The sequence below is a fragment of the Strix uralensis genome, chromosome 11, assembly GCF_047716275.1.
Source record: "Strix uralensis isolate ZFMK-TIS-50842 chromosome 11, bStrUra1, whole genome shotgun sequence".
Classification (NCBI taxonomy): Eukaryota; Metazoa; Chordata; class Aves; order Strigiformes; family Strigidae; genus Strix; species Strix uralensis.
Genome location: NC_133982.1, coordinates 1,171,598 through 1,242,785, shown reverse-complemented (window position 1 = coordinate 1,242,785; position 71,188 = coordinate 1,171,598). Strand labels below are relative to the sequence as shown.

Below are 71,188 nucleotides of genomic sequence, written 5' to 3'. Positions count from 1 at the left end.
CCCAAATTGTATGCATCCCCCGGGCTGATTCTGCGTGTTATTTCCACTTACTGGGGGAAGAGAGGCTCTCAGCTCTAACTCTTGTAATGGAAGAGGGGCTGTCTGATTGAGATAATTCACAATATGTCCCTGTAACATAGGAAAGCCTGCTTGTGGGCAACTCTGTTGTTATACAATGCCCAACACGTCCCGTTAACGTCCTCTGTTCCCTTATTTATTCTTCCCATATTTTTAACAAGCCTCTTAAAGTCCTGAGCGCTAAAACATGGCATACCAATCAAACAGGTCCAAAATGGGTCTGTAGCAGTTGCTAAACCTAGGCAAAATGCCTCCTGTCCTGATTGATTTGCTCAGGTTACCCAGAAATTCTTCCACAGGTCAGTTGAACTAATTCCCCGTATTCCCTGGCCCATTTCACCATACCGCGGCGGTAACTTCTCACAGTTCAGCACTTTCCCACAGTTCAGTGTTGCAGCTGTCCGTTGTTTTTCCCTGCCACCTTGGCATAACTCAGCAGTTTCTTATCTTCCGAGGCCTGTTCTTCATCAAAGCCTAGCTGTTTCTCAGAGGCTGTGTAAGGCTGACAGGCCGATGCCTCCCAATCCCCTTTCTTTGTTTTGCAGCTGCACCTGCAAGACTTGTTTCAAGGCTTTATCAATTAAGGGTTAGGCAATCTTCAAAAAACACAGCATACTTCAAATACTTCCACAGAATGCTAGAAACAATACAGCAGTTACAGTTACTAGTTAAAAAGAGTAGGCTAATTTCAGTACACATAACTAAGGGATATGACTAAATACCACAAAAATAAACAGTAAGGAAAATACAGAATAGCACACTTACTTAATGGGGTACTAACATTCAGATCCGCAATTGCTGGGGAATCCTGGATGCAGTGAGAATTCAGAGTGCCCTTCCTCGCAAACCGGAAATCCTACACGATGTGTCCATCCGTAGGTGAGGCATCCAACATCGCTGCAAGCAGGTCCAGCCTCTAAATCAACAGGCCAAAATAACTGGCAATTTTCTTTGATCGGAAACATCTGATTTCATCCTCCTGTTGGGTTCCACCCAGAGCCAGGCTGCCACTCAAGGGGGAAAACCAAGGGAGTTTCTAATAAGGTTAAACACTTGAGTTCTTAATTATTAATACTGCTAAAAAAAGAAAGTTGAATACACACATTCTTATAGAATTTCATCCTTATTAATAACTACATTTTGTCTAAGCTACATCTTTCACTAGTGGCTAGTAAGCTTATATATTTCATTAGGGAGTTGCAATTACTGTCAGCATTTTCTCTAAAAAGAGTTGGCAACTGCAGTGTGATTAAGGACAGACATAGTGTATTTTGTCCTATTGCAGTAGCAAGCATTACCCATACATTCTGCTTAAATGATCAGTTGAAGAGACCGCGAACTGTCGGCACAGGGGCATCCACAGCACCCACAGCTGGCTCCTGAGTGTCCACCTGTGATAGACAGTAAACTGTTTGTTCATCAAATTCCATTGAAGATACTGGGAGCTCGTGACATGTTATTCCATAAACTATGTAGGCCTAAGCTTAATCTTAACTATTACACTGTGTAACGACTAACTGACTGTAAGTGCTTATCTAAGTTGAAATGCTGAAGCAAGGACTCCTACTAGGCAAAAGACTGAAAAGAGGGAGAAAGGGAAGAAGGACAAAGGGGAGAAAGACAAAGGGGAGAAGAAGAAAAAAAAAAAAAAAAAGGGGGTAGTGTCTATATTCTGTAAGATATAAACAAAGGCTTTGTGAGCCACTCTCAAGAAAGTAGGAAATACGAGAAGCTGGTGACGTGAGGAAGACCCGGATGGAGCGACCCCCTAGCTGCAAAGTGCCCAGACGCAGGGTACACCTCTCAGAGAGACCCGATACCGGAAGGCGGAGGATATAAAAAAGACGGACCCTCGGGAAGTGAGCGCGCGCCGTTGGTGGAGCAGGGACTCCCCGGCCGCCCAGCGCTGTTTTGCTTATTGCCGCTTGCTAAAATAAATAAATGAAATTTAATTTGTCCTAACTTGCATCATTTTGGCAAGATAGTCTATAACACACCAACAGCTGCCTCTCACGCCTCAGGTATGGTCATACCTTGCCGGTAACCACCGGGGACCGTGACCTTTGGAGACACAACATAACCTCTTCCCCGGGTTATTAAAGGATCTGGTCCTGCCCAGTTACCACTCTCCAGGTTTTTTGCTAACACTTGAGCCTTGCCCTGGACTTCTTGTTGATCTGGTATCTGCAACGAGCAGTGATGCAATATATTGATGGCACCTGTGAGACAGGGGAATGTTTAAAAAGTTCATGACATATAATGCCTTACGTAGCCTTTCGTGAGGTGTAGATTGATCCCCTCCATCTCCCCCTTTTTGTTGTTGCAATAGACGCTTTGGCGTGCCATGCGTACGCTCCACAACGGCCTGTCCGGTCGGTGAGTGGGGAATGCTGGGCAGATACTTGACTCCCCACTGTATGGCAGGACGCAGACACTGCTCCAGAAAAGGTATCAACAGACACAGGTACATATTTTAACGTTCCAACTGCAGTGAAGTGAGTGACATCAGATTGCCATAATTCTGAGTAGGAGAGTCCCCGAGGGTTGACACCACCAGCTGTTGAAGAGAGGGAGTCCTCTGGTATTCAGGGCAAGTGGCAATGATGTCTTTATCCTGATGCCTTGATAAAGAAAATTGGTTTTGTATTGCCCTGGTGTTTTGGTGGAAAAAATGCATGCGAAAGCCGAGCTTGCTCAAAGACATTTGTATTCGCCACTGTAACATGTGCATAGTAACTGGAACAAGGATACACACAAGTTCCTTACCAGCAAGTAATAGTAGGCGCTGCCTACCTGTCATGATCAGTTTGGCAAACATTTCTGGATGAGTAGTGACTGTCTTGTGCATTTGGTGTGACAAAAGAAAAAACAAAACAAAACAAATCCATTCAATAATAACAAGAGGGTCACTAAGTGTTTCATCCCACTGAAACAGCAGAGCATAGGGCTGCCCTGGAGGGTTAAATAACATCAGTTGATATGGATGGCCGGGCACACATCGCGATGCTTGTCTTTCTGAGATAGCATTAGCTACACGGTGGAGATCTTGTTTCGCCCTCTCTGTAAGTACTCTGGGTGATGTCAGTGAAGGATCTCCTCATAAAATATCAAACAAGCTATGCAGATCATCATTAGTTAGGCCCAACAACGGCTGTATCCAATTTATGGCTCCCAGCAGTTTCTGTAAATCATTTAAAGTCTTAACATCAGTTTTAAGTTTAACCTGTTGCAGAACAATGGTCTGTTCACAAATTCTCCACTCCAGGTACTGCCACGGTGATGATCTCTGTACGTTTTCAGGTGCTATTTGTCACCCCATTTGAGATACTGAGTCTTTGGTTAAAGCAAGAGCCTTTTCCATGATCTCCCGTGTTTCTGCTGCTATAAGGATGTCAGCCATATAATGATATATAACAGCCTGGGGGACCTGCGTTCTAACAGGGCTCAAAGCCTTTGCAACAAACCACTGACACATCGTGGGGCTGTTTTTCATGCCTTGTGGCAAAACAACCCAGTGGTACCGTCTTGCAGGTTCACTAACATTAATACTGGGAACAGAAAAGGCAAATTTAGGTGCATCATCTGGATGCAAGGGAATGGAAAAAAAAAATTAATCCTTCTGATCAATTATTACAAGATGCCAGTTTCGAGGAATCGTTGTTGGGGAGGGCATTCCTGACTGTAACGTACCCATACCCTCCATGGCATCATTAATGTGTCAGAGATCATGTAAAAGTCACCATTTACCACTTTTCTTTAAAATAACAAACACCGGGGAGTTCCAAGGACTGGTGGTAGGTACGACATGTCCTACACTTAACTGTTCCTGAACTAAATCATTAAGGTGGCACAACTGTTCCATTGGCGAGGGCCACTGACCCACCCACACAGGTGATTCTGTTTTCCAGGTTAGTCTCAGGGTGGGTTTCAGGGTGGGTTGTGCTGCAGTGGCGATTAAGACAAATTTGATCCAATTTGTGTTCCCCATCGAGCCATACAGTCACGACCCCATGATGTAATAGGGGTTTCTAATATAAATGGACAAATATTTGCTACCCAGTTTTCTGGGCCCCTTACATGAATGAGATCTTTGCTGTGAAACGTTACAGCATGACCACCAACCCCGAAAAGCACTCGAGTTACCCGAGCTAACGGCCAATCTGCTCACAGATATTACAGTCACATCCGCGCCAGTATCTAAAATGCCTGTCAGTTCAACAGATTCTTCTGCTTTGGTGAGGGCACATTTTATCAGAGGTTGACCTTGTGTCACTGTCTGAGCCCAAAATATTTGAGGAGTACGTGCTGATCCAAATCCTGAGTCACCCTGGCTTCTCGGCATACTATAAGGGGGAGCCGCAGTAAAATAAACAAGCTGAGCAATTTTTGACCCTTTTGTTACTGAACACGGGGGTCCAGGGGTCCAGGCCATAATTCTGATTTTCCCTTCATAATCGGCATCTATGACCCCTGGTAAAATGAACAACTCCTGTAAGGTTGTAGATGATCTTCCCAGTAATAATGCACTTTTTCCATTTCCCAACGGTCCGTATACTCCTGTTGGTATCAAGGATACTGTGGTATCTAATGATGTTACTGACTCGGAGGCTGCCAGGTCCACGCCTGATCGGTATCGACTAAATTATTATAAACCACCACTGGTTGCAATATGTTATTAGTGTCTTTTTGTTCACACTTGCGCCTGGAGCTCCCCCTATCTTCTTCCAGTGTTTTAACATACAGCCGAGGGGACTCTCTTTGACTATTCCCCCACTCCGGCCGCTCCCATCTCGTCTACTTTACCTTAACACGCTACCTGATTAAGCTGACAATACCCCCGCAGGCAGATGGTACAAGGGTGCACTCTCCCCACAGAGTATGCACCTAAATTCAAGACAACAATGAACACAGAATTACTGCCTCCCGCTGGAGGAGATATTTCACCTGTGACACTTCAAACACTGAGCCCGAACAAACAGGCAGCACCAGTGACCCAGTGGGCAGGCACTAGGGCGCTCTGTCCTAAGGAATGTTCCCTCGTCCTGCACTACTCCCCACTGGTACAGAGTCTGCCCTGCGCTTCGTTCCTCTGCGGCCGCTTCCCTCGCGGGATAACGGAACTGCGGCTCAGAGAACTCCGCACTGCGCAGCTGCAGCCGGGCTGCGCCTCACACCCACAGAACAGTCACACACCCACACAAAGGGGCCCTGACACTTATTACTCACACAACATCAAATGACAAATACTACAAACATTAAAACACCATTAAGAATATATAAAGCCATTGCTAGTGGATTATGTGGTGTTGACAGAAAGGGACTCTGCATCCCAGTGTCAGCACCTTCTGTAAAAACTGCTGCTTTTGGTGTTCGGGGGAGGCGGGACGGACGGACGGACGCCAGGGGCGTGGTGCCGGGCTTGACTGCAGGCGGTCGCCCTGTGGTGGGGGGGCTCGGGGAGGCCCGGGGCCGCCACCGCCAACCCCGCGCTTGCAGGTGGGGGGGCACAAATGCTGAGTACAGAGACCCACGCACTCGGTTTCCAGATAGAACACTGTGCCGGCGTTAGTACCGTTTTTAAAAGTGCCGGCCAATCCCAGGGGACCAATTGACACCCGTGAGCGATCGCCTCCAGTACACCTGTTGTGAGTTTTGAGGCCCGTCCTCATTAACACTTTTCTGTCGTTCTTTAATAACAGAAACTTGCAGTCCTGCCCAACATGGCTGACGTCCCGGCTCATAGATTACAGGAGCAACAGTCTTTCTCGCCATGTCCATATCCCCTTGCGCCAAGGCTTCTTGCCTCACTTTTCCCCACGGATCACCCCCAGCTAAGGGAGGACACAGGCCAGGGTCTCTTTTAGGATTTACAGTGTCAGGGTTTAAAAGATTATCAGTCTAGAGACCCAGCATATAAATCTGGCTGCCGGGGCTCAAAATATGCGTCCTCACCCTCTGTGTCCTCATCCTCTGTGTTAACAGCCTGGCCGTGTTCATTATTTTGTCTTTTTATTATCTCAAAAAGAGTTCTCCATGTCGGTAAGAGTTCTGCCACAACCTGATTCCCTCGCGCTGCGCACTCCCACAGTCTTACTGCTGCTCCATCCCCTATCGGAACAGTGAATATAGTGACCGCCTTAACCCCCGGTACTTCTGCTGCTACCCACTGTAAAAGTCTCTTCAAGACATGCGGGTTAATATGGACCTTATTTTTAACTAACAGTCTTTCCATCAGTGAAAACACTGAATTTTCTTCCGAGCATATTAAACTCCCCATCGTTCCCCACAGCTCACCTTGCTCACCCTGCAGCGGTGATTGATGCCGGCTCCTGCTTCCTCACAGCAGCTCTTAAGTTCTGAGGGGTTTCCCACCGCAGTGATCCAAGCTGGTCACACTGATCGCCCGCTACACGGGGCACCATGTGTGGCAACTGAGGCACGGACTCTCTGTGAAGTGCAGAGGGAAAGAGAGAGTTTGTTGTTACAATGGTACATACTTATGCTCTCGGATGCTGTCGGTAAAGCTCTTACTTCATATAATTAGCAAATCAGCAATTAGACAGCTATCAACCTTTTCTCCTATCAGCATCAGACCCCTCTAACACGCGCTGTGCAGACCAATCACCCTCTCGTTCACGCGCTGTTCACGCGGCGGTAACTTCTCACAGCTCAGCACTTTCCCACAGCTCAGTGTTGCAGCTGGCCGTTGTTTTTCCTCTGCCACCTCGGCACAACTCGGCAGTTTCTGATCTTTCTCCCCAGGCCTGTTTCTCATCAAAGCCTTGCTGCTTCTCAGGGGCTGTGCAGGGCTGACAGGCCGATGTCTCCCACAAGCGACGACCCTCACCTGCCGTCTCAGCGGGGGCAGGGATGGAGACAGGCAGCACGGCAGAGATGCAGGGTAGGGACGGCTCAGGAGTGGAGATGAACTGTAGCAGGCGATTTACAGATGTTACTGCAGCAACTCTGTCATGAGATAAACACTCAGTTAGTAGTGTTAGTGTAAGTACTAAGAAGGAATTTCACAGCGTGGCTGAGCACAACGCGCTGTGTTCTGTGTTAGAGTGTTTGCTCTTGAGGTCCCACAAATGAAGTTTTAACGGCTGAAGCGAGTGAAGCATCTTTTGTTTACTCTCCAAATCAAACCGGGCTGCGAAATTGTCTGTTGGGGGAAATCCTGGGTAAATATCACCTGTAGGATGTGTGTACTTACAGCTAAGTTCTAATTAAAATCAATCAATTAGGGCAGAGCGGGCAGGGACGGGCAGAGCGGGCAGCGCCGCTTCAGCACCCTGGAGAGCGCCCGGCGGCAGCGGCGCGGGGACCGTGCGCGGACGCGCCCCCGCCCGCGGAGTCCCGGCCCCGCCCGGAGCCGAGACACGGCCACGGCCACGCGCGACCGGCCCCGGGAGACGCAGCCGCCACCCCCCGCCGCAGGCGCAGCGGCACAGGCGCGCAGGGGCGGGGGCACACGGGCACCGGGGCCGGGCGGGCGCAGAGCCCCGCGCAGAGACAGCGCGTGCGCACGCACCCGCGCAGGCGCACACCGAGACACGCGCGCACACGCAGGCACAGGGGCGCGACCCCCGTGCGCGCTCCCGTGGGCGCGGCAACACCCGAACCCCGACGCCGACCCCACACGGCCCCGCACCCCACTCGCGCCGTCGCACACGCACTTTCTCACCCGCCGCAGCCCCCGTCCGCGCTCCCACAGCCCCCCCACGCGCAGGCACAGTCCCACGCAGACACCCAGCGACCCCCTGACACAGTCACACCCGCGCACGCACACCCGGACCGCGCGTGCTCCCGCCCCCTGACACGCGGACACACACGCCCGCGGGAGGGGCGGCCGGCGCGGGGGGGGGCGCGGGGCGGGGCGGGGCAGCTGCCGGCCGCGGGGCGCAGAAGGACGCGCGGAAGGAGCCGGCGCCGGCCGAGCTGGCGGCAGACAGGGACAGCCCGGACCGCTCCGGGGCTCCCCCGGCGCCTCCCGCCCCACGGTCAGGCTGCGCTCGCGCCCGCTGGGGGGGAGCGGCTGGTGCGGGCGCGGGGGGGCGCGGATCGACGCGCGGGGCCGGCGCTGGGCGGCGGCAGCTCGCGGGGCTCGCGCGGCCCCGCCGCTTCCCCCGGAGCCGGCGCCGGGCTCCGCGCCGAGGGGACCCGTCTGAGCGGGACCCGCGCCAGCCCTCGGGGCCGCTCCGGGCAGCGCCCGCCCGCGGCTGCGCGCTGGGGACGCGCCGCCGCCGCCGCCGCGTTGGGTCGGGGCCGCGGGCAGCGCTGCCCGGGCCGCGGGTCCGTTCCCGCAGAGGCCGCTGCCGGCTGCGCGCCCCGCTCGCCGCGGCTCGGTGTCCGCGCTGAAGCGCTCGGCGCTGCGCGGGGCCGCCGCGGGGCCTCGGTGCGGCGCTGCTGGAGGGACCGTGCGGGGCCGGCGGGGCTGTGATACAAAGAAATGATTACTTGTTTTGAGACTTATTTACTTATAGCAAACTGCTTAGCAACTTATATACTTATAGCAACTTATAGTACTACTTATAGTATTTTTTAATATTGCTAAGAATCCTGCTTGCCCAGACTGTTCTGTGGGATTTTACCAAGGACTGCTGTGTCCATCAAAACAAAGCAGTTTACTGTGAAAATCTACCAAGAACTGCAGTGTTCAGCAAAATATCATGTTTTTGTCCTTGGGAAACAGATGTGCTCTGACTAGTTGGGTCTTGGTAATGAGTAAAGATAGCCATGTACGGACGGTAGAAGTTCCATTGGTTCTCTTAGGTAAGATAGAATGAGTAAACCAGCTGAAAACACTCTTGTTATTCAAGAAATTGGTGGAGAGAACCTGCACATGCTCTGGGGAAAAGTACAAGGTGAGGAGGACTGTGAGCCTTCCTCTAACAGACCCCAGAGACGCCCCCCAGGAGGCAATGGGCAGGTGCAAAGAGAACACAAACTGCTGACACCAGCCTCTAGAGCTAACCCAGCCTCACTCATGCATATGTATGTGTGTGTTATGTAATCAATGAATATGTATATCCACACTCGATAAGTTTTTGGTAAAATGTGCTGGGGGTGTGCAAGCTTTGTGGAGAAATCCCCTTGCACCCCGGTGCCGGAGTAAACATACCTGCTGTGTAACTCTCTCTGAGTTGTAGAGTCTGTTTTCCGCAAGTCAACCCCTACTAGGTCCTGCCCCTCCTTGTCACCATCTCCACCTGATTTGTCCTCGAGGTGTGGGGGGACAGACGGGTTTGGGGAGGACCTACAGGAATGTGGGGGGGTGGGGGACACGGGGGTGTTTGGGTTGGACCTAGAGGAATGTTTAGAGATGGGGAGTATAGGGGAGTTTTGGTAGGACCTACAGGAATGTGAGGGGGTGGGGAATATGGGGGGTTTGTGTAGGACCTACAGAAATGTGTAGGAGTGGGGTATATGGGGGTTTTTTTTAGGACCTACAGAAATGTGTGGGGTTGGGGCACACAGAGGGGTTTGGGTAGGACCTACAGAAATGCAGGTGGCACCAGTGCAGTGAAGGTAGAACCCAGCTCTTGGGGTCACCACCCCTGAGAGCCCTGTGCAGCCCAGGGACACGGAGGCTGCTGCAGGCACAGAGCAGGAGATGGGCTGGGGCAGCTCTTGGGCTGCGTGGGAGGGGCGGTCGCTGCAGGGAGTTGCAGAGGTTTGGGGTTTTTTCTTGCGGTGTGGGAACAGTTTCCATGTGTTCCAGACACCCAGTGCCCCCTGCTTAGAGTGACAAGCGTTCTCCTTCCCATCAGCTCTTCAGTGACGCATCAAACCAGCAGCTGCTCACCAACAGAATTCAGATTTCCTGGGCCAGGTCGCGGGAGAACTGGAGGTAAGAAAGGCTCCACTTCCTGCGCTGCTCCGGGGTCATTCACAGCTCTGCTCTTTTTTCCCTCGGGGAAAGCAGAGCCTGGGGCAGAGGGTAAAACTCTGCAGGCGTGGGAAGCTCGGCCTTGTGCTGGTGACCCACGGGGTTTGTGTGCTGCTGGTGTCTGGGGTGGAAGGGCTGAGGTGGGGACCCTCTGAAGAGCCCACGCTGCCCCAGACCCAATCTGACAGACCCACAGCAGAGTGCAGCTCTTGCTTTCGTATTTCTCAGCAGCTCTTTGTCCTGCTCCTTCCCAGAGCTTTGACCTGCAGGAGGAGGGTGACAGTCTGTCGGGGGAAGAGGAGCTGCCCTGAAGAGAAGCCCCCATCTGCCTCAGCCCTGCACCCTGGGACTGTTCTTCCCTCTGCTCTGGATCTCTGGGGCTACTCAGAGCTGCCCTTGGCAGAGTGAATCTTCTCAGGCCCCGAGAGCTCTGGTGATGTCGTTACTGCAGGTTTCTTCAAGGCAAAGCTGGCCAGGAGAGAGAAGCCCTGTTTGGGCCTGCAGGGCAGGGTCCTGCCAAGATGCTTTAATGGTACCTACTGGAGAGAACAGTCACTAAATAACTTTTTGTGTAAAGCTTTGAGCTCGCATCCTGCTGCCCTTCTGTCAGCAGGCAGCCCAGTTACTGTCCAGTGCCAGCCCAGCTGCCAGCCCTCGCCGTCGCCTTCACAGCCAGCGCTGCCTCTGTCCGTCGTCTGCCTCTGCTTAACTTTATAACCTCTGCCCAGCTTATAAAGTTAAGATACACATAGAGAAATAGGACACAAGACTTCACCTGATTCTTTTTTACTCAAAATGGAACCATGCTAACAGAGTGTACTGGTTTGGCTGGGATAGTTAATTTCCTTCACAGTAGCTTGTATGGCGCTGTCTTTTGGGTTTGTGACCACACTAGCGTGGATAACACTCCGATGCTGTAGCTGTTGCCGAGCGGCGCTTGCACAGCGGCCAGGCCTTCCCTGTGTCTCATGCTGCCCAGCCAGGGAGCAGGCTGGGGTGGTCAAGAATTTGGGACAGGACCCAGCCAGGACACCTGACCCCAACTGACCAGAGGGATATTCCATACTGTATGACGTCGTGATCAGCAATGAAAGCTGGGAAAGGAGGAGGAAGGAGGGGACGTTCAGAGTTACAGCGTTTGTCTTCCCAAGTCACCGTTATGTGTGATGGAGCCCTGCTCTCCTGGAGATGGCTGCCTGCCGACAGGGAGTGGTGAAGGAACTCATTTCATTTTGCTTGTGCGAGCAGCTTTTGATGTACCTATTAAACTGTCTCTGTCTCATCCCACGAGTTTTCACACTTTTACCCTTACAATTCTCCTTCCCCCCGCCCCCCCCACCCCGACCAGGGGGGAGTGAGCGAGTGGCTGGGTGCAGCTGAACACAGCACATTTCAGTTATGTTGATCAAACTTTTAAGGCCAGTGTATTTCCTGCTTAATTTCAGTAGAATGTCAACATCTGATTAACATTGATACTGCATGTTCATCTCAAAATGAAAAATTCTAATTGAATTTGTTTGAATAGTACCGAAACACTTAACTTTGGGGTGACATGAGTGACTACATCTGTCAGACCCCTCACAAGGCCTGTGGAAGTGTTAGTTCTCCCTCACGAATGTCCCACGCTACCTAACACTACAGCAGCACTGGAAAACCCAGACTGAGTTCTTTTCCACCCAAAATGAAACATTTATTTGGATTTTCATAAGTATTTTAATGATGCAACAAAATCCCTTTTTCCTCTAAGTGAAGCGTATTTCTGAGGAAACTACGTTCTTTATCACAAAACGCTGGTGAAAAACACTTGGTCTATTCCAGCATGGCTCTGAACTTCTGAAGTAGAATACTGGTGCTGGAGGTTGGGCTAAGCATAGGAGCTTTCTCCCTCAAAGATGTGGTTTCTTAGGAGGGCCGGCAGAGAAACAAGGGAGGTCGGTATCTCTGCAGAGCTTGGCTGTGGAGTGTGTTGCTCTTTCCCCGCTTTTCCTGCCCTTTGCTCTTTCCTGGGGGGATAGCAAGGGGACCTCCCTAGCTGTTCCCTTGCTCCCATTCTGCATCTCTCCCACCCCCAGGATACGCACCACCCACACCCATCAGTGTCATGAAGGCACCAGAGACACCCACAACCACCAGCTCAGAGGCCAGCACCAAGGGAGCCGACTCCATCTCCCGGGATGGGATCTCAAGGAGCGAAGCATCCCCGGGTCACGTCACCTGACCGTACGCTTGCTAAGGGCTTTGTAAAGGAGCCCCCGGCAGCGCTGTCTGCAGGGTGGGTCTGTACTTTGTGGGTGTGGGGTCTTTGGCTGCCTGGGGAAGCGGGCTGGGGCTGAAGGCCGGGGCTGTGCAGAGGGCGTGGGTGTGATGTGCTCTGGCCACTCTGACATCACAACGGCTGAGCCACGGTGGGGACAGTTAGAAGAGGCAGCGCCGCCCCAGTGCGCCCTGGGCCAACGGTGAGTGCACACGTGGGAGGGAGGCTGGGCAAGGGACAGGGTAGAAACGCAGCCCCCTCCGCAGGGCCCAGCTGCTTGCGGAAGCGCCTTTGACAGGGCCCAGTGACGCCCCCGCCAAGGCTGGGCACAGGCCTTGCTGCCTCACAGCTGCCTCGCCCCCTCTCCTACCTGCCCCCAGTGCCCTACGGCTGCCCTCCCCTCTCCCCCCGCCACCGGCTCCCTGCCTGCCAGCCCCCTCTGAAACCCTTCTCCCCTTCCTCCTGCAGGCCATGGCTGTCATAACATTACTCGTCCTGTTGCTGAAAAGCATCATCCAGCACACGCAGCTGGTTGGTGACGAGGTGGATGAGACCGTGGGTGAGGACATGCAGCAGCGTGCAGCACAGCCGAGCCAGGAGATGACGCAGCTGCTGCAGGAGGTGAAGGAGCCGGAGCAGAGGAGCCCCGAGCAGAGTGGCTTTGGCTGGCCAGCCCTGCTCTTTGCTGCCTGGCAGCAGTGGCAGTTCTGGGCCACTGCTGGACTCCTGGCCCTGCTCCTCGGTCTCTGCTGGTGGCTCAGGAAAAGGAGCCCTGACGTGGACAGCAGTGGCAAAGAGGAGAGCTCCAGCAGGGACACGGAGCGGGAGGAGGAGCAGCCACCGATCGGGGTGGGCAGCACCTTTGAAGGTTGGAGTCCCTGTGAGGACGACGCTGTCTACTGCCTGCTCGTGCCCCCCCGTGGGCACGCCTTCCACCTGGAGCTGGACACCCCAGGAGAGATGCCGGCAAAGATGCAGCAGATGGAGCTGCCACGCAAACATGCAGCAGTCCAGTTCCTGGGCTGCAGGGAGTGCCTGAGCAGCAGTGACAACACCTGTGTGCGCTGGGATCAAGTGGATGACCTGCTCAGCCTGGTGGCGGAGCTCAGAGCAGAGGTCAAGAGATTAAGAAGTATTAGGGAGTGTGAAATGGAAATTGATCGGTGGAGTAACACCCTGGCACCCCAATGCAACGGGAGCAAATGGAGGCTCCAAACAAGGCAGGTAATCCCTCATCCTCTTGCCACCAGGCAGAGAAGGAGGGGACCTAAGAGATGGGGGAGGCTGGAAACAGGTCCCCGCTCAGGGAGGCAGGAAAATCCTCTCCTGACCTCCCTCACCCTCCATGGTGTCTCTTCACAATAGATTCGGTGCCCTGGAACGTTTGAATGAAGAAGATGTGGAGCCAGCAGCCAGACGCCACGTGGCCAGCAATTCACCTCCCCCTCCCCCCTCTGATAAGATAGGGGAGGGACAAAAGAAGAGAATTCATGGGTTGAATAAAAAGAGAGAATTTACTAAATATAACAAGAGAACAACAGTAACAATAATGAGTCCAAAAAGAACCGGGTAAAATGCAACAGTAGCTTACCGAGCGTGGCGACCGCCCCCCGCCCACCCCCCCACCACCACCCCGCCCCCCACAACAACACGGCCCGACGAGCAGACGGTGTGCATGAGAGGGAGAGAGAGAGAGAGAGAGCCCGCCCACCTGGGCATGACATCACATGGTATGAAATACTGCAATGAAAATTAACTCCATCCTGGTCGAAACCAGTACAGTCTCCACTCCTTATTCCATACCATTGACGTTATGCTCAGGTTTCCAAATACATCTTAAGGAATCACCACCCCCTTCTTTCCCAGGTCTCACAGATATCATTCCCTTCCACAATTTTTGCTGAGTTCATTTAGTCCATAACTTCAGGTTCCATCTCTCATGACAGTCTATAAGGCTGAGGGATGAGGCGGAGTTGGCTCAGTTGGTAGAGCAGGAGGCTTTGGATGTGGCACGGGGATGTTGCAAGGCACCAGTTGCAATAACAGGGTTATTTGACAGTCCAGTTCACTGTCTATTCTCACCTAAAATCAAATCTCCCTGAGGCACACATCGGACCTCTCCATCCTTCTGCATTACCCACCAAGTGCAGCCAGGTCCTTGGGCAAAAGTAATCCCACGCATGGGTTTACCTTTACCCAATGCAGGAGTAACCCAGATGGCCTTCCCCAACATATTCCTAATGCGCACTGCGGGGGCTTTATCCCCATCCACGGTATGTAGGAGGTTTGATTGAGCAGGGCCAGCCTGGTTGGCAGATCGTCTGGGATTGACTAACCAGGTGGCTTTTGCTAAATGCACGTCCCAGTGTTTGAAAGTTCCACCCCCCATTGCTCTCAGTGTAGTTTTCAGCAACCCATTGTATCGCTCAATCTTCCCAGAGGCTGGTGCATGGCAGGGAATGTGATATATCCACTCAGTGCCATGTTCTTTGGCCCAGGCCTCTATGAAGTTGTTTCGGAAATGTGTCCCATTATCTGACTCAATTCTTTCTGGCGTGCCATGCCACCATAAGACTTTCTCCTCAAGGCCTAAAATGGTGTTCCGGGCAGTGGCATGGGGCACGGCATAAGTTTCCAACCAACCAGTGGCTGCTTCCACCATTGTAAGCACATAGTGTTTGCCGTGCCGAGTTTGTGGGAGCGTGATATAATCAATCTGCCAGGTCTCCCCATATTTATATTTTGACCATCGTCCTCCATACCAAAGGGGCTTTAACCGTTTGGTTGCTTGATCGCAGCACATGTCTCACATTCATGGATCACCTGTGCAATGGTGTCCATGGTTAAGTCCACCCCTCGGTCATGAGCCCATCTATATGTTGCATCTCTTCCCTGATGGCCTGAGGAGTCATGGGCCCAGCGAGCCAGAAATTGTTCACCCTTATGCTGCCAGTCCAGATCTACTTGAGACACCTTGATCTTGGCAGCCTGATCCGCCTGTTGGTTGTTCTGATGTTCTTCAGTGGCCCGACTCTTGGCTACATGAGCATCTACACGACATACTTTCACAGCCAGGTTCTCTACCCCAGCAGCAATATCTCGCCATCATTCAGCAGCCCAGACGGGTTTGCCTCTGCGCTGCCAGTGGCTCCGTTACCACTGCTGTAACCACCCCCACAGCGCATTTGCCACCATCCATGAGTCAGTACAGAGGTAGAGCACCGGCCACTTTTCTCACTCAGCAATAGCCAAGGCCAGCTGGACGGCTTTCACCTCTGCGAACTGACTCGATTCACCTTCTCCTTCAGCAGCTTCAGAAACCCGTCGTGTGGGGCTCCATACAGCTGCCTTCCACCTTCGATGTTTTCCCACAATGCGACAGGATCCATCAGTAAACAGGGCATATTGCTTCTCATTATCCGGTAGCTCAGTATATGGTGGGGCCTCTTCAGCATGTGCTACCTCTTCCTCTGGCACCATTCCAAAATCTTTGCCTTCTAGCCAGTTTGTGATCACTTCCAATATTCCTGATGGGTGGGGCTCCCTATTTGAGCCCGTTGTGTGATTAATGCAACCCATTTACTCCACGTGGCATCAGTTGCACGGTGTATAGAGGGGACCCTCCCTTTGAACACCCAGCCCAGCACTGGCAGTCGGGGAGCCAGGAGGAGCTGTGCTTCAGTCCCGATCACCTCTGAAGCAGCTCGGACCCCTTCACATGCTGCCAGTATCTCCTTTTCAGTTGGAGTATAGCGGGCCTTGGATCCTCTGTATCCCCAACTCCAAAACCCCAGGGGTTGACCCTGAGTGTCCCCTCATGCTCTCTGCCAGAGACTCCAGGTAGGGCCATTCTTCCTGGCTGCAGTGTAGAGCACATTTTTAACATCTTGCCCTGTCCGAGCTGGCCCGAGGGCTACTGCATGAACTATTTCCTGCTTAATTTGCTCAAAAGCCTGTCGCTGCTCCGGGCCCCATACAAAATCATTCTTTTTCTGAGTCACTTGATAGAGAGGGCTGACAATCTGACTGTAATTTGGAATGTGCAGTCTCCAGAAACCCACAACACCCAAGAAAGCTTGTGTTTCCTTTCTGTTATTGGTGGGGACATAACTGTTATTTTATTAATCACCTCCACTGGAATCTGACGACGTCCATCTTGCCATTTTACTCCTAAAAACTGGATCTCTTGTGCAGGTCCCTTGACTTTACTACGCTTTATGGCAAAACTGGCTCTCAGAAGGACTTGGATAATTTTCTCCCCTTTCTCAAAAACTTCTTCTGCTGTATTACCCCATATAATGATGACATCAATGTACTGTAAATGTTCTGGGCCTTCTCCTTGTTCCAGTGCAGTCTGGATCAGTCCATGGCAGATGGTGGGGCTGTGTTTCCACCCCTGGGGCAGTCGATTCCAAGTGTATTGGACACCCCTCCAGGTAAAAGCAAACTGTGGTGTGCACTCTGCTGCCAGAGGGATGGAGAAAAATGCATTGGCAATATCAGTCGTGGCGTACCACTTGGCCACCTTCGACTAGTTCATGTTGCAGTTCCAACATGTCTGGCACAGCAGCACTCAGCGGTTGCCTGACTTCATTCAGGCCACGATAGTCCACTGGCAATCTCCACTCTCCATTAGACTTTCGCACTGGCCATATGGGGCTGTTAAAAGGGGAGCACGTCTTGCTGATGACTCCTTGGCTCTCTAGCTGACGAATCGGTTTATGGATAGGGATTACAACATCTTGATTGGTGTGGTATTGCCATCGGTGCACGGTTGTAGTGGCAGTTGGCACCCGTTGTTCTTCAACCCTCAGCAATCCCACAACAGAAGGATCCTCTGATAGACCAGGCAACACAGACAGCTGTTTAATTCCTTCTGTTCCCAAGGCAGCTATACCAAAAGCCCACCGATACTCTTTTGGGTCCTCAAAATACCCTCTTCTGAGATAATCTATGCCAAGAATACATGGAGCGTCTGGGCCAGTCACAATGGGGTGTTTTTCCCACTCTTTCCCACTTAGGCTCACCTCGGCCTCCAATACAGTCAGCTGTTGAGACGCCCCTGTCACTCCTGAAATACAAACAGGTTCTGCTCCTTTAAAATTTGATGGCATTAGGGTGCATTGCACACCAGTGTCCACTAGAGCCTTGTACTGCTGGGGGTCAGACGTGCCAGGCCATCGAATCCACACAGTCTGGTAAACTCGGTTGTCCCTGTCCTCCGCCTGGCTGTTGGTCATAATACCTGCTAACGACAAATGGGTTAGTGTGGTGTGCACGGGTTTCAGCCTCATCTTGATCACTCACTTCTTGGGAAGACAAGTCAGAAGCTCTTCTCATAGGATTGTGAGCAAAGTCGACCTTTATGCTCTGTTTGGCCACTTGATTACTGGAAACCAGAGCAGCATTTCTCCTGAAAGGACCACGTTCTGTACTTGTTCTTCCTTCCAGATCACATACCCGCTTTTCTAGGAGGTAGGTAGGTTTTCCATCACATTTCTTCATGTCTTCTCCATGGTCATGCAGACAATGCCACAGCTTCCCCCATGGTGTGTACCGGTGCTCTCGAGTAGAGAAACGATTGCTCCTAATAGCCAAGATTCTGGTCCGTGCAGGTGGGGAGTAGGACATGTTCTCCTTAAGTTGCTGGACATCTTGCAATAATTTGTTCACAGCTGTGATGATGGGGGAAGAGACACTTTCATCATATTGTTGTAGTCAGTGAGCCAGTTCATTCACTGTTGGTGCCTCTTCGTCTGTCCAGTCCATTAGTGCTAATGCACTGGCATATGATGAGGGTGTGCTCCGTGCAAAAGTCCTCCACATGGGCCGGGTGCATCGGACTTCATCTGGATCTGTGGGTAGCCGTGCATTATCTGGGTCATCGTAAACTGCCTCCCGCACAGCTAGCTCCCTCAAGGATTGAATGCCTCTTTCCATAGTGGTCCACCTCCTTGGTCGACATGTCAAGTCGTCCTTGAAGGAATACCTCTCCCTCACATTTGACAGAAGTCGCTTCCAGACACTAAGATTTTGTGTCTCCTTTCCACTGGCTTTGTCAATGCCCCCTTCCCTAGACAGGGATCCCAGCTGCCTCGCCTCCCTGCCCTCTAGTTCCATGCCACTGGCCCCGCTATCCCAGCACCGAAGCAGCCAGGTAACGAGTTGCTCAGGTGGCTGGCGGCTGTAATCTTTTCTTATGTCTTGCAACTCACTCAAGGATAAGGATTGGGTGACTGTCACTGGCTCGGCCTCCTCCTGCTCTCGTGATGGGCCTGGTTCATCATCACCCTGTACACTGCGAGGGGATTTTTTTGTGTATTTCTTCTTCTGTATGGGAACAACTGACACTGTTGTGGGTTGTTTCTCTGGTTCAGCTGCAGCGCCCGTCCTCGAGTTTGTAGTGGCTGCAGTTTCTGTTACTTGGTTAATCTTAAATAGTAACTTAACCATAAACAAAACATGAACCACATGCAGGACAACACTAGCTCCGAACATCACAGCAAACATGTTTTTGTCAACATTCCAAAGATATTTGAACTCCCCAAATTTTTCAAACACAACTGTAAATAGCCCCAGGACCGATGACTGCACGCTATCATAGATGAGCATCACATAGTACAACAGAAACGAAACCTTAACCCACCTCTCACGGAAGGTGAGCAACAGCATGGGAAACACGTATTGCAAATGAGGTGATAAGATCTTAAGGAGCCAAGCAATCCACATTTTACCTGTTTTGTTATTATCTCAAACAAAAAGAAAAGCCTTGGTGCCCCACGTTGGGCACTAAAAACTGTGGAGGTTTGAACTCAGCCGGCAGCCAGATGTCACGTAGCTGGCTGTTCACCTCCCCCTCCCCCCTCTGGTAAGATAGGGGAGGGACAAAAGAAGAGAATTCATGGGTTGAATAAAAAGAGAGAATTTACTAAATATAACAAGAGAACAACAGTAATAATAGTGAGTCCAAAAAGAAACAGGTAAAATGCAGCAGCGGCTTACCGAGTGCGGCGACCGCCCCCCACCCCCCGCGAGCAGACGGCGTGCATGAGAGAGGGAGAGAGAGAGCCCGCCCACCTGGGCATGACATCACATGGTATGAAATACTGCAATGAAAATTAACTCTATCCTGGTCAAAACCAGGACAGAAGAGAAGGAGGAAGAGAATGAGACAAACAAGGAGGAAGACCAAGGTCCACCAAGGTTGGGTCATTCTAGACCAGGTATTAAAACCAGTTCTAAAAAGAACCCCAGAAGAGTCATTGTAGTGGGTGTCTCTATTCTGAGGGGTGTCTCAGGCCCCATATGCAGACCAGACCCGCTTCATAGGGAAGTCTGCTGCCTCCCTGCGGCCTGGGTCAAGGACCTCAAGGCAAAACTCCCTGCTCTAGTGAGACCCAAGGACTGTTACCCTCTCCTGGTTTTTCAGGTAGGTAGTGACGACATTACCAGGAGAAGTCCTAAAGTGATGAAGAGAGATTTCAGGACCTTGGGGAAACTGATTAAGGGGTCGGGGGCACAAATTGTGTTCTCCTCCATCCCTTCAGTTGGGGGGATGGATGAAGAAGAATACCGGAGAACTCAGCAGATGAACTTGTGGCTCCAAGACTGGTGTTACCGTCACGGCTTTGGATTTTTCAATCCTGGGTTGGCATACAGGGCACCAGACCTTTTGGCATTAGATGGAATGCACCTGTCCCAGAGGGGGAAGAGGATCTTGGGACAGGAGTTAGCTGGGCTCATTGACAGAGCTTTAAACTAGATTTGAAGGGGGAAGGGGGCAAAACATCAGCCCATCTGAAGTGCAGGTATACCAATGCACGCAGCATGGGTAACAAACAGGAGGAGCTTGAAGCCGTGATGAAACAGGAAAATTATGATGTCGTGGCTATTACAGAAACATGGTGGGATGTCTCCCGTGACTGGAGTGTGCCAGTTGATGGCTACAAGCTCTTTAGGAGGGACAGACAAGGAAGGAGAGGTGGTGGGGTGGCGCTGTATGTTAGGGACTGTTATGATTGCCTTGAGTACAAGTGCAGTGAAGACAGGGTGGAGTGTCTTTGTGTTAGAATCAGGGGGAAGGCCAACAGGGCACATGTAGTAGGAGTCTACTATAGGCCACCCACCCACGACAGAGAGGTGGATGAAATATTCTATAGGTGTTTAGGAGAAATCTCATGATGGCTTGCCCTTGTTCTTGTGGGAGACTTCAACTTCCCAGACATCTGCTGGAAATACAACACAGCAGAGCGGGACCAGTTCCAGAGATTCCTGGAATGTGTGGGAGACAACTTCCTAACACAGCTGGTGAGAGAACCAACCAGAGAAGGTGCCCTGCTGGATGTCTTCTTTGTCAACAGAGAAGGACTGGTGGATGATGTGGCGGTCAGAGGACGACTAGGGCACAGCGATCATGAAATAATAAGAGTTCTCTATTCTTAGAGAGGCCAGGAGAGGACTAAGCAGAACTGACGTCCTGGACTTCTAAAGGGCTGACTTTGTCTTGTTTAGGCACTTGCTTGAAAGGATCCCTTGGGAGACGATCCTGAAGGGTATAGGGGTCCAGGAAGGCTGGGCACTCTTTAAGAAGGAAGCGTTAAAGGCTCAGGAGCAGGCGGTCCCCAGGTGCTGTAAGAGAAGCCGGCGACAGAGAAGACCACCCTGGCTGAACAGGGAGCTTAGGCTGCAACTCAAGGAGAAAAGGAGAGTTTACAGCCTTTGGAGGAAGGGGCTAGCCACTCACAGTGATTACAAAGAGGCTGTGAGGCTATGCAGGGCAGAAATCAGGAGGTCCAAAGCCCAGCTGGAAATTACCCTGGCTTCAGCAATCAAAGATAACAAGAAATGGTTCTATAAGTATGTCAGTAGCAAAAGAAAGACCAGGGAGAGTCTCCATCCCCTGCTAGATGCAGGAGGAAACATGGTAACAAGCGATGAGGAGAAGGCTGAGGTGCTTAATGCCTTCTTTGCCTCAGTCTTTAATAGCAAGACTAGTTGTATTGAGGAAATCCAGCCTCCTCAGCCAGAGGACAGAGACTGGGAGAACAACTCCCCCGCAATCCAGGAGACAGTCAGTGACCTACTGCACCACATAGACACACACAAGTCTATGGGACCGGATGGGATACACCCAAGGGTGCTGAAGGAGCTGGCTGGGGTGCTCGCCAAGCCAGTTTCCAACATTTACCAGCAGTCCTGGCTGACCAGGGAGGTCCTGACAGATTGGAAACTGGGCAATGTGACGCCCATCTATAAGAAGGGTCGGAAGGATGATCCAGGAAATTACAGGCCTGTCAGCTTGACGTCGATGCCCGGGAAGCTGATGGAGCAGCTCATCCAGAGTACCATCTTACAACACATGCGGGACAACCAGGGGATCAGGCCCAGTCAGCATGGGTTTATGAAAGGCAGGTCCTGCTTGACAAACCTGATCTCCTTCTACGACAGGGTGACCTGCTTATTGGATGAGGAAAAGGCTGTGGATGTAGTTTACCTTGACTTTAGCAAGGCCTTTGACACCGTTTCCCACAACATTCTTCTGGCGAAACTGGCTGCTCAAGGCTTGGATGATCGCACGCTTTGCTGGGTGAAAAACTGGCTGGATGGCCGGGCCCAAAGAGTTGTGGTGAACGGAGTTAAATCCGATTGGAGGCCAGTCACGAGTGGTGTCCCCCAGGGCTCGGTTTTGGGGCCACTCCTGTTCAACATCTTTATTGGTGATCTAGACGAGGGGATCGAGTGCACCCTCAGTCAGTTTGCAGATGACACCCAGTTGGGTGGGAGTGTTGATCTGCTCGAGGGTAGGGAGGCTCTGCAGAGAGATCTGGACAGGCTGGAGCGATGGGCTGAGGCCAACTGGAGGAGTTTCACTAAGGCCAAATGCCGGGTGCTGCACTTGGGCCACAACAACCCCCAGCAGCGCTACAGGCTTGGGGAGGAGTGGCTGGAGAGCTGCCAGTCAGAGAGGGACCTGGGGGTGTTGATTGACAGCCGGCTGAACATGAGCCAGCAGTGTGCCCAGGTGGCCAAGAAGGCCAACGGCATCCTGGCTTGTATCAGCACTAGCGTGGCCAGCAGGGACAGGGAAGGGATCTTACCCCTGTACTCGGCACTGGTGAGGCCGCCCCTCGATGAGTGGGTTCAGTTTTGGGCCCCTCACTCCAAAAAGGCCATTGAATGGCTCGAGCGTGTCCAGAGAAGGGCAACGGAGCTGGTGCAGGGTCTGAAGCACATGTCGTATGAGGAGTGGCTGAGGGAACTGGGTTTGTTTGGTTTGGAGAAGAGGAGGCTGAGGGGGGAACTCATGGCCCTCTACAACTCCCTGAAAGGAGGGTGCAGAGAGGGGGGATGAGTCTCTTTAACCAAGTCATAAGCGATAGGACAAGAGGTAATGGCCTCAAATTGCTCCAGGGAAGGTTTAGACTGGATATTAGGAAGCATTTCTTCACAAAACGGGTAGTCAGGCGTTGGAATGGGCTGCCCAGGGAGGTGGTGGAGTCCCCATTCCTGGAGGGGTTTAAGAGTCGGGTTGACCCAGCGCTGAGGGATCTGGTGTAGTTGGGTCTGTCAGTTTTAGGTCAATGGTTGGACTGGATGATCTTCAAGGTCTTTTCCAACCCAGGTGATTCTGTGATTCTGTGACTAGGAATTTGCCAAGTGAATTTAGTCCAGCAGAGTCCCATTCTGCACTTTTTATGCAGTTTGGCTAAATAGGCTGCAAAGTGGGTTAGTTTAAAACAAAGTAAAACATTTCCACGCCTCTGCACCTCCCAGATAAAATTCCTGGTGTGGAGACTGGCAATCTCGAGCAGTGCCTCGGCGCCATCTCCTGGGGATTTTGCTGTCTTACGTGAGACATAGTAACTGCAGAAACCCAAGTAAGCATGTTTTACTAAAAATTTTTTTATTTTTCCTCTCTCACAGCACTAATCAACTTTCATTAACATTCAAGTACTTACATTATCTATGGAAAGCTACCTTATTACTGAAAAATCACCCCAAAAATATTCTGCTCCCTCTTCTCACTCTCAACTCCAGGAACAGTTCCCCTCACTTTATGAGCTGTCTGATCAAATGGTGCCACTGTTCCTCCTTGTTTTCTTCTGTCAAAGAGAAAAGTTTGACCTATATGAAGTAGTGTCCTCATATTTTCCTTCCAGAAAACTTGATTATGTCTGTAACTGGAGTGCCATGAGCACAGCAAAAGAAAAAGTGTTCACCCCAAACAAGCTGAAGTTGAGTAAGGAATAGTCTTTTCGAAATGAGGCTTAACCACTGGAAAAGTTGGGGCAGCTTGACACTAGAATAGGCTATTTTCTAGGAATTATCCCCAGCGCGATGTGCTCAAAAGGAACTCTTCAAAGCCAGTGGTGTTGCTGTACAAGGCACTTTGCAGGATTCAGGTGTTACATATGACAAAAGACTTTCCTTCCTTGTGTGGGAAAACAAAACACCAATGAAGAGAGGCCAGGTCTTAAAAGACTGTTATTAAAGTTATAAGGTTATAAGCTTATTCTCTTGGGAAACAGAAACTTTAAGTATCAAAAGTTTTCAGTGCATAGAAGAGATTGATACTGAACTAGGTTGCCCTATTCCAGATAGTTTCAGAAACTAGATTTACTCAAATGTGGGGGGATGGGGAGGGGGGGGGGCGCAAACCAGTGGAAATCACTGTTGGTACCCCAGGAGACTTTCCTTTGTGGGATTTGAGTTCTCTCAGCATACCAGCAGTGCACGACCCCACTCCATACACAGAAGCTTGTATTCCCCTCGTCAGCCAGCACTGCAGCGATACACGCATCACACAACACCGCTGGAGTACAACCTTCCTACGGCCAAGGAAGTTCTGAAGAGAACAAGAAAAGTTTAAGTATTACCAGTTGTCTTCTCCATGTGAAAATATAGACCAAACTTCCATGAAATGGTGCTTGCCTTTGGTCTTTGCTAGGTGAAGAATTGAGCTCTCCTCCATTAATAGACTAACACTAATTCTCTGTGCTCTGCAGGCTGACTGATGAACCTTACACTAAGGTAAGACTAAATTAAAGAGTAGGCCTATTCATGCTCAGCTTTTAATCAGTTACAGTACTTACCAGAAAAAGTCAGAAGGCAAAAGGGAAATGATGTCCTAAAACACCTTTTTGCTTCGCTGTCCAGAGGAGCTGAAAGAATGACAATACCAAGCCAGTCTCAGTATTGACCAGGAAAAAAATTATTTCCCATTACTGCCAAAGAACTGAAAGTGAACACCTTTATATGGGACAGTATCAAAAAAAACCTCTTTGCTTGAATTCTTTTTTTTCCCTTCATATCACTCCCATGCTCTTCCTGCTCAGGAAATAATTGATAATCCTGACATAGACAAAGGTGGTACACAAAGTCTGACCCATTTTCTAGGCTACCAACACACAGGCTCAAACTCCAAGAGCTGCAGGAAGCACAGAAATCACCACCCCTTGACCAAAGCAAAAGGAACATGCTTCATTTCTGTATATATTCAAAATCAGTAACCACGGAGTTTGATAACCAAGTCTCCACCTCTGAAGGAAGTTAATTCAGTGCAATTCTTGCAGCTGCAAAGGCTACCTTAGGGACAGAAAAACAGGGTAAGGGAAGCAGACAACACTTTTGTACATGTATATATAGCTACTCTAATGGCCAGGTTATACTGAAAACACCCATTCAAGTGACTTCCAGAAAAAACAGGTTGTCATACAGCCTCCAGCTAGCTCAGCAACACGGATAGAATTTTAGTAAATACAAGAACTTAGAAAAACTGGCAATACAGGTGGAAATACAGGGGCACCCCCGAGTGTCACATGGCTTGACTAAGTTGAGAGATTCTACTTCCTAGTTAGCTGCACAGATAACTAAAATTTACCAGAGTCATTGAAATAAACTGTTGAATGTTTTGTCACTTGTTATTTACCAACAAAATCAGAAAGAAGCACAAGTTACTTGAAACTATGAAATATTGTATTTGATAGGGAGAAGAACTCTATCAATCAGCAACTTCAGAGATGTCGAATGGCTGAAGATATTGCTATTACTTCCACACGTTTGAATCAATAAAGAAATCCTACATGCAACAATCCAGTAATTCAGCATTCTTCTAATCCTGCGCTTACCTTGCAAATGTTTTCTGGTGAAGTAAGAGCTATAAGGCCATTTGATGATTTAATAAGCAATCAAACTGTCATTCAAGGCAGCACGATGACATATGAATTTCACTGCAGGCAAGTGCCAGGTTATACACAATGGAAGGAACAATCCAGCTAAACAGGCACATGCTGATGGGTTCTAAAATTAACTGAAACTGTTCAGAGAAAGCAGCAAGGGTCAAGATGAACAGCTGACTGAGAACATCTGCTAAAAATGGAGAAAACCAGACACAACGTTAAGAGAAAGACAAAGAATAAATATTCCAAGTACTGTCCTACTGTTTGACTGTTATACAACTTCACCTTGTATATATTTACTGTCTCCAGCTATGAGACTTCTGCAAAATGAGCAACTAGCACCTACATGAGGCAAGAATCTTCACTACTGTGCTCTTCTATAGCCCTGAAAGAGATCAGTCCAGGTATCTGGACCACAGATAGCAGAAAATGGAAGATCTCAGGAAGGACAAAGAGGCTCAAAGTATAAAATCCTGCCTGTAAAGAGATACTAAGTGATATTGCATTTATTTTTGTTTAGAATTACCTGATCATCACCTGGATTTTACATCTTTCTATTAGAATGAAAAGAGGGAAGAAAGAAGATGACAATACCAAGCATGACAAGGAAATCGAAGTTCTCCTTCACACAGACAGAAGATGAAGACAAAAACTTGAAGCAATGGAAGAACTGAATGGTTTGTGGATCAGGCTCACTTTGCCACTTTCAAGTTAGAAAGAATAAAGTATCAATCTTTGTTGAAGAGTACAGGGGTACAACTCCATTTTACAGCCATGAAACTAGAGAAAAGACAGTATGAGAATCTGATCTTACAAGTCAGATCTACAGAACTGTGCATTATCCTTATGAAAAGACATTTCATGCTCAGACAATCTACTGGATAACAGCAGAGAAAACCATATCAGAGTTTGTTGCCACTGAATTGACTCACGGCACTGTTGTCACATTTAAGTTACTGTCACATAAAGATGAAAGGAAAACTACTTCTACTAAAAAGATTACTAATGACCATTTTTACATTGATATGCATTTTTAAAGGTATCACATTTGGTAAAGCTAAACTGCAACACGTATTCAAAGTCCCTTTTTTTCCTCTCAGGAAAATCAACTTTAATCTCATGTTTGAGTCAATCCAATTCTTTTTTTCTTCAATCAAACAAAAGACAGAGAGCAGCAGTCCAAGAAAACAAACAGAAAACCCCACTTATAACTTAAATCATGGAATCATTTCAAAAGGACAGTAAAGTTGCAGCTGTACTATCAGAAATAAGCAGCACTTATCTGGCTGTATGAGCAAACTATCACTGCCTCTACAGACCAGCTGGTTGTTGCTGATGAACCAGTATGGCTTGGAGGGAGGGAACAAAAAAAAAAATCTCAGACTCAATGTTAACAGAGAATTTCTGAAAAATTTTTGTGGTCAAGACTATACCAAACCTCAAAAGGCAATCTTGTAGACAAGATATTCTTCCTATGGTGCTGAACACTATCTATGTGCAAAACAGACCGATAAGGAATTCTTTAAACAAAGATACTTACTGGGACTGTCTTGTTTCATCCATGCCAACAGCAGGTCCTTGTCAATGCAATTTCAGCTCTTCTTGAAAGATGATCAGGACTGTTCCTCAAACAGTGCAAAATCCTATGAAATACAGTCACTGCCTGTGACTTCAGTAAATGCTACATTGGTGAAACCAAAAGCGTTTTAAATGTTTACTCAGTCACTGATTATAAGCTGAAACCTTACTACATATAGCTGTTCTAGTTGAGCAGAACTGGATGGTTGGAATAAAATGTCAAATGTCTGAGAGTGGGTCACTTTAATAGCAGATTATAATTATTTATGGATATTATAATCCCCAAAGAAAGAATATTTGCTTATAAATCACTTTAGAAGAGTAAATAGAAGACAGTTAAAATCACACAAGTGATGAAAACCATCATATTTCTCCACATAGTGCCAATTCCTTTTTTTGTCACTTCACAGAATTTGTTGCATACTCATATTTTTTTCATTAAAAGTTATGGTAGGTATATTGGCCAGCTGAAAAAACCAACTTAAACCATTCCACACAGGCATAGTTCTTACTGCACAATGGATAAATTATGAACACTTCCAGAGACACCATTCCTAAAAAAAAAAAGATTCAGACACAAACTTCTTGAACAGTATTTCAGCTTTAATGGAACCAGAACCATAAACCATCAGAACAATTCTATACACCTAGATAAAGACTTCGGAGCATGACTAAGTACTTATTACTTCCTATAGACCTGAAACAATACAGTGTAAATATGTCTTAACTAGAAAATACAAACATGCTTTTGCAAGATTGTTTCGCTGTTTTTGAGCGTAGTTGTCACTTGAAGATTGGCTGATCACTTTCCTTCTCTTTTTTTCTATAAAGATCTGAAAAAGATGATATTTCAAGAGTTACTCAGCATTTCTTCAGGGACAAATGACATGCACTTCTAGACCCACATAACCAATAACATGGTTTTTCCCAGAAGCTGTTTTCAGAATGAATTTTGCCTGTTATCAGAGGTCTCCAGAACAGAGACACCATTTTAGTGCATCATAACAAGCAACAAATGCTGGGAACATACAAAATTCCATTTTTTGCTGAAACAAATATCAAAGTCCAAAGAAAACAGTGATCTGAAAGCAGCTCTCACTTCTTATCTCTAATACTCATTTTGTGAAACGGGAAGTGTTCAGAAAACGTATTTTTAGCTTAAATTTCTTTAGCTTTCTGAATTTCCCAGGATTCAGTCTTTAACTTTTCCTTTCACTTCCAAGCTCCTTAGCTTCTTTTGCCCTGCATTCCTGTCATTTTCTTCATCCTCCTGTGGACCGCATTTTGGTTACTGCTGCATCTATTCACACTGTTTACAGAAAAGTCAACAGAATAACTCAGTATGGGCAAATGCTCACCAGAGCAAATGAAAAAGGACTGGACAGAATGAAGAGATGTACTTCTAACAGCCAGAGCACGCTCAGCACTTTAGTTACTGACAAAACCATAAAGCTGGATTTCAGAAACAGTCCATCAAGCCCTGGCCTATAAAACTCTCTATAGGCTGGCTTAGACAGGGCAATGCAATTGAAGCACACCCAGAAGGCTATTTAAACTGTGCTTTGAAAAGCATGGGTGTATCCAAATCCTAAACTAACCCTAACATCAGCTGGGCAGAAAAGGAATCAGAAATTACCTCAGGTGCTCACTTGCCCTGCAAAGTTCACTGTACACGCAGACCTTTCTCTTCAGTGTTTCAGTCAGGCTATTCCAAATCTATGGATTCCTTAATGGTCTCTATCTCTATGATCCCTTTATGCTACTCTTAAACGAACACCAACTACTGGAAAAACAAATTAAGACTCAACTGCTGTACTAGAGGAAAAAGTAATACTCCACAAGCCCAGCTAAGGTATCTAAGAATCCAAATGTGAAGTGTCTCTGTGACTACTGTCGGGGTGATACAGCAAGTCAGCAGTCACCCGCAGAGAAGAGAGGTGAGAAAACAGAGACAATTAAAGTAACGCATCGGGAAGAAAAGACCAAAAGGAATGGTCAGGTAGAATCAAGAAATAAGTTAGTACTTTCAAACCTCTTCTGCAGTTTGACTTGATCAGGTTTGTTCTGTCCCCCCGATAGTTTATTTTAAGCCAAGATTACAGAAATAGATTACAGCGGACAGAACACTAACCCGCAATCACTTACCGAAGAATCAGGGACATCTAGAGGGCAAGAACTGTCCGTTGAACACAGCTTTCTCTGAGCTCGTTCTGGCTTGAGCTCCTTTCCTTTGACACTTTCTGGTTCTGCAGACTTGGGAGAGTTTATTGTTGCCATCAGCTTCTTTGCTACAGGAAAAATTTTATCGTAAATCTTACTGGTTTATGAACCTCAAAATTAATGAATAAAGGTTTAATGAATAAAGGTTTATTAAAACCAGTTTAAAAATGAAACAGATGTAGTCTGAAATTGAAACATAAAAATTCAGAAGTGGTATGTATTTGACTACCACAGTCTTCTATATCCAGAAACAGTTTTCTATAGCTTCAAATGCAAAAGCTGAAAGGACACATTATAATAGCACCAAAAAAATCAATTGGGATTCAGATTTCACTGGATGCTAAATACAACAGGAATTGAAAACAGGGCTTAACTTCTTTGTACTGACAGAAGCACAAGGCTGAGTCAATTTCCTCTATGTACTTTGTGGTGGTTTAGCCTCTGCCGGGGTCTGAGACCACGCAGCCGCTGCCCCTCCCCCACAAAGGGAGTGAAATACAAAGCCCCAAGACTGAAATAAGGAAAGGTTTAATACAACAGAGCAATAGCAACACAACCAACAATAACAATAACAGTAATAGTGATGGCAATGAACAGAGCAAAATAGCTACCAAATACAGCAGTTTGAAGCACGATGTACAAACCCACGAGTGCACCGCGCTCCGCGCCAGGAAAATGTGACCTGCCAGGATGTGACATCCGCATGGTATCTGAATAACCCGGCTAGAGCTCCCCCCCACTGCTGGGGAAACTTAACCCTATCCTGGTTAAACCAGGACATACTTGTATAGTTTTATCAGACTAGTACCAGCTCTGTGAAGAGATGAGTGTGTGCATCGTATGAGCTAGAAGGAAAGAAGAGATCCCAAACAATACTAAGTTATGCAAAAGAGGGAAAAAACACAGGACACAGTAATAAAGGTTACAAATTAGATCCCATTTACTCAAATTACGTATTTTCAGGGTGAAATTTGGAGTAGTCTGAATTCGGCTTCCATTGATAATGACATGTTGTCCTCATGGAACCACTCTGACAAATGCTGAAAATTTTAAAAATCCCACTATCTTAATTTTAACTGTCCGTGTTGAATAGTGACTGACCTTGTTTTAACCAGCCAAATAATAGTGTCTTTTAGAATTTAACACTGGGGATTCCTTGGGCCCTCTGCTAATTTTAATCTTTTTTTAAAAAAAACCCAGTAACTCAGAAATCATGTCTTACTGTAGGAAAGAATAAAAATGGAAAGTCCTAGCAGTTAATTTTCCCAAGGCTATGCTTAAACTTAATGAAATCCATTAATTGCTAATTTAGACTCCTAAATGAAAGTTATGGTTTTAAACCTAAGTATGAATTACATCACCATATTTTACCTTCAGTTGTTTTTGCAGCTTTATTAATTCCTCATTTTCATCTCTGTTTTTTTCCGTGGTGTTGCTCATCTTTTGCTGCCAGTCACTATTGCTCTGGTTATTCAGCTCTCTGTATTTCTGCTTCCATGCTTCCAGTTCTAGTCAGTACACAAAATGAGGTTATATAACACACAGTTTAAATGTATATTTGACCACATTCACATCCTTCTACTGAAGTTACGTGGATTTATCAGCTGTGACCACAAAGGGACAACAGAAGCCTTTACCTGTTAGAAGTTTGTTATGTCCTATATACAATTAATGCCTAAATAACACTCAACAAATCAAAACAGAGATTTAAAGCAGCTATATATATATATATATACAATACATCCAGAACAATTTTGCCTCCTTGTTCCCTTTGCATGGAGAGATTACACCAAACTAATCTGTTGGTCTCTTCTAATTTGGCTTCAAGCACTTGACCTTGTTTAATCTGAGTCTGTTCTTGTTCTTCTAATGCCATCCACAGATCTTCAATTAGTTTTTCCTTTGCACACTGTCCTGATTTGGGCCAGGACAGAGTCAGCTTTCCCTGGGCTGAGAGGGAGCACAGCTGGCGGGTGGTCCCAATGCTCACTGGAGTATTTCCCACCGGCGATGCCGTGCCCAGGGGGTACAGCTGGGCTGGGCTCTCTCTGCCGCTGCCGGTTTCGGGTGCAGTCGGGTGCTGCTATGGGGGGGGGTGTGTGGTTGCCATGCTTGGTAAGACACTGCTGCATTTTACCCATTTTTTTGGACTCACTATTGCTACTGTTGTTTTCTTGTTATATTTAGTAAATTTCTTTCTTTTTATTCAACCTACGAATTTTCCTCTTTTTGTCCCTCCCCTGTTTCACCGGGGAGGGGGGAGGTGAACGGCTGCCACGTGGCGACTGGCTGCCGGCTGAGCTCAAACCTCAACACACACAGATCTGAAAATAAATTTACAGATGAGCCCCCATCCTGGTTCCCACCATTCTCTCCCAAAGTGCCTTCATCACAAGTAATTTCCCCCATTTCCTGAGATCCAAAGCTCTATTAGAAAGAAATAGAGTATCTCTACAGAACTTTCCAAATCCAGAATTCTGAAGTGATTCTCATCAACTTGATTTAGGTGAGCATGTCAGTGTTAACGTCAGACTAAGGCTGGTATTGATGAAAAACTAACTATTGTTCAACTGCTGAGTGTTTATCAAACCTGCAGAAACTGTTACTGTGCTAGTTCATGTGTCAGTGTTCGATGTTGTTAACATGGCCAGCTAAAGTGGCAAATAAACACCAATATCGAGTAAGTTAACACTGATACAGCAAATCCAGCCTTTCTTTGGGGCTTATGTTTCTTATTCTAAGACTGTTTCTTTGCTTTCAAATATTCCTGCTAATAATGATTCAATAAAAATTAGTTCCTGACTATAACATTTTAATGTCCAGGTTGGAGTTTCTCAGTATTTTAAAATATAAATATGCAAGACTCTCCAAATTAGTTAACATCACAACTCATTATGTTGCCATTCCACACCCAAAAAATGGCACAAGAAGGGCTTTTTCTGACCTTTACACGCTTTCTCATACTGTTTGGAGATTTCTTCCAGTTTCTCATTATTCAGCTGCTCCTAAATATCACATTGAAAGCAAATTAAAGAAAACATGTCAAAAACATGTTGAAAGAAACAAATACACATGCTACATATTAGTAGCTTTTCATTCTGAGCCTCAATAAGTATTAAATAAAGACAGTCAAGAATAAATAAGTTTTTCATATATTGAAAGGAGCATTGAAGCTGTCTAAAAAAGTGTTTAGAAGACATTACTCTAACAAAAGAAAAAAGTGTTTCCTGACACATGATCCCATCCACTCCTTGCTACTTCTCAAAGGATTATACACTGCATGTTGAGTAGGGAAAAGGTCCTGAAATGTCAGGCTGCTGGGAAGACATTAATACTTTTTTAAAGCTTAACTTTCAAGCCCAAACTCTTGCAATAGTCTTCTGGATTTTAAGTTCTTGTGATATCCCATGAGGTTCTAAGAAATCCCACTGCTTAGTAACTAAATACTAACAATCCACTTTACTAAAAGTTATTCCATTTTTTCATTTATTTTCCCCAAACTTAATAGAAAACATCTCAGATTTTAAAAAGTCTCTAGAAGTTTGTGCTTTCCTTTTCCAATTAATCCATCTTTTCCTCCCAGAGGTGAGCATTTTCCAAAAGTCTATATTCTGAGGCTTTGCAGTCAGCACAAACAACAACATACGGCTACTGTTGTTATGAAGATTACAAAGTCCTCCTCCATAACCAGGTTAGCTGACTTTTGACAAGCCTTTTTCAAGTGTCTCAATAAAATTTACTCCCCCCCTTCAATATCAGCACTAATCCATGTTTTGACCTCCGGGCTTTAGCTCACAGCTCAATGGCAATGGAACTTTAGACTCACTCTCACTCTAAATGGATCGCTGAACGCAGCCTTGTTATGAACCACTTCTAACAGCTGGGGCTTGAGACTTGTGAAAACAGGTTTTACCAACAGAACCCCAAACAAACTTGCAGAAGAAACATTTGGCCTATGGTTACAAACCTCTTTGTGTACTTGCTGAATTTGTTTCGTGGCATCAGAAAGTTTCTCTTTCAAATCCGCATTTTCTTCCTCTTTCCTCTGCAAATCTTTTTTCAAGCTCTGTACAAGGGCAGAGCTCTCAGAAAGATCTTTACGTAGCCTTGTGTTAGAAATGAAGAGACATAAATAACATTAGTGTTACACATCTCAAAGAAACAGCTTTTACACATTAACTCAGGCTCTTTGATGGCTGGTTTTATGCATGAATAGAATCGCAGATCTATCAGCTAAATGACAAGCATTATAATTTTGGATTTCAGCTACTTATTATATGATCCTGAAGTAATAAACCACTCAGATTCACTCTTGAACAGTGCAATCTTTTAAAATTCTTGTTTTTAAGCACAGTAGAGTAACCATTTCTATCATTAGGTGTCCTTACACAGCAACAAAAGGGACAAGGTTAATATCAATTAAGTATAAACTTGATATTTACATCCCAGACCTTGTAAGGATCAAAATAAATAAAAATCAAAAGAAAGTAGAAAAACCAATAACATGGTAACAAGTCCTGTTGTTATTAAGTGCTACAAAGTCATTAAGAAGTTTAATGGGTTTATTTTTAAATGGTCATATTTATTTTAAAAAGCTTACAGTAAGTTATCTTGGATTTTTACTTTGCAATTACCTAATAGAAGATATTCTTAAATTCCATAATTAACAATACAAAATAAGGTCTCACAAAAGGAAAACTTTCAAAGTTTTACAAGCACAGTGTCAGGGATCCCCAGACCTTCATGCTAAATTGTATTTTAGAGTACATGCAGGTACCCACAGATATTGGAACTAAAGAAACCCCAGTCAGAAGGGTTACACAGCACCTTAAAGCCATTTTTACATGATTGCAATTTCCTTGCCACATAGCAAATATAATCTCTCAGATACATTTAATTTCTTATTTCCTAAAGATTTAAAAAGTAGAGGGGGCTGGGGAAGTTCTACTCTCCTACACCCATTATTCCTTCAAGTTCTTACAGTATACTGTGTTCACCTAGAACAGCTATTACCAAAACCAGCTATTTACTGTTTAATTACTAGGCTTTTTTTTCCTTTCTTCTTTTCCTTTTCACCATTCAGTCCTTTCTAAAGAAATCATTGCCTGCTTTTATACGAGTTACAGGATATAACATTAAACTATGCCATTTCCTCCAAGAAGGGTATGTAACATAATACTATTAGAAATCCCCAAATAATTCATCCTTTCCTGTTTCCCCCTACAATAGTTCTGCAGGATTTAGATCTATATTTCTGAAAGAATACACAAACAGGTGAGGAAAACAGAGCTAGCAAAATATGCAAATATAGAAATCAAGTAGTGGATTAAAAGTTCTTAAGCAGTTTGGTTAATAAAGTTGACAAACATGCAAATGTGTTATGTCAAAATAAATGGATGTTCACAGAAGGTAGTTCTAACTTGAGTCTGTTCTCAAAGGGCTAGGAATTATCTCATTGTTTACTTACAATTCTATAGATTGTATTTGCTCATCCTTATTTTTCTCTTTTTCTTGAAGAGTGTGTTTCATGTTCTCCAAGCTGTTCATCAACTGCACAACTTCCTCCTTTACATTTGCTTCCTGATCATTTAATTCTTTCAGTTTTTTGTCTGAATTGGCACATTCCTCTTGCAGAGCTACTGTATTCCTTTCCAGATTCAAAATAATAGATTCTTTTTCTTTAGCTACTTCTTCTAACTTTGCTATGCTCTCATCTTTAGCTCTAAAAGCCTCCAAGAGCCATTCAAGCTCTCTTGTTTCTCCCTCGGAGCCGGTAACTTCCTCTTCAAACGGTGCAATTACTCTGTGATCCTCTGCAGCCTGTTTTCCAAAATCCTGGGTTTTCTTCTGGATGTGCTCTTGTAACTGGTTCATAAGATCTTTTTCATTTGTGGACTGATAATCTGGATTTGCAGTCTCATTTAACTTTATTTTCAGTTGATTATTATAATTCTCAGCATCATCAAGTCCCTTCTTTAAGTCTTCAACTTGTTGAAGTGGTTCTTGAATCTGCTGACTTTTTTGTGAAGAAGCTCTCTCCAGCTCATCTTTCTGAGAGTCTAAGGAATCCTTTAGATCAACTGAATCAATATCCGTAGTGTAAGACTCGAAGTGACATTTATACAACTCATCTACTTTGGACTGCATTGTTTTAATTAGCGGCACTTTATAAATTATATTTTGTTTAGCACCTTCTACTTTGTTATTTAGCTGAATAATCTTTTCTTCTTGTTCCCTATTGATAGTTTTCTGTTTGTCCAATTCAGAAACAATCCCCTGATAGTCAGCTCGACACTGCTGAAGTTCTTCACCTAAGCCAGAAGCCCTTTCTTCTGAAGCAGAGAGCTTGAGATTTAGGTTTTTTATTTGCCCACTGAACTCCTTTTTGTTTTTTTCTCTTCTGCACTGTTCTTCAGGTGCAGCTAGCTGACCTTCCAAGGTTTCAGTTCTTTCCCTCAGTGCTAGTAGTTCTGCATAGTTCTCAGTATTATTTGCTTTCACATATTCAGTTCTCTTTTGGTCCAGACAGTCATCTTCCCAACTCTCCTTCATACCTCCTAGAAAAACAAAAAAACCAACAGTTCAGGATGATTAAAATCAATAGTACAAGTCACTAGCACTGCCAAATAGCAATTACTACATGGAAAATGGTCACCAGCTGAAAGCCACACCCTTATATCACATGGCTTTTCGAAGTCTTGAAGTAAAGCCCCTCAGAACAGTTTAAAATGCAGTTAAGTGCCTCTTAGGCTTGTAGACGTGGTTTGCAGCAAGAGGTGTTCAGGAGCCTTAAAGAACATTTTGCCATGGCTCTATTCCAGCCTTCTGCTCTGCACCACTACAGAAAAATCTAGCTAGTTTTACTAATGTGTAGTAATACCTATGAGCTAGATAACGGTCACAGTTATGTCTAGTTTCCACTTTCACTGGTTCAACAACCCTTTTAATACAGCCCATCCCCCATTTTACATTCAGAAAAGCAATGGCATTGTACACTTCCCTGAGAATTTTCATTCATACTCAATATGCCCTTACTTTAAAAATTAAGCTAAAAATCCAGCACAAGTGTTTTGCTTAGTGTTTGGGACTTTCTTCTCTTTTTTCAGTTGCTTTCTAATCTAGATACAAGGAGAACTACTTATGCCCACACCTAATGTGTTGCATGTAAGGTTCTCCCAGAAAGATCTACAACATTCCATCAGGATCCCAAATTTTCATAAACATTTTATTAGCTTAAGACTGTTTTTTCCCTGAAGTAAAATCATAGGCATTTCATCACCTTCAAAACTGACTCCAGCTGTATTTTACACAAGTGTTTTAGAATCCAGCTGGGTCCATTTAGTAACATGCAGGTATGTTTTAGTATTAAAACCAAGCCTGACTATCACTACAGGATTAGGCCATCACAGCTGTGTACTCCAAAGTGATACTATAGATTTCTGTGAGTACTGCAGCTACAGTAAGGTGGAGTTTGGCAGTCATCTCCCTTTGGGAGCATTAAGCACATGGGTACATGTGTACTGCATGGAAACATCCTCTGAACAGATCCAACAGGTTTATTATAGAGTCACTAACAAAAAGTCGTACTGAAGCATTAGAAATAGTGGTTTCCATCTCAATTCAGGTTTTGGTTTTTGATTATTTTTAGAGGGATCAAATTCTACAGGACACTTTTTTCCTCCTGCTTTTCTGTACCCTTTCTTTTCTGTTCTAATGAGATGTATCAAGTGTTCCTGCTAGGCCAGAGGAAACAGCAGCTTTACTCTGGCTTGTAAAGCCATGCTTCTAAATACTACAAGATTAAGAATTTGGGACTGGGAGATGGTTTTCTCTGAAAGCCTAGTTGTGTGGTCTCAAGAAAACATATCAGACAAAATACTACAAACTCCTCACACTGGACATGAATTTTACATACTTCACTAAAAGGGAGAGGTGCCGAGATGTCTTAAGACATATTTTGCTCTCTAAGGTGCCAAGATACAAAAAGTAGCAGAGTTTTGCCCAACAGCTACAGTGAGAAGGGTATGATCATTCATAAGAGGATTTAGAGGTGATCGAGATGCTTTGTGCTGACAACCACAATCATGTAGCAAAGCAGGATAAATACTAGTGCAAGAAGATACGTGATATTCTGTGCAGAAGCTTCTTACGTAGGAAGTACTAAGAAAGGAAAAAATCCCATCCCAAAACATGGGAGGCAAGTCCTAGAGAAGAGTACAAAAACCTGAACCTCAAGACAAGATAACCTATCTTCTCACGAAATAAGCTTTGGTCACAGGCCACCAGCATGTCTGAATTCTACAACAAAGCCATCACAATGTACCTGTGCTCATTTTCCTATTGTACCAAGTATGTTTAACAAGAATGGTTAAATGTAAGTATATATAAGTTTCATCATTACAGAGCATCTAACAACTCAGTTTTTAAATTAGATGCCTTATATTATCAACAGCCACAAATCAAACATATTTAACATGACTGAAGAGCCTGCTCTTCCCAATAAAAAGAAAATCTCAGTGCTGTCATTGATTGGCACTGCTAACTAATTTCTTGTTTGAGAAGAGCTATCACTTCTCTATTTTTTGCTGCTTGAAACAAGTTTCAGTCATGAGATAAGAAACCTATTACTATATAGTATATCGAAGAGTCTACATCAGCTTCAGTTCTCACCCCCTTCCTGTAACATTTATATAGGTGGCACTACCAAATGGTCATGCTGGGATCCAGTATTCATCCAACCAAAAAAGGTAGAGATAAATCAGAAATGCACCTGGTACAGACAGAAGCTTTTCTTAAGACAGACTTCAAATGACATGTATTTGAACAAGCTGCACAGACATCAGAAGTGCCCTACTGGATGACACACCATCAGTTGACCTTGACCTAGCCTAATATTTTGCCTCCTTTTGCTGCTGTTGGCAGACCCAGCCACTTCCCACAAACCTTTTCTGACATAAGACACCTGGGAATGTTGGAGGAACATGAGACAATCAATCCCTGCCTGACCCTTTCAGTATCTGTGTATGACCCTGTTGGCTGTTAGCTTGTCTAACCACTCCTGGGATCTGAGAATTATCTGTCTCTCTCACCTTCTAGGGCAACAAATACTAGAAGTTCACTACCCATGGCATGAAGTGCTGTGTTCCATAAACTTAAACTGATCTTCTAGATTGAGCATTCCCTTGGTCTTTTACTGCAGTGATGCATGACAGTCCAGCATTCAGTTTATTCACCATCTGTATCCTCAGTTTTCTGTGATCATGTGAACTTGACAAGTCTCCTTTTAACATATTTTATCCCTCTTTATGGAGATAGATATTTTCTGATCCCTATTTTTAACCTTATTCTCTTTTTCTATCCTATCCTCACCCAAACAATTGCCTGGAAGATCTTCTTACTTGCACCTGTTCTGCAGGAAGAAGGCAAGAAAGTGAGGGATACAAAGGGAAGATCTTTCATTCTCCTTTGGCATATGCTTCCCATAGTCCTATGAGAGACTGGAGCCCAGCTCTGTCCTGAAGTCAAGTAAGAGACAGGCAGATCTTACAAATACCATTTTGTACAAGTCAGTCCCATATAGCTCAATCTCACCAATTAATAGACTTTAATGAAATGGATAACATAAGTAGTGGTTCCCTTTTAAGTTTCACCCTTATGCTTGAAGGTCTTCAACTGTAGCTGGTTTATTCACCTCATTCTAAAAAGACTGGTAAGCTCACAGCTAAAGCAAGGGAAGCAAACGTGGAAGTGCAAACGTGAGAGCTGCACAAAATATGTATCTGTGGACTTAAAATAATTTTACTTCCATTCAAGTGAAAAGCTTTTCTCCTTTGCCAGCACTGTCACCTTGCCCAAAGCTGGTGTGTTCACAGCAGCACACAGCACGAAACCCCAAGTTTCACAGTCTGTGCTGTAGGACTGAACAATCAGTAACTCACTGACACCTTTGACGCTTGTGTAGGCAATTTTAAAAAACTTGAGCAGGGGATGTTTCTTTCCCAGAAGTCCACCAACAGCAAGTTTAGTCCAAAAACAACTGTTAAGAAATTGATTAAGAACTACAGCTGAGTCTGCAAGAACATTCACAGATGAGAAAAAGCAGCAGAAAGGAGAGTCTAAAAACTAACTTTTATTTTAAGCATTTAGGAGTGAGCAGTATAGGACCTTCTGCAAAAGATGATATTTACATACCAGTTATTCTGATTTACAGTTTAACAGAGTAGGTTTTCTCCTCACAACATAATGTTTACACTTCACAATTTTTCGCTTCTGTTCTGGAATAGTAATCAAGTTTTTTTGGAAGGCCCCCTCTTGAGTGACAGTAGAAATTTTACCTTTCTCTGCAGGTGGCTCTTTTTCCACAATAGGCTTACTTTCAGAGCAACGTTTTCTTCCCACTTCCAATACAGTCTCCTCACAATCCTTGAATTGGCTGCTTTCAATCACTTCGTTAAGAGTTCTTTTCTGTGAATTTTCTTTTCATGGTAGTTACAGTGTTGTCCTGTGTTAAAATAAGATCAGTTACTTTGAAGTTTTACCAAGTGAGCACTTAAAACCCTTAGTAATCTTTTAAATGCAAACATTTTTACAAATCTATCTGGGCAACCTGTATAAGGGGTTGTCAGAAGAACAAGTCAGTTACAGCTCAGTTACTCAAGCAAAAAGCAGGTACACCTTCAGACAGTAATAAGCACAATGTTTTGCACTGTACAGAAAGTAGAGCAAGAGACCAGGAAACTACAAAATGCAAAACGAGTTTACCACCTGAAGTGTCCAGTGTCGAAAGAGTTGAGGACATTCATGATTTGCCCAAAGGGCCAATGGTCAGCTCTACAAGTTCACAACTTTCTTGTCATAGTTGGTAGAGCTGGGAGTTTTAACCGCCTTCAGCAAAGCCACAGATCATTTTTATTATGACAGACCTGATGCAATTTGAAAGCCTGGTCAGTTCTGTCATACGTACTTTATATTTGTATATTTGACTAAGAATGAAGTTTCTTTACTCACAAGATGACACAAGTACCAAGCCATGCTGGTTGCCAAGGACCAATCACTCATCTAAGTAACTAATTAAAAAAAAAAAATCTGTAGAACAGACTTGAGGTTTGTGGTCACGTTTTAAGTTTCATGCCACAGAGACTCGTCAAAACACTGGACAGAGCTGGAGCCTTTCTCTTGGCAGGAGCAGTGACAGGAAGCAGTCATCACAACTGCCATCACCCTGAGCATTCCTGCTACTGAAAAGCTCAGCTGCTCGGAGGCAGAGAGGGAACAGAAGATTAAGTATGGTCAAAGCCTTAAGTTCACAGTGGAAGAGAAAAAGGGATCAGATGCTGCCTAAGTTTAATTTAAAATGTTCTCAGAACTACGTTTCAGGTTACTGGGCATCAGGCTCAAAAAACCACCTAACTGCATGTTTAGATTTTTTTCTAACCTGTATCCATGTAGCCCAGCCAGTCTTCTGGCATTCAGCAGCCAGCAGCAGACTAGCCAGCTGCAAGTTCTATTGATCCCATCAAAAGCAGAGATACCCTGGCCATCCACTCTTAGTTCACACTCTGCTCAATACATTCATATTACTGCTCTGCCTTAAAAAGTTTGTGTGCATGGTGGTAGTAGGTGGAACACACTGGTTTTTGTTGCCAATTTACACAATCACTGTCCTTCTCACATTAACTTCTAACTTCAATTAAATTTGACCTTTTGCTGCAGCAAAACCTCCTTTCCTTCCTCTTCCATTCAGGCAAAAATAAAAAGACAGTGACATAATCCCTCTCTTCCCACTGCTAAAGTCCTCCCAGTTTGAGTGGCTCTTTTTTTTTCTTTAGAGTGGCTCTTCATGGTCTCATTGACAGTCCTCCAATAGTAACTCCAGATCACTGCTTCCAAAAGTCCTATTTTCCACACACACCTCCACACACGTTCTGCTGTAACTTCAGTTTCAATGCCAACTTCACCTGCTGCCATTTCAAGAAAGTAGCAATTACTTACAGAAAATTTCAATTTTCCAAAATCGTCAAGTCCATTATAAGCACAGGTTTAGATTTTTTTGTAAACAGAAAATTAAGATGTCTAAGACTCACATAGTCTTTCATGTTTTTTTCTAAACGGGATATCAAATCCTGCAGTCTCATGGTAACGTGATCTTTTTGCTCCAAGATGTTCATTAGTTCTTGAATCCTTTTATTCTGCGTATTCATTTTCTTAGAAAAGAAAGTAGTTCAGTCAATGTTAAATTCTTGAACTATACGATGCATTTAGAAGCAAGATCAGTTAAGCTAAGCTTGATATAAAAAAAGCTAGAAACATACTACAACAGCATTTTAAGCCACTGAAATTTTGTATTAAAGCAAGTAATTCTGCACAAGGTTTTTTTTTTGAGAAAGTTACCTCAGTTGGTTCTTTATGCTGCTCAGCAGACTCATCCGATTTAATCATCTGCATTTCAAAGTCTGTAACAGGAAAAGAAGCCTGCATCAAATAAGCAGCCATTACATAGTTTACTCAGTAATCCATTTTTCCAGATCTTCTGGTATGTTAGTAGCTTTTGAATAGACTCATTTATTTTTGTGTTGGCTTCTACTTGCAGGACACATTTCAAAAGTTCAGGTTGTTTTGAACAGAATTGGGCCCTGCAACCCATATAAAATATAGATCATGTCAAGAGACTTCTGCTGAAATCGCACTATGAGGTATTGCTACTGTTATCTATGAATGTTCCACAGAATACCTGAAACCACTGCATCAGCCAAATGTAAAGTGCTGGGATCACGATATAACCATGAAATCACGAATAAATAATGTTGACGTGTTACCCTACAATTCAGAAGTCTTCAACTGACAGTTTTAAGTTTTGTCTTAAAAATGAAATAATCAAGGCCTGTGGGATTGTTCAACCTGAACATACACCAAACAATTGATTATCACCTCTATGCATAAGATTTGGTTCCAAAATCCTGCTCAACTGGATTTTACAATGCTCAACTACTATTTTACAGTAGTCATTTCTTTTTTTCTGTCACATCACACACACACCCAGCTCACCTTTGGTTTTCTGTGTCAGCTGCTCTTCAATTCTGATTAGTTCATTGGTTTTCTTTGTCAGCTTTTCTTTGGTCTGAGTTAGTTCAGTGGTAGTTCTGCCCAGCTGTTTTTCAAGCCAACCTGTAGCTTCCTGAGGGTCCTCTAGAGACACCACGTGTCTGTGTGTTTCTTCTGCCTGCTTTTTGATATCAACGACATCATTCTGCAGAGAATCAGTAACGCCCTCAAGATCAATGTAGGTGCCTGTCCCTATGCCATATTCTTCACTCCGAAAGATAATTTATATCCATTTAGAAATAGCAAATAATTACACAATACCCATTATTTCTACTGAAAATTTGGAAGACCATTATGTCCTCAAACATCTACGTACAGTTAATTCTGACTTCAAAGCCATCTTGTGGGTTCACAGGCAATTTGTTTGCCAGTTTCTGTCTACCTTCACACAGAAGTCTCCAGCATCAAGTAACAGCTACTTTATTTTTAAAGCATTTAATGGCCCACCATCACACTCCCTTTTATATCACCACAAAAACATCCCCTCCAAATTTAATATAAAAGCTAGCATTTTTACCCGATGAGAACACTGAATGAACACAGCAAGCAAACAGCTTTAGAAGGAATACATCTGAAATTTTCAAATATCAGTAAAAGTTTGTGAGGTCAAATGAGTTTGTGGCAACTTATCAAACTAAGTTGCACTTAAAACATTGACTTTATATCTTTCCTCCTTGTTTTTTAAAAACAAAAGGTTCCAAACTCACAAGAACCAGCCTCAACCTAAGAGTTTAGTTATGCTTAAGTGTATATACAATTGTCATTGCTTCAGTTGTAGCTACAATAGCCTTAAGAGGAAAAAAGTCTCTGGGACCACTCCAGTACAATCCATATACGGGGCCTAAGAATTCAGCTTCAAATACCTTAAACAGGCACTTAATGCAACAGTTTATAGCAAAATTGCAGCTTTTCCCCCAGTTTCTTTGTATACAGTAATTTTCACTTTGTGTTGCAGAAATGCAGAAAACCCCAAAGATTCCTAAATGCATATCTGAGGCACAGCAACTACTCCTGTTGAACATGATAAATGTATCTTGCTGAGGATACAGTTACACAGCATGCCATTCCTTGAAACCGTTCTTCTAATTCTTGAGACGTACCATCTCCACAACAGGTGGTTAGTGAAAGGGATGTTATCAGGGGGATAAAAATACCAGAGGTCCAGCTTGTTCACTGCAAGGCTGATCCTTTAGTTTATTTTCTTCATCCATGTCTTCAAGATAACCATCTACAAGTTCCTTGAAGATCTCCAGGCGCGTGTCAGCATCTTCTTCAAGCCGTTCTCGTTCGTAAGAAAGGCACTCACTACAGTAGGAAAAATAAGTCAGATAAAAGCTAGCTAGCAGGAGCTGCTAAGAAGTTATTAGTACAGCTGTCTATAAACAAAGATGGTTTTTTCTTTATTTTGGCAATAATAGAACAATACACAAAATGGTGTTCCTACACCAAAGCAGAAGTGTATTTCCTGCACACACACTCCTGAAGAATGAGAGGGAGACATATATACACAGATTATGGCTGACACTTAACTACGAGCATTTTTTCTAAGCTTCTTGAGCCAGAATACCCATTTGAAGTAGCACTAAGGCTGCAGTAACCAAAGAATTTGCAAGTGTCACTCTTTCTATCGACATCCTATCAAAGCTCTTCTGTTAGGGAGAGCTCTGCAGGAACACTGCTGACAGATTACACACACACCCCTCCACCGCCCCCCCCCAAATCAAGGCCTTTCCTACACAGTATTTTTCCTGAACTCATAGTCCAAACAGCAACTGATCTATTAACAGAGGCAGTAAGTCTAGCAGAAGAGTGTGGTCTCTTATAGCCAAGAGACAGATTTAAGAAATAAGTGAATTGAATTTCATTGTTTTTAATCATTAACTTTAAAAACCACTTAAAGCTAACTTACTTGAAATATATTTCCAGCTCAGCAAAATATTGGGCAAATTCCTGCATCACCTCTTCACGAATTTGTAGTTCCAGCAGTAACTTATTCTTCTTCTCAGCAGTAAGTTTGTTCTTCAACTCTTCTGTGAGACTCAGCAGCATCTAGAATTACCATTAGTATTAAGTTTTTTATAAAGAAATGGTTTCCCAGAAGTGAGATTTTTCTCATTCCTCAAACACTACAACACCACTTTACTCTTCCACCTGACAAAAGCTCTTCCAGTCCTTTTATTAGCTTATTCATAAACAGGAACATTTATGAGTAGATCAAAAGATCTCTTTGGTACTAACACAGCAATTTATAAGTTTGCACAGAGCAGAAATTTGTGAAGAACATCCATTTCATTACAAGAATTGTTGAAGTTGTCTTAAACAGGCTTAAGCTCCACAGAATTTGGCTCTTGTTTTCCAGATGCTCATTTTTGGGGCAATATTAATGAAACTTCCATAAAACAGTTTCTAGTCCTCCGTTCCCTCCTCGTCTTCCCTAGAAGTGACTGAATTTGCTTAAGGAACAGTTTTCAGCATTTTCTTGTGCATAGAATACAGAGGAACAGTCTGTATTGCTACAAGCAGGTAATACTTGCTGTGCATTGACAGGAGGAGGAGAGAAAGCCAAATCTGCAATTCTTACTGCTTAGTCTATATTTAGACACATTATAGAGTTTTCCTACAACAGGCATTTTAGCATTTTAGTGTGACTAAGTAGTGATGATGTTGTTGCTGATTTCTGGCCAAACGACTGATCTTGGACAAGAACAGATGTGTCCATAGCTAAAACGTACCCAGAAAACAAAGAATAAAGTCTTCAGTATTTTTTAATCCTCTACTGGCACTTCCAAGACAGACCTGTTGCACTTCCTTAGAGGTCTCTGAGCACAGCACTCCCCCAGTCTATCCTCTGCTCAGAGTCACTGCTCAGACCAGTTTCCAGCTAGAGTACAGAGGAGGCACTTTAGAGTCTAACCCTTCTTTTGACTGCAGGAACACCAAGTTTCAGTAGCTTGACAACCTACAAGAGGGTTGTCACCTCACGCACCAACAGATTTCTGTATTTCCTATACTCTGAGTTTCTAGTTGCATTACATGAATGCCATCCCACAAACTCTGTTTCTTGAGCAGTTCTATCACCCTCACAGTCTGCTCCTTTTAGTGTTGTACTTAACCTGCTTAGATGAGCCCACATTCTAAAGGCCTGGATCTCTTGTCCTTTGAACATATCTAACTGTCAACAGAAGTTTTCCATGGCTTCCATTAAGGCTGCAGCACTCATCCCCAATACTTTTGTCTTCCAACTCCACCAGGGTTCTATCACTGCACTTACTCCTGCTCATTCTGCCTAACCTCCACCTTCCCACTAAAGCTTCTAAGGACATTAAGACGACCTCTTTGGTGCTTAACCTATATACCTCAGGTGAGCAATATTCCACATTAAGATAGCAGTACTATATGGGGCAGTTAGACTTGCTCCTAGGTGAGAGCATGGAATGCCTACAGAAGAAAAATTCACCCAGATCTCAGGGAATTTCTTCCAAATATAGCAAGTGTCTTGTCAGGCTGGATATTTTATGGGAATTATGGATTTTTCACAGAATCACAGAATCAACTAGGTTGGAAAGGACCTTGAAGATCATCTAGTCCAACCATTAACCTAGCACTGCCAGTTCCCATCTACACCATATCTCTCAGCGCTATATCGACCCTACTCTTAAACACCTCCAGGGATGGGGATTCCACCACCTCCCTGGGCAATCCATTCCACTGCCTAATAACCCGTTCTGTAAAGAAATACTTCCTGACATCTAGTCTAAACCTTCCCTGGCGCAACTTGAGGCCATTCCCTCTTGCCCTATCACTTGTTACTTGGTTAAAGAGACTCATCCCCAGCTCTCTGCAACCTCCTTTCAGGGAGTTGTAGAGGGCCATGAGGTCTCCCCTCAGCCTCCTCTTCTCCAGACTAAACCCCCCCACTTCCCTCAGCCGCTCCTCATACGACCTGTGCTCCAGACCCTTCACCAGCTTCGTTGCCCTTCTCTGGACACGCTTGAGTCATTCAATGTCCTTTTTGTAGTGAGGGGCCCAAAACTGAACACAGTAATCGAGGTGCGGCCTCACCAGTGCCGAGTACAGGGGTAAGATCCCTTCCCTGTCCCTGCTGGCCACGCTAGTGCTGATACAGGCCAGGATGCCATTGGCCTTCTTGGCCACCTGGGCACACTGCTGGCTCATGTTCAGCCGGCTGTCAATCAACACTCCCAGGTCCCTCTCTGACTGGCAGCTCTCCAGCCACTCCTCCCCAAGCCTGTAGCGCTGCTGGGGGTTGTTACGGCCCAAGTGCAGCACCCGGCATTTGGCCTTATTGAACTTCATACAGTTGGCCTCAGCCCATCGCTCCAGCCTGTCCAGATCTCTCTGCAGAGCCTCCCTACCCTCAAGCAGATCAACACTCCCACCCAGCTTGGTGTCGTCTGCAAACTTACTGAGGGTGCATTCGATCGCCTCGTCTAGATCATCAATAAAGATGTTGAACAGGAGTGGCCCCAAAACCGAGCCCTGGGGGACACCACTCGTGACTGGCCTCCAATCAGATTTAACTCCGTTCACCACAACTCTTTGGGCCCGGCCATCCAGCCAGTTTTTCACCCAGCAAAGCGTGCGATCATCCAAGCCTTGAGCAGCCAGTTTCGCCAGAAGAATGTTGTGGGAAACGGTGTCAAAGGCCTTGCTAAAGTCAAGGTAAACTACATCCACAGCCTTTTCCTCATCCAATAAGCAGGTCACCCTGTCGTAGAAGGAGATCAGGTTTGTCAAGCAGGACCTGCCTTTCATAAACCCATGCTGACTGGGCCTGATCCCCTGGTTGTCCCGCATGTGTTGTAAGATGGTACTCTGGATGAGCTGCTCCATCAGCTTCCCGGGTATCGAAGTCAAGCTGACAGGCCTGTAATTTCCTGGATCATCCTTCCGACCCTTCTTATAGATGGGCGTCACATTGCCCAGTTTCCAATCTGTCGGGACTTCCCCGGTCAGCCAGGACCGCTGGTAAATGATGGAAAGCAGCTTGGCGAGCACCCCAGCCAGCTCCTTCAGCACCCTTGGGTGTATCCCATCCGGTCCCATAGACTTGTGTGTGTCTATGTGGTGTAGCAGGTCACTGACTCTCTCCTGGATTGCGAGGGGGTCGTTCTCCCAGTCTCTATCATCTGGCTGAGGGGGCTGGATTTCCTCAATACAACTAGTCTTGTTATTAAAGATTAAGGCAAAGATTAAGTACCTCAGCCTTCCCCTCATCACTTGTTACCAAGTTTCCTTCACCATCTAGCAGGGGATGGAGACTCTCCCTGGTCTTTCTTTTGCTATTGACATACTTATAGAAACATTTCTTGTTATCTTTGATTGCTGAAGCCAGATTAATTTCCAGCTGGGCTTTGGACCTCCTGATTTCCGCCCTGCATAGCCTCACAGCCCCTTTGTAATCACTGTGAGTGGCTAGCCCCTTCCTCCAAAGGCTGTAAACTCTCCTTTTCTCCTTGAGTTGCAGCCTAAGCTCCCTGTTCAGCCAGGGTGGTCTTCTCTGCCGCCTGCTCCTCTTAGAGCACCTGGGGACTGCCTGCTCCTGAGCCATTAACACTTCCTTCTTAAGGAGCGCCCAGCCTTCCTGGACCCCTATACCCTTCAGGACCATCTCCCAAGGGATCCTGTCAAGCTGGTGCCTAAACAAGACAAAGTCAGCTCTTTGCAAGTCCAGGATGTCAGTCCTGCTTAGCCCTTTCCTGGCCTCTCTAAGAATAGAGAACTCTATTATTTCATGATCGCTGTGCCCTAGTCGTCCTCCAACCGCCACATCATCCACCAGTCCATCTCTGTTCACAAGGAGGAGATCTAGCAGGGCACCTTCTCTGGTTGGTTCTCTTACCAGTTGTGTTAGGAAGTTGTCCCCCACACATTCCAGGAATCTTCGGGACTGGTCCCGCTCTGCTGTGTTGTATTTCCAGCAGATGTCTGGGAAGTTGAAGTCCCCCACAAGAACAAGGGCAAGCGACCATGAGATTTCACCCAAGTGCCTATAGAATATTTCATCCACCTCTCTGTCCTGGGTGGGTGGCCTATAGTAGACTCCTACTACAACATCTGCCCTGTTGGCCTTCCCCCTGATTCTAACACAAAGACATTCCACCCTGTCTTCACTGCACTTGTATTCAAGGCAATCGTAACAGTCCCTAACATACAGTGCTACCCCACCGCCTCTCCTACCTTGTCTATCCCTTCTAAAGAGCTTGTAGCCATCAACTGGCACACTCCAGTCATGCGAGACATCCCACCATGTTTCTGTGATAGCCACAACATCATAATTTTCCTGTTTCATCACGGCTTCAAGCTCCTCCTGTTTGTTACCCATGCTGCGTGCATTGGTATACATGCACTTCAGATGGGCTGGTGTTTTGCCCCCTTCCCCCTTCAAATCTAGTTCAAAGTTCTGTCAATGAGCCCAGCTAACTCCTGCCCCAAGATCCTCTTCCCCTTCTGGGACAAGTGTATCCCATCTAAGGCCCAGAGGTCTGGTGCCCTGTATACCAACCCATGATCGAAAAAACCAAAGCCCTGACGGTGACACCACTCTTGAAGCCACGAATTCATCTGTTGTGTTCTTTGGTGTTCATCCTCATCCATCCCCCCAACTGGAGGGATGGAGGAGAACACAGCCTGTGCCCCCGACCCCTTGATCAGTTTCCCCAAGGTCCTGAAATCTCTCTTCATTAATTTAATACTTCTCCTGCTAATGGCATCGCTACCTACCTGAAAAACCAGAAGAGGGTAATAGTCCTTGGGTTTAACTAGAGAGGGGAGTCTTCTTGTGAGGTCCTTGATGCGGGCCCCAGGGAGGCAGCAGACTTCACTATGATGCGGGTCTGGTCTGCATATGGGGCCTTCGACACCCTTCAGAATGGAGTCCCCCACTACAATGACTCTTCTGGGGTTCCTTTCAGAGCTGGTTTTAATATCTTTTCTAGAGTGACCTGGCCTTGGTGGTCCTTGATCTTCCTCATTGTTTGTCTCAATCTCTTCCTCCATGTCTTCATTCAAAAGTTCCAGGACTCCAAATCTATTGTGAAGAGGCACCATGGAGGGTGAGGGAGGTTGGGAGAGAATTTTCTTGCCTCCCTGAGCAGGGACCTGTTTCCAGTCTCCCTCATCTCTTAAGTCCCCTCCTTCTGCCTGGTAGCATGAGGGTGAGGGATCACCTGCCTTGCCTGGAGCCTCTATTTACTCCTGTTGATTTATGGGAGCCAAGGTGGAACTCCACCAATCAATCTCCCTTTCACATTCCCTAATACTTCTTAATCTCTCGACCTCTTCTTTGAGTTCTGCCACCAGGCTGAGCAGGTCATCCAGCTGGTCGCAGCACACACAGGCGCTGTCACTGCGGCCTTCCAATAGCACTGGCAGGCTCAGGCACTCCCTGCAGCCTGGAACCTGGACTGCTGCATGTTTGCGTGGTTGCTCAGTCTGGGTCGCCACGGTCTTGCTGGTCGTGCTTTTGAGGCGAGTGGAGACCATGGCTCAGGCTACCGGTGGCTGACAAGTACTATTAACCAGTGGTTTACAAGTACTGTCTGATCACCCTGAGCTCGGTGGACAGCAACCTGGTCGCTGCCCGTCCACAGGGTTCTTACCTCCGAATTAATGGTGGGTGGTGCTGGTTCCTCCCACGCTAACTAGGAAGCCCTCCCAGCTCGTTACCGAGGGGTGTGTGTGAGCTGCTCTCCTCGGCGAGTGACCGTTGGTGTGTTCACACCTCGCTCGAAACAGGCGCCACCGGCCCTGGGCTCAGCCCACAGCCCACGCCTCCTCAGCTGCCCGCCCACCGGCTTGCCAGTCTCCTTAGAGCCGGCTAGCCGCCTTTCTGTCTCCAAAAAGATTCAAAAGCACCGCCACCCCCAAAAAAAAGCTACTTTCCAGTCCCTTTTGCCGCGAAAACCCCCCAGTACGGGCTTGCCTGCACTGGAGCTGCTCTCCTCGGCGAGTGACCGTTGGTGTGTTCATACCTCGCTCGAAACAGGCGCCACCGGCCCTGGGCTCAGCCCACAGCCCACGCCTCCTCAGCTGCCCGCCCACCGGCTTGCCAGTCTCCTTAGAGCCGGCTAGCCGCCTTTCTGTCCCCAGAAAGATTCAAAAGTACCGCCCCCCCCCAAAAAAAGCTACTTTCCAGTCCCTTTTGCCGCGAAAACCCCCCAGTACGGGCTTGCCTGCACTGGAGCTGCTCTCCTCGGCGAGTGACCGTTGGTGTGTTCACACCTCGCTCGAAACAGGCGCCACCGGCCCTGGGCTCAGCCCACAGCCCACGCCTCCTCAGCTGCCCGCCCACCGGCTTGCCAGTCTCCTTAGAGCCGGCTAGCCGCCTTTCTGTCTCCAAAAAGGTTCAAAAGTCCCCCCCAAAAAAAAGCTACTTTCCAGTCCCTTTTGCCGCGAAAACCCCCCAGTACGGGCTTGCCTGCACTGGAGCTGCTCTTCTCGGCGAGTGACCGTTGGTGTGTTCACACCTCGCTCGAAACAGGCGCCACCGGCCCTGGGCTCAGCCCACAGCCCACGCCTCCTCAGCTGCCCGCCCACCGGCTTGCCAGTCTCCTTAGAGCCGGCTAGCCGCCTTTCTGTCTCCAAAAAGATTCAAAAGTCCCCCCCAAAAAAAAGCTACTTTCCAGTCCCTTTTGCCGCAAAAACCCCCCAGTACGGGCTTGCCTGCACTGGAGCTGCTCTCCTCGGCGAGTGACCGTTGGTGTATTCACACATCGCTCGAAACAGGCGCCACCGGCCCTGGGCTCAGCCCACAGCCCACGCCTCCTCAGCTGCCCGCCCACCGGCTTGCCAGTCTCCTTAGAGCCGGCTAGCCGCCTTTCTGTCTCCAAAAAGATTCAAAAGTCCCCCCCACAAAAAAAGCTACTTTCCAGTCCCTTTTGCCGCAAAAACCCCCCAGTACGGGCTTGCCTGCACTGGAGCTGCTCTCCTCGGCGAGTGACCGTTGCTGTGTTCACACCTCGCTCGAAACAGGCGCCACCGGCCCTGGGCTCAGCCCACAGCCCACGCCTCCTCAGCTGCCCGCCCACCGGCTTGCCAGTCTCCTTAGAGCCGGCTAGCCGCCTTTCTGTCTCCAAAAAGGTTCAAAAGTCCCCCCCAAAAAAAAGATACTTTCCAGTCCCTTTTGACGCAAAAACCCCCCAGTACGGGCTTGCCTGCACTGGAGCTGCTCTCCTCGGCGAGTGACCGTTGGTGTGTTCACACCTCGCTCGAAACAGGCGCCACCGGCCCTGGGCTCAGCCCACAGCCCACGCCTCCTCAGCTGCCCGCCCACCGGCTTGCCAGTCTCCTTAGAGCCGGCTAGCCGCCTTTCTGTCTCCAGAAAGATTCAAAAGTCCCCCCCCAAAAAAAGCTACTTTCCAGTCCCTTTTGCCGCAAAAACCCCCCAGTACGGGCTTGCCTGCACTGGAGCTGCTCTCCTCGGCGAGTGACCGTTTGTGTGTTCACACCTCGCTCGAAACAGGTGCCACCGGCCCTGGGCTCAGCCCACAGCCCACGCCTCCTCAGCTGCCCGCCCACCGGCTTGCCAGTCTCCTTAGAGCCGGCTAGCCGCCTTTCTGTCTCCAGAAAGATTCAAAAGTCCCCCCCCAAAAAAAGCTACTTTCCAGTCCCTTTTGCCGCAAAAACCCCCCAGTACGGGCTTGCCTGCACTGGAGCTGCTCTCCTCGGCGAGTGACCGTTTGTGTGTTCACACCTCGCTCGAAACAGGCGCCACCGGCCCTGGGCTCAGCCCACAGCCCACGCCTCCTCAGCTGCCCGCCCACCGGCTTGCCAGTCTCCTTAGAGCCGGCTAGCCGCCTTTCTGTCTCCAAAAAGATTCAAAAGTACCGCCCCCCCCCAAAAAAAGCTATTTTCCAGTCCCTTTTGCCGCGAAAACCCCCCAGTACGGGCTTGCCTGCACTGGAGCTGCTCTCCTCGGCGAGTGACCGTTGGTGTGTTCACACCTCGCTCGAAACAGGCGCCACCGGCCCTGGGCTCAGCCCACAGCCCACGCCTCCTCAGCTGCCCGCCCACCGGCTTGCCAGTCTCCTTAGAGCCGGCTAGCCGCCTTTCTGTCTCCAAAAAGATTCAAAAGTCCCCCCCCAAAAAAAGCTACTTTCCAGTCCCTTTTGCCGCAAAAACCCCCCAGTACGGGCTTGCCTGCACTGGAGCTGCTCTCCTCGGCGAGTGACCGTTGGTGTGTTCACACCTCGCTCGAAACAGGCGCCACCAGCCCTGGGCTCAGCCCACAGCCCACGCCTCCTCAGCTGCCCGCCCACCGGCTTGCCAGTCTCTTTAGAGCCGGCTAGCCACCTTTCTGTCTCCAAAAAGATTCAAAAGTCCCCCCCACAAAAAAGATACTTTCCAGTCCCTTTTGCCGCAAAAACCCCCCAGTACGGGCTTGCCTGCACTGGAGCTGCTCTCCTCGGCGAGTGACCGTTGGTGTATTCACACCTCGCTCGAAACAGGCGCCACCGGCCCTGGGCTCAGCCCACAGCCCACGCCTCCTCAGCTGCCCGCCCACCGGCTTGCCAGTCTCCTTAGAGCCGGCTAGCCACCTTTCTGTCTCCAAAAAGATTCAAAAGTCCCCCCCACAAAAAAGCTACTTTCCAGTCCCTTTTGCCGCGAAAACCCCCCAGTACGGGCTTGCCTGCACTGGAGCTGCTCTCCTCGGCGAGTGACCGTTGCTGTGTTCACACCTCGCTCGAAACAGGCGCCACCGGCCCTGGGCTCAGCCCACAGCCCACGCCTCCTCAGCTGCCCGCCCACCGGCTTGCCAGTCTCCTTAGAGCCGGCTAGCCGCCTTTCTGTCTCCAAAAAGATTCAAAAGTCCCCCCCAAAAAAAAGCTACTTTCCAGTCCCTTTTGCCGCGAAAACCCCCCAGTACGGGCTTGCCTGCACTGGAGCTGCTCTCCTCGGCGAGTGACCGTTGGTGTGTTCACACCTCGCTCGAAACAGGCGCCACCGGCCCTGGGCTCAGCCCACAGCCCACGCCTCCTCAGCTGCCCGCCCACCGGCTTGCCAGTCTCCTTAGAGCCGGCTAGCCGCCTTTCTGTCTCCAGAAAGATTCAAAAGTCCCCCCCCAAAAAAAGCTACTTTCCAGTCCCTTTTGCCGCAAAAACCCCCCAGTACGGGCTTGCCTGCACTGGAGCTGCTCTCCTCGGCGAGTGACCGTTGGTGTGTTCACACCTCGCTCGAAACAGGCGCCACCGGCCCTGGGCTCAGCCCACAGCCCACGCCTCCTCAGCTGCCCGCCCACCGGCTTGCCAGTCTCCTTAGAGCCGGCTAGCCGCCTTTCTGTCTCCAAAAAGATTCAAAAGTCCCCCCCACAAAAAAAGCTACTTTCCAGTCCCTTTTGCCGCGAAAACCCCCCAGTACGGGCTTGCATGCACTGGAGCTGCTCTCCTCGGCGAGTGACCATTGCTGTGTTCACACCTCGCTCGAAACAGGCGCCACCGGCCCTGGGCTCAGCCCACAGCCCACGCCTCCTCAGCTGCCCGCCCACCGGCTTGCCAGTCTCCTTAGAGCCGGCTAGCCGCCTTTCTGTCTCCAAAAAGATTCAAAAGCACCGCCCCCCCCCAAAAAAAGCTACTTTCCAGTCCCTTTTGCCGCGAAAACCCCCCAGTACGGGCTTGCCTGCACTGGAGCTGCTCTCCTCGGCGAGTGACCGTTTGTGTGTTCACACCTCGCTCGAAACAGGCGCCACCGGCCCTGGGCTCAGCCCACAGCCCACGCCTCCTCAGCTGCCCGCCCACCGGCTTGCCAGTCTCCTTAGAGCCGGCTAGCCGCCTTTCTGTCTCCAAAAAGATTCAAAAGTCCCCCCCCCAAAAAAAGCTACTTTCCAGTCCCTTTTGCCGCGAAAACCCCCCAGTACGGGCTTGCCTGCACTGGAGCTGCTCTCCTCGGCGAGTGACCGTTGGTGTGTTCATACCTCGCTCGAAACAGGCGCCACCGGCCCTGGGCTCAGCCCACAGCCCACGCCTCCTCAGCTGCCCGCCCACCGGCTTGCCAGTCTCCTTAGAGCCGGCTAGCCGCCTTTCTGTCTCCAAAAAGATTCAAAAGCACCGCCCCCCCCAAAAAAAAGCTACTTTCCAGTCCCTTTTGCCGCGAAAACCCCCCAGTACGGGCTTGCCTGCACTGGAGCTGCTCTCCTCGGCGAGTGACCGTTGCTGTGTTCACACCTCGCTCGAAACAGGCGCCACCGGCCCTGGGCTCAGCCCACAGCCCACGCCTCCTCAGCTGCCCGCCCACCGGCTTGCCAGTCTCCTTAGAGTCGGCTAGCCGCCTTTCTGTCTCCAAAACGATTCAAAAGTCCCCCCCACAAAAAAAGCTACTTTCCAGTCCCTTTTGCCGCGAAAACCCCCCAGTACGGGCTTGCCTGCACTGGAGCTGCTCTCCTCGGCGAGTGACCGTTGGTGTGTTCACACCTCGCTCGAAACAGGCGCCACCGGCCCTGGGCTCAGCCCACAGCCCACGCCTCCTCAGCTGCCCGCCCACCGGCTTGCCAGTCTCCTTAGAGCCGGCTAGCCGCCTTTCTGTCTCCAGAAAGATTCAAAAGTCCCCCCCCAAAAAAAGCTACTTTCCAGTCCCTTTTGCCGCAAAAACCCCCCAGTACGGGCTTGCCTGCACTGGAGCTGCTCTCCTCGGCGAGTGACCGTTGCTGTGTTCACACCTCGCTCAAAACAGGCGCCACCGGCCCTGGGCTCAGCCCACAGCCCACGCCTCCTCAGCTGCCCGCCCACCGGCTTGCCAGTCTCCTTAGAGCCGGCTAGCCGCCTTTCTGTCTCCAAAAAGATTCAAAAGTCCCCCCCCCAAAAAAAGCTACTTTCCAGTCCCTTTTGCCGCGAAAACCCCCCAGTACGGGCTTGCCTGCACTGGAGCTGCTCTCCTCGGCGAGATTTTAGATAGCAGTAGTATAGGAGATATAAGATAGCAGTAGTATATGGGGCAGCTAGACTTGCTCCTAGGTGAGAGCATGGAATGCCTACAGAAGAAAAATTCACCCAGGTCTCAGGGAATTTCTTCCAAATATAGGAAGTGTCTTGTCAGGCTGGATATTTTATGGGAATTATGGATTTTTAATATAACATGTTCCCACTCCCAGAAAAAAAAATATGTATGTCCCAACAAAGCCTTTTAAAAAGGTTTACAAGGAAATAAAGCGTGACTAGGAGCAATTAGAAAATATGATTACAACATGAGACAGAAAAATCCAGTAACTAAATTCATATTCTTAGAAGTGAGGGAACCTGCTCTTTAAAGGCAAATCAGAAGTACTGATCAAGATAAACTGCAACACACTTACTTTTTGTGCAGTGGCCGAGAACTTTAACACATGGAGTGTTTCATCATATGCTGAAGCTCACTGGCTTATGTTTACCATCACGTATACCTTCCCCTTTGCACTGAAGAATCCTTGAAGGAAATGTGTTAACTTACTCTCCTGAAAGGGTATGTGCTGCTGCGACCTTTGGAGACAAGAGAACAGATGACCAGATGCTTAATAATGTCCAGCCAGTGTAAGAGCTATCCAGCATGAAGACCTAAAAATATTTATTAAAGCAGTAGTCATTAAATCAATTAAAATTGTTTTGGACTGGATGCAGCTGTTTGCAGATAGACTGTGTGCTGTTGTGACTGTGGCTTTAGCCATCACCTCAGACAGGCTACAGCAATACAATTGGGGGGAGCACCTAAACTAAGGGAGTGTTCGACCTTTAGCCTTGGGCAGGTCACACAGCCTCATGCTACACCAAACTATACCCCAACCTCTCTCTTCCTTTCACCATTAATGAAGAGAACATGTCTAGTCCTACGCATGCAGTATCCAACATCATCAGAGATCTCTCTCACTCAGTATCCGGCCTCTGAGAACGGACAATAGCAAGTGCCTAGGCAAGAAAATGAGCATACACCAAACATATGGAGATACTTTTCAGAACTTTCTTCCTAATCTCCCAGCAGTTTGGCACTTGAATTTAACAGCTGGGGATGTAGTTTATGATACTTATAGGAAATGTTATGAGAATTCCTAAAACATGACTGAACGCACACTTGCCACCAAATAGGTTGGCTGCATTTTGCACACATAACAGCTATTCAGTTATATGGACAGTGCTACAGAACTCAGGAAGGCAGCGACACTCCTACAGGAGTACATAGACAGCTCATAAGTAGCTTTGCTGCAGGACTGACAGTCCAAAATATTTTAAAGAAATATACTACTTCCTATTCAACTGGCAAGGGGCAGGTATTAACACTTTAAGAGATCATGCTTCAGAACATTCCTTCTACATTGTTAAAATTCCAAGTTATTAGGATCAGAAAAAGACATTCTGCATACATTAACAGCCCTCTAAGCAGCTGCTAGTTTTAATGCATCCTTCCTATCTGGAAAGAACAGGAAAATAAGACAGACTGTAAATTCACAAAACATAATCAGGAACACACGCTAGCAAAGCTTTTTCATCTTAAGGTGTTACAGACTTTGAACAGGCGTCAGGAACAGTGTTACGGGGTAAGTGAATTTGGCAAAGCACATCAACCAGCAGACTGAGTTCATTTAACTTCTGGGACAGAAACAGATCTGCAAATGAGAACATGTGGAGAAAGCAGTTGCTAGACAGTTATATCCAGCTGTGACTATAGATCGTACTGTTTTTTAGAAAACTAACTTCTTGTATTATTTCACTTTTATTTAGATCCCCAAGCTAGGGCATAAATAGCAGGAAGGCTTTCTTTTGTCTGCATATGGTTAGCTGGATCAGGAGGAGTGTTAAAAGTTATGTCAGTATTTATTAAAAACAGACAATTTTTGTCAAATGGTGCCCAGTTATGATAGCACAGCAATATTCTGCTGATGAAAAAAATGTTACACTAGAAGTACGTAGACAGTTGAGTTAGTTCATAAGGAGTAATAAAAGGCTAAAAATTTGACTCTTACTATGACACTAGTGAAAAGGGGGTTTTAAACTTATTCCAAAGTTTGTTTCTTTGATAAACCAAGCTCAGAGGAGTAAAGTTAAATTGCTAAAATATATGATAGCATGCTTAAAGGAGATTAGAGCAAAAGAGCAAAACAAGGAAAAGAGAAAAACAAGACAAGTTTTAAGGTAACTCTGGTAGATCAAGAAGTCTATACATCATTTCTGCCAAAAACTTAGTGTTAGTATTGCGTATTTTAAACAACAGCTTTTAAACATTGGAGGCAGTACCTAAAAGCCACAACCAGTTTGCAATTCGTAAAAGGACTTACTTTGACCATTGACAGTTCCTGAGTGCGTTAATGCACTTGCCCAGAATCAGAAGAGAGGTGTTTGTATTTCCACTCTCTTTCAATCTGTGACCTTCACTGTGGGTCTTGGCATATCTTTCTGAACCAGCAAGATCACACATTGACAGTCTGAAAGCAGATAAGGAAAATTCCCTTTATTTACCTTAGAACATGCACAAATTATTCACTTTTAAAAACGATCATTTTTTTTAGAAGAAGAATTTCTTGATCTTCATCTGCACAAACACTTCCATCCTTTTCAATGTTGTTTTCTCAATCAAATTTTACATTACTTCCTGACAAACCTTTTCCCAACACACCTCCTATTTCCCCTCCCCCCACCATCTCTTCCTTCTAAGGACTCAGAGGAGTTCAGGTGGACAGCAGGCTGACAGAACCTTGTGCTGCACAGAGGGGACAAGGCACAGAAGAGCCCTGCAGCCTGATGGCTGGAGGTAGAGGGTCAACAACTGTGTGATGGTAGGAACTGGGGAAACCACCACACAGGAATGAGTTTCTACCAGGAAGCACTGGGCGTATAGTGCAGTACAAGTCCACCAACACAGACCATAACTGACAGTTCCCAGTACCAGCACACCAACACAGACCAGAACTGACAGTTCCCAGTACCAGCACACCAACACAGACCAGAACTGACAGTTCCCAGTACCAGCACACCAACACAGACCAGAACTGACAGTTCCATCACAAAGAAGAGAGGGTCTCTGCTCTGAACTTACTCATTGACTTGGGTCACTCGCGGTGCTCCTGAATCTTCAGCTTTTAGTATCTTAACTGTGAATATGCTGTGACTAAAAGGAAAAGCTTAAATCAGCAGAGAAGTGATAAAGTAGACGAATACATTCAAAATATTTTTAGCCTCCACAACATCTGTTCAAAACACTGTTGAATCTTTCAACTTCTCTAAGCATATACTCTATCAGATACAAACTTCTAAAGAGATGTTTATGTAGCCTTTATTTTGCTTTTTCCTCAGACAGTTAGATGGAATAAAGCTAAATGTTTTTGCTTGAAGGAGAGTATTTGATAAAACTGTTAGTTTTTGAACATTTTCATCTTACTGAAGGATTGAATCCTTTTGATTCAAAGCACTGGGTCACACAGTGCTAAAGGATGCCAAACCTAGATATCTAGGCCCTGTTAAAGCCTCTTCCCCTCCCAAAAGCCACAACCCATATTTTAGTTCCCCCCTCCTCCCAGACACCATCCTATGCCCAATGTTATTCAGAAAGTTTCTCACCTTCTGCTGGAGCAAGTATTTAGTTTCTTGCTTGTGATACTCTGGTGTTTCAACCCCAGTTTTAGAAGACTAAAAGCTTCTTTAGAATCAGAAATCTGAACCCACTGCAGATCTTTAGGAAAAACAAACATGGTAATCTTGTAAATATCATTATCAAAAAGAAAGAAGGGATTAGGGGATAAGATATGCACACCAAGAACAATACGTTTACTTGAGACATAAAAACATTTACTAAGCATGCTTCAGACAGAAATTATATGATGACAAAATCAAGATTCTTCCTTCCATGGGAAAGGAAGGGCACATCTATCTCATCATTTCATCCTGTCAGCACACAGAAATATGCTCCATCCAAATTAAGTGAGCAACCTCAGCCCGCGCTCTGGAAAGCCAAAGCACAGGGTCTAATATGAGCATGAAAGCCCTATGTCCATACTCATCAAGGCAGAATTCTACCTGGACAGCTTCTCTGGTTTAGCCTATGATTTTGAGGGCAGGGGGGGAAATCACCTAGACATCTTTCAGGGCCATCAAGTTAAAAAAAATCAGTGAAGAATTCTGTCTGCAGTATGATGACTGTATGTCATCTTGGTATGGGCTCGAGTAAATACCTACAACCCTACTAATGGAACTTATAATATGAACATTATGGCCTCTGTTAAACTAGAGGTCACCAAAATTGTACTAGCAAAAAAACCACCAGCTGTGACCAAGAAAAATAAGAAAATCATTAGCTGGTTTTCCTCAAGAACATCAGGAACAATCTTATACTTCCAAATGTTATAAAAAGAGATTATGCTGAAGCATAGCTCAAAGCAGACTATTTCCTACTTCACACATTTTCTAGTCTTTGAAGAAATGAAGGAGTTGGGTTTATCATCTGATTCAGCTTTTTGAATCTATAGTTTGGCATATGAAAGATAAAAGGAGCAGGCCAAACACCTCCAAAAAAGCCTTTAATCTAGAATTGGTGTCTTGATTGTCCAAAGAACCTCTAACAAATCCAATAGGATTTGAAAGCTGTTTTTCCCATGGCCAGAAACAAACACTGAACTGTTAGAGTTCTGCTAACCCCCCGCCTCCCGCAACCCACAACAAATTACATCACAGGCTTGATTAGAGTACTGTAAAATGTAATTTGCAGTCAGACTGAACTTTCTCACATATTCTCTGAAGTGCATCTCTACAGAAAATACTAAAAAATAGAACTGTTGAGCCAATTATAACTATAGGTAAGAATCTGGAGTCTTTTTTTAAGAAAATGGAAAAAACCAAAACACTAAAAAATTTGTCAATTGTTCTCAATATTTCTCCCATTTCAAAGAAATATCAAGGCAGTGGAGTGCACGCAGGCTTTGCAGAGTTACAGTTAAGAATAGAGAGAAAACACTATTAAAGGCACAGATACTTCTGTGATGCAAATTGTTGCCTTTCACGCTCAAGGTGGTGTGGTGGTGCAATCCTTACCCCCCCCCCGCCCCTCTTTGTTGGGCTGCTTGGTGCTAGGTGCGATTCCACCCACATCCCCCGAGCTATACACCAGTCTGTGGAGATAAGGACTGACAATGTTAACGAGCCTGGCTCCTGCCCCTCCCGATTGCTCGGAAATGGTTAAAATGGCCCATCAACTCCTAAGGGCCTGGCACACCTGTGCCTGGGATGTGGTCAAATGGGAACAATAACAGAGTCGCACATTAATCAAATTCTTTTGTAACTGCTGGAAGGCACCAGAAGGCATTTGACAAAAGTCAATTATCTTGGACCCTATAAATGGCGACCACCAGGGAGACCCTTTGAGCTCTCCTGGATTGCAGCGGGCCTGTGACCAGCATCTCCCCTGAGCTGGGACGCCTCTCAGGTACCAAACCCTTAAGGTGCCGTCTGCTCCAGACGGAAGGCCAGGGCGAAGTCCCCCGCTCGAGTCTCAATTATTGCCCGTTGAGGAATGCCAAGGCATTGTGAGTATTTGCTCTAAACTCAAGAGGGAAATTTTCTTTGAGCTAGCTTCTCTTTACTCTGTGTGTGTGTGTGTGTGGGTACGTACCCTTGTTTCTGTGTGTGTATGTCTGTTCTGTGTCCATTCTACTGAATCCAAACACCTTTGTTTCTGTATGTTTGTCCATTTTGTTATGTGCATGCATGTGTATATATGTATATATAGGTACCGTTAAGTAAGTTAGTGTGAATCTTGTCATTTTAGAATCTGAATAAGTCGCTTTTCTTTCTTTTAGTATTTCTGAATTATTTTATAATAACAAATTGCTGTTAGTTATTAATAAACCTAGATTTCTTACTAAATATTACCGTGTCAATACTTTCATCCGCGACAGGTGGACATTTCTAGTGCCACAGTGAATACAGTTCGGAGTTTTCTAATCTAGAAAGAAACATTATTACAGGAAGACTGACTTTTCAAATTACATGTTTGGCAATTTGCAATGTATTCTAATCACCTTTTACATAAGAACATCCCTTGATGTCTTGAGCAAGGTGTAGTGTTTTTCTTTTCTTGTCGTTTGATACAGCAATCGATAGATCATAAAAATATTCATTGTAAATCTCACAAAATGAAACCCACAGAGAAAACTTCACGTCATTTTTCGCAGTTGTGCTAGACTGTTCTGAGCCTTTTAAGAGTTCTTCCAAATCTGCCAAGTACAAAATATTACAACTCAGTATAGACCTTGTAAAATGAACTTCATTCAAAAAATTAATAAGTGAAAACTGGTATTATAGCAGCCTTCTAAAAAGCACTTACCCCAGACAAAAGTCCTTTGGAATTTTTCTCCCCTTTCTTAAATATCTGGAAGTCACGTGCTTACCCTACATATCTGCCAGACACCTAATCTACCACTTCCTTTCCCACTTGCAAATTCTATCAAAACCATGCAGCTTTGTTAGAATTATTCAAGTCTCTTCAATGTCTTTAGAAGACAGAGAATCAAACTGACAAGTACATGACATTCTAACATTTTAAAGCAAACCTAGTATTTAGGTAGTTTTTAAATGGCAGAATTAGGTTTATCTGATTACATACAGGGTCAGGATACCACTAGAGACCGTAGCATAAGTAGTACTACTCTTCCTTGCCATAGCTTCATCTCATTTAATGCCTTTCAGGTATACTTCTAACCATTGTATCCTTGTGTTTTCTGGCCAGATAACTTACTCACTGTCCAATTCACAGGCATATAAAAATGTCAAGTAGTTATTTTATTATTAACATAGGCCAGAAGTCAGTTGTTGACCTTAAGAAAGCTTCTTTGCCTGCTTTAATTGCAATTCTTTAATATAAAACATACCCTTACAACCAACCGGTGCTTTGCTGTTAGTGCTCTCTCGACGGTCTCCCTGCAAAAGAGAACAGAGACTTTAAGACACGTCGCTGGCAGGACATCACCAGTCATTGGTGTAACAGCTCCACTGGACAGCAATACAGTGTCGTTGCAATATGCCAATACAAAGATCCCGTATGACGGTTGTTGAATCCTCAAGTGAAACACAGTTCTATTAAAAGGAAGCAGAAACAATGCAGGCATGAAAAGAGTATGAAAAGCTCAGCGGAAAAAAAAAAAACAACAAAAACCAACAAAAACCCCAAGCATACGTTTAAGGTATTTTTAAACTATATAAATGTCACGCCTGCAATTCATTTTCTCTTTCTGACGATGTAAACGGCCTAATACGCAGGCAAATTGGTATGTGTTCCTTAGGCTCCAAACTGCTCCTCTTAAATTAAAAAAATTAAGGAAGTTAGAAATTTGACTAGATTCTTTGCTGGATAGCTAGCATGTTAAGACAGTTTTATTTTCACCAGGCTATTCTAAACAGACTTATTGGATGACAAGGGAAGCAAAAGTAATTCACTACATCAGTTTTCACAAGTGCTCAGGCCCCTGCAGAAGTTTGCTGTGATAACTTAAGAGTTCATAATCTTGCAGCATGTGTATATATACACACACACACACACATATATACAACATTAAGGCAATTAGAGATCAAGAATGAAACTCACAAAACCATTCTATGATTAAGCTGCTCCAAGCTGGCAATTAGCCTCATTCACAGAAGACTGATGCACCCAATGAAGTATCAATGCAGTGCCACACAACTTAGTCTAATCCTATCTATCTCCTCCAAATTAAAAACACACTAAAGATGCTTTTCATCTTCTCTGTAAAATTCTGATTATTCTTATTGATGCAAAGACTAAGCTTATTAAAAAATATCCAAACAATGCAAACATTAAAGCTTTCTTACCTGGCTTGTGTTTGAGCTTGCACAAACCAAAGAGAGATCTGTTTTAAAACCTTCTACGCTTCCTGGTGCTGTTCTCTGAAGTGGCTCAACACCAGCAATATAGGATGGTCTGAAAAAGTCCTCCTTATCCAAATCCGGTTTCATCCTGTGAGATAAAATAAAACCCTTTTTTTGCTTTCTGATCACATAACATAAAGCTTCTAAAGTCTCATATAAGACAAGTCAATTTGAAACTGATAGCTGCAGTTTCTCTAAGGAGAAAGCTTTCTTTATCCTGTTCAAAATTTACATAGCAAGTTTCTGATAGCTGCGGAGAGGCTCTGCAGTGGGGTTCACATCATGATGAAACAAGACCAGCCATCCTTCTTCCAATGCAAAGCAACTGTTTACCAGGGAAAAAGCCCTACACATATACCACAACCTTGCTAAAACCCATGTCTGACAAGGAAGATAGAATTAAAAAAAAAAACCACCAAACAATCATATTGTTCCGCATCCACTTCTCCATCATCCCATTATAGTGGCCATTTAGAATAAAAGTTCATTGCAAGAGTAACCCAAACTTCATGGTTATCTCTGCAGGACCTGATAAATAAATTGGTATTATAAATATAACACAGTGTAGCTTAATACATGACAGAGTTCAGAGAAATTCTGAAGACTAGCAGATAGTTTTAGCTATTAAAGGGACACTAGAAAATTAGAAGACCTCATGCCAGAGTGCAAGTTAAAGAACTGCTTTTTAGTATTTTTTTCAGTCATTTTACAGATCAGCAATTCATTTATTAATCCAAAATTTAATGATTTTTGTGCATCTCAGAATCTGGGCAGTGAAAATTTGCTACAGAAAATGGAAGTAAATTGATCCAGTGTTGATAGCAGACAAGTAGATTTCAAAATAATCTTTAAAAAGTGCATTTTATTTCAAAACATTAGTATATTTTGTCTGCACTCTTCAATTGCTTTTTCCTGTGATGTTACAGACGTGGCTTGGCAGCTTTTGTTATGAATTAAGTTTAACTCCTTGGGCTCACAGACTATGACAGCAACTCCCTGGGCTCGTAGACTCACAGACTGTGGCAGCAAGCATCCCAGCAGTTGGACACCTACCACATGGCGTCCTGCAGTTTTGAAGCTTTGGACAGGATGAGTCAATGGTCTCTAATACTACATTCCCATGTCTGTGCTACAGCCATGCATATATATTTTATCTCTAAATACTAATGGAGAACACACGGTGTTCATTAAAGCAGCAGACAGACCAGGGCTGGTTCAAAGCCCTTTTGCTCAGAAAAAGCATTGCCTATTAAGCAGTCGTAATATTTTTGTTCCCCCCAGCAAAGAACCTGAAAGACGCCAGCACTTTGGGGTCAGAACAGTTAACAGCTCAGCGTTCCCATCCAGCTTGTAAAAGGCAGATCCAGGACTTCATGAAGCCAGACAAACTTCACCAAGATGCAAATGAGGTAAAGCGATACATAAACTAAGCGTCAACATTTAGTTTGATCTACAGTTCTTGTCAGACAACTATATGAAAACCAGGAACAACTTGGCCTGAAATACTGATAAAGTTTGAACAAACACTGAGCTGGGAATAAGCTACTGCTGGAAAGAAACATACCTGTGCTGTGCCGATCCAGGAGTGTTATTCATCAGCTACACAAGTCCCAGGGCAAAACTCTTACCAGACCTTGACAGGAAACATATTTGTTAGGTAACTGACAGTTTAGTTGGTTTAAATATAAGCTTATTTTAGAGTGTGATTTGTCAAGACTATGCTCTCACTCTGTGCTTTTTTACCCAAGGGGCCAAAGGCAAACATGAAGCTCTGCCAGCCAAGCTGGAATTCAAAGCATTCCTGCGAGCCCCGCACTCCGAGAAGTCAGGTCCCACCACTAACACAGGTCACAGACAAGGTGCGACTGTCCATCTGTCTGCACACTGTGTCAGTCACACAGCACCGTCATTCCCTGGGATGTGCTGGGGGAAACGGGCACACTGCCTGCTTGGGGCCACTGCAACGGACTTGTGTGCGGGGAGATGTCCCTGTAATTCTGCTCACGGTGCCAGCAGAGTTTGGAGCTGCAGACACCTTCCGAGGGGGATCCCGACTGGCACACCAAGCCAAGCGTGCTCACCGCACACACACAGCCTGCAGCGCTGCCAGGCAGCACAGGGGCTGGAAAGGCTCCAAACCTCACAGCCGGCAGCTTATAAAACCACAACGCATCAGCACTTACACTGAAAGAGATTCAAACGGAGCCTGTTCCCTCTGCAGATGCCCGTCTCTCAGCGCAAGGCTCCGCAGGTTTCCCGCTCTCACGGCCTTGCCATGGCCCTGGCCGCTCCCTGCCGCCCCACAGCAGCACCGGAAAGTTTCCTCCCCCCCCCCCCCCCCGCCTTTCCCCACCCCCGTAACGCCGGGAGTAACCGCGGCCGCTGCGGGGAGAGGCGGGGGAAGAGGCCTCAGCCCCGCCCGCCACGCAGAGCCCCCAGCACCGCTCCCAGCTCCGCCACCCCCAGGCCGCAACCGCCGCCTCCTTCCCTCCTCCAGCGAGGGCCCGGCAGCCCCGCAACGCCTTCCCGGAGAGCCCCCGCCAGGCCGGGCCAGCCCCGGCACCCACCTCCACCAGGCGAGGGCCGCGCCGCCGAGCTGCCGCCGAGCTGCCGCCGAGCTGCCCTGTCAACCGCCGCCGCTCCCCAACGGAACCAACGGGCACGGCCGCGGCTTCTCCCCATCGGAGCAACGGCGGAGCGCGGCGAGAGGCGGGGTGGGGCCACGCGGCGGGGTCGGGCCGGGGCGGGGCGGGGCCGCGGCTGGACAGGGGCTGTGCCGGGGCCGGGCCGGTCCGGTCCGGTCCGGGGGGTAGGTTTCCTGTCAGGCGGCAGCTGCGCTTCGTCCCGGGGCAGTGCTGCGCGGCGCGGGGCTGTCTCCGAGGCTTCTGTGCCGCAGCCCCCGGAGCCCCCAGGGCCCGCGCCCGCAGCGGCAGCACCACCTCGAGTGCCCCGGGAAGGCGCCCTGGCCCCGCCGGGCCCGCCCCGCGGCCTGCCCTCCCCTGCCCGCCTCGCCGCCGGCAGTGCCCGGGCGCTGGTCCCGCCGCTCCGGCAGAGGGGGGCTGTCAGTCCGGGCCGGGCGATGCTCCGGGGTCACAGCTTCCAGGAGCGTCCCCAGCCCCCGCCGGCGGACAACGAGCAGAGCCGGGCGCTGGAGGAGCCCGGGCAGGTAACGCGGCGCCGGCCCGGGCGGTGCCGCCACGCTGAGGAGCCGGGGGAGCCGGGCCGGGCCGCGGCGGCTGGCGGGGGAGGGCGGGGGTGCGGGCGGCGGGGGGGCCGCCTCGGCTCCCGGGCGCTGAGGGGGGGAGGGCGGGGGTGCGGGCGGCGGGGGGGCCGCCTCGGCTCCCGGGCGCTGAGGGGAGGCGGGCGGGGGTCGCGTCGGGGCGGTCCCGGGGCCGCAGCTCTGCGCCGATCCCCGGGGGCCGCGCTCCGGGAGCGGCGGGGACGAGTGAGGGCGGCCGGCGCGGGGGGGGCGCCGGCGGTAGCGCCTTGGCGGCGGGGCGGGCAGGGTCTCGGTGCCCGCAGGGGTCCCCCGGGGGGCGGCCCGTCCCGGGGCAGAGGCGGCGCCGCGGCGCTGGGGGGGGCCGGGGCGCTGGGGGGGGCCGGGGCGCTGGGGGGGGCCGGGGCGCTGGGGGGGGCCGGGGCACAGTGGGGGAGCCGGTCCCGCGGCAGCCGCCCCGCTCCCGGGGAGGGAGCTCCGGCCTCGCTGCTGCCGCGGGAGCGGCGGGAGAGCAGAGGCTGTTCGGGGCGTTTCTCCGCTCTGTCGGTGCGGGGCTTTTCCTCTCCGGTGGTCACGGAGCGATCGGCACTGACCCTGCGGGCGGGCGGGGAGCGGGGGGCTCAGAATGGGGCTGGGGGGGCCGAGGCACCGGCTGTCCTGGGCGGCCTCTGCCCGGGGGGGTTGGGGGCAGGAGCTGCAGGACTGCCCGTGGTTTCCAACAGCAGGCATGGAGAGAAACTGCGGTACGCTTTATTTTCTTACTGCGCACCTTTAGAGCTGCTGGAACTAGAAGGGAGACTCGGAATCTCCTCTGACCCTCTGCTCCGCCCGCGGGGGGTTTTCTATCTGGGATAGATTGCACTGGAGGTGTTAAACTCTCAGGGGCACGGGGGTGGGGAGGGAGGCAAGGTCTGCTGGGTGCTTCAAACAAGTCCTCTTGCTCGTACTTCAGAAGGAGAGAAAGGAACCTGTTGTAAAAGCAGCTGAGGAATTCATAGAAGTGAAATATTAATGACCTGGAAAAGCTCAGAGAGCAAAGACGTTGCGCCTGATCATTCAGGAGGGTTCTTGTCCTCTACAGCTCCTCACTGTGTGTGTTTCTGTAGGACAAATGCAGTTGGTATGAAGGACAGCAATATTTGTATTTATCTAGCTAGAAGTAGTGATAGCACATAAAATATTTCTGTGTTGTTCATTGTCTCTGCAGCAGCTGCTTTAGCCATGATTTTTGAGGCTGCTGTAGGACAGAGAATTATTGCAGAAACAGTAAAAAATATTTCAAGAATGTTTTCTTAGCAGTGGAAATGGGAAGGGCAGACTCAGACCTGGAATAGCCCAGAGGAATGACGAGCCTTAGAAAAGTCCCCTTAGAGGCGTGATGATGGCTCTTTTCACCCGAAGCTGGTATTCATCTCGGGTATCCCAAACGGAGAGCAACATCCCTTCAACAGGCAGCACTGTCTGGGGAGAGGGTAACACACGGCTGTGCAGGGTCTGCTGAGAGCATCTTGTACACACAAGGGATATTTTCTGCACATTGGGGTTCCTTTACCCAGTTTTAGTGCGGACTGCAGCAATCCCTGGAGTTTGAAGAACTCCCTGAGTTTGGCCTGGAGGATGCCAAAGGCAGCAGCAGCTCTCTGCAGCAGTGAGGTGAGGGAATGGAGTTCTGTGGGAAAGTTGTCTGTCAGCCCGCAGGGTGAAGTCCTGTGCCCTGGCTGAGGCCCTGCAGGACTGTTGGAATAGCTGGGGCATGTTGGCTTGAGCCAGGCCTGCGTGGGGAGAGCTTGGGGCAGCCTGAGAGGGGATGGATGTGGGGAGCTGGACCAGGAGGAGGACCCGGGACAGAGCACAGGGCACGCACCGGGGCTGGGTTACAGGAGAGAGCGTTGGGGATTTCAGTCTGTTAGTCACAGAAGATGCGGAAAAAGCATCTTGTGTCTCCAGATCTCAGCGTGTGTGTGTGTGTGAGCATGGTCTGTCATGCTGCATCAGCTTCTGGAGATGTCCTGATTGAAGGAGCTGTGTGTTCACCAGGTGTTACAGAGCTTTGAGGCAAGGTGAAGAAGTGAAAGCTGCACAGTTGTTTTTCTGGGGTTGATTAATACAAGTAAAGCACGAGATGAAACAGCGTTTGTGTGTCAGTGAAAGTATTAATGGAAAAAAACCCCAATAGACACTTCAGGTCAAACCAATGAGCAGTGCATGCTTTGTTTTTGGAGTAACTACCAGCTTGCTAGGGGGAAGAACTGAACTCTATCCTCTGTCTTGCAGAAGTTACTGCTTGTTATAAGGTTCAGTGCTCCAGGTCTTTCCCTTACGAAGCAGTTTTGTGGCACTTGGAGGGGCTCGTCGGGGGGGGGAACCAAAGGAAATGTGCACATAAATAATGGCAAGTAGGGGCTGGGTTTGCAGCTTCATCAAGTGTTTCTCTTGTTATTGCATTGATTTGGCAGTTTTCTGCAGTGATAGTAAACTTGGGTTGCCTTGATAAAGTAAATATGCTTTTGTATTAGACTTCAGCTGTTGGACGTGCTGGCTGTGTGCCACGGCAGAACTTGTGAGCACTCGGAATGTGCAGTGTGATTTGTGCTTGTGACAGTTGATGTGACCCCCTGTGTTTCAGCAAGGGCCTTTAACGCTGAGGTTGTGGAAGGTGCAGCCATAGATGTTACATGCAATTGTATTAAACCCCTGTCGCTGTTCACTAGTTAAACACGTGATTACTTGTACTTACTGCTTTTGCCTTGTTCTCCCTGCACTGCATGGCAGAGGGTATTGCTGGGGTAATATAAACCCACACACCCTCTGACTGAAGACCATAGTATCATTTTTTCATTGTATGGCGAAAAAATGTTAACGTTTCCTACAAAGTCTACTGCTTTTACCTGAAACATGATCTGTCCTGTACAGGATAGTTGTTTTATAGTAAAATACAGTGATAGTGTAAGGGAAAAGAAACCACAGGCAAGCAATAAGTAAAAGCAGAGAAGTCCTGGATGTGGAAAAAGCAAGAAGTTTTTACAATGAGCACTGTAATCTGTTGCATGCATTTTATAATTCTGCAGAAAAACGAAAAAAAAAAAGACCCCAAATACACCATTGAGGTGCATTACAAGATCTGAATGATGATGTTCTAAGTTGCCTATAGACAGCACTATTTTTTTGCCCTGGGTGTTGCTGTATAAGCCCCTGTGAGTGCTGAGATATGAATGTGTAATTATTTCCTTCATAGGTGGGAAATGGACTCAGTGGTTGTGGTGAAGTCACAGCTGCTTTGTGCTAGAGAAAGGCCGTTGAACTGGAATATGCATCGCAAGTCCCACAGTCTTATCTCAGTGACTTAACTGTGGTAGTGTAGGGGTTTTTTTATAGTTTGGTGTTGATGTGGAAACTTCCTGCATACCCAGTTGCAGGGTTTGGGTGTAAAGTTATGCAGCATTTTCTCTGTGAAGACTAATACTAGCAGATTATTTTTTCAGTCTAGGAGAAAAAGCTTTTCCTGGATCTTCTTTGGCGTTAAGTTTGAGAGAAAGCAGTTCAACACTCCAGAATGTAAAGTCACTTTTACATTATTTAAGGAAATACCACTTAATTTTGTATAATGCTCCAGCATACCAGGAATTTGAGACCCAGCTGGGTCAGTAATGCTTCTGAGGGTCACAGCTGTCTGCCAGTGTGAGGAACCACCTGTGACAGGCTGGGAGGAAGCTTTAAAAAATACTCTTTGCCTGTACGTTTTGGTAGTGCAAATCACTGCTTGTGAAAATATATTGACTGGTTCCAGTGCATTTCCAGCTCCAGCTTTCTTCTCTGTTTTTGTTTCCTTCACTCTTGTTTTCTGGCCTCTTCTCTGTTTCTTTGCCGTGCCATCGTGATGGGATCTCTTCAGATGTTTTCATGTGAAAGTAGCAGCTCTCAAGTGATTTACTGATTCTGTATAGTACAGTGAGATTTAGATTTGGGTGAAAGGACAGAAGTATTCAACAGGCTCCTCATCTCTGTGCTGCTTGTGCCATAGTGGTTGGAAGCAGAACCTCTGCAGCAATGACATTTGTGCAGATGATGTTCCCCTGCCATCGTTAGCCGTGCCAGCAGACCTGGGACCCGAGAGAGATGAAGGCACCTGGTAGGGGCAGAAGGCGGTGGGAGGGGTGTGCTGTGCTGGGGTGTGACGGCAGCTTCTGCCCCTCTGCCAGCAGCCAAATAAACTGCATTGGGGGCTTTGGGTTTTGTCTGTGTGCTAGGTAACAGTTCCACATTCTACAGTGTCTTCTCACTCTATTTAGTGCAGTGCCAATCCAGGGGGTGTATTTCTGAACTATCCCGGCTCATTTATTTATTCATTTATTAAAAGTGTTTTGCATTCATTTTTTACTATATGACTGGTGAGTAGAGAGGAGAAGAGCGAAGTTTTCTATGAATTCTTGGAGAAGTTTTGGCCATTTAAGCCTGTGACAGAACTGCTACTGATTTGAATAGGAGCCTTGGTGACTGTTTTAACAGTTTTTATAACCTTAAAATATGCAGGCTGGATTCTTGATGACCAGCTGAACATGTTGTGGCACACGTACAATGGAAACGGAATAACAGTCCTGCCAAAAATAAGATTGCCTTTCATTTTCTTTATTAACTGTTACCATACTTTAGTCTGTGCAAGAAAAATAATATTTATTCTGCTGTTAACACAGAAATTTTAAATAAGAACCTAATCTATATGCTTAAAGGATGAAAGTGCTAACAAGCTGATTTAATTTGCAGTATTCAGAAATACTAATAAGCTGCCTTGGTAAGCAGATTCTTCCAGTGATATATTAATGT

At 46.9% G+C, this 71,188-nt stretch overlaps 1 protein-coding gene, 2 long non-coding RNA genes and 1 pseudogene across 3 annotated transcripts in view; 1 reads left to right on the top strand and 3 right to left on the bottom strand.

The window, feature by feature from the left end:
* The window catches only part of LOC141948179 (uncharacterized), a 2,379-nt gene extending 1,245 nt beyond the window's left edge, over positions 1-1,134 (bottom strand). Inside the window, exons 1-2 of the long non-coding RNA XR_012630382.1 lie at positions 860-1,134; positions 1-637 (exon numbers count right to left, since the gene is read on the bottom strand). The exon at positions 1-637 is cut by the window's left edge and continues 1,245 nt beyond it. This is a non-coding gene — a long non-coding RNA (uncharacterized LOC141948179). The remainder of the gene's footprint in view (positions 638-859) is intronic.
* Positions 1,135-8,000: 6,866 nt separating this feature from the next.
* On the top strand, positions 8,001-11,372 carry LOC141948225 (uncharacterized). Its single transcript, XR_012630397.1, has 3 exons — positions 8,001-8,078; positions 9,849-9,928; positions 10,222-11,372. It is a non-coding gene; the product is annotated as an uncharacterized LOC141948225 (long non-coding RNA).
* Positions 11,373-31,083: 19,711 nt separating this feature from the next.
* Positions 31,084-42,478, bottom strand: LOC141948422 (kinesin-like protein KIF20B). The gene is made up of 8 exons (XM_074880832.1): positions 42,242-42,478; positions 41,588-41,649; positions 41,281-41,400; positions 39,532-39,698; positions 34,665-35,754; positions 33,165-33,303; positions 32,142-32,202; positions 31,084-31,280 (listed from the first exon to the last, which is right to left on the bottom strand). Exons 5-8 carry the CDS (start codon positions 35,747-35,749, stop codon positions 31,084-31,086), a joined length of 1,482 nt encoding a protein of 493 aa, XP_074736933.1. The 5' UTR covers positions 35,750-35,754; positions 39,532-39,698; positions 41,281-41,400; positions 41,588-41,649; positions 42,242-42,478.
* Positions 42,479-55,250: 12,772 nt separating this feature from the next.
* LOC141948421 (kinesin-like protein KIF20B) lies at positions 55,251-64,760 on the bottom strand (annotated as a pseudogene).
* Between the last annotated feature and the right edge of the window lie 6,428 nt (positions 64,761-71,188).

Coding starts and splice junctions, on each gene's coding strand:
- LOC141948422 (XM_074880832.1), bottom strand. CDS start 35,749: ATGAAGGAGAGTTGGGAAGATGACTGTCTGGACCAAAAGAGAACTGAA. Junction 33,304..34,664: donor CAAATACAATCTATAGAATT/GTAAGTAAACAA, acceptor TTCTAACACAAG/GCTACGTAAAGATCTTTCTG. Junction 32,203..33,164: donor TTCAGCAAGTACACAAAGAG/GTTTGTAACCAT, acceptor TGTGATATTTAG/GAGCAGCTGAATAATGAGAA.